At 40.7% G+C, this 72,089-nt stretch overlaps 5 protein-coding genes across 5 annotated transcripts; 4 read left to right on the plus strand and 1 right to left on the minus strand.

Annotated features, from left to right (window-relative positions):
• Positions 1–29,414: 29,414 nt before the first annotated feature.
• LOC141457635 (uncharacterized) lies at positions 29,415–30,317 on the plus strand. The gene has a single exon (XM_074134840.1). The coding sequence runs from the start codon at positions 29,415–29,417 to the stop codon at positions 30,315–30,317; it is 903 nt and encodes a 300-aa protein (XP_073990941.1).
• Positions 30,318–30,332: 15 nt separating this feature from the next.
• LOC141457637 (uncharacterized) lies at positions 30,333–31,286 on the plus strand. Its single transcript, XM_074134841.1, has one exon. The coding sequence runs from the start codon at positions 30,333–30,335 to the stop codon at positions 31,284–31,286; it is 954 nt and encodes a 317-aa protein (XP_073990942.1).
• Positions 31,287–39,084: 7,798 nt separating this feature from the next.
• Positions 39,085–40,722, minus strand: LOC141457638 (matrix metalloproteinase-26-like). Its single transcript, XM_074134842.1, has 2 exons — positions 39,942–40,722; positions 39,085–39,278 (listed from the first exon to the last, which is right to left on the minus strand). The coding sequence occupies exons 1-2, from the start codon at positions 40,720–40,722 to the stop codon at positions 39,085–39,087; spliced, it is 975 nt and encodes a 324-aa protein (XP_073990943.1).
• Positions 40,723–44,009: 3,287 nt separating this feature from the next.
• Positions 44,010–44,971, plus strand: LOC141457621 (uncharacterized). Its single transcript, XM_074134822.1, has one exon. It carries the CDS (start codon positions 44,216–44,218, stop codon positions 44,969–44,971), a length of 756 nt encoding a protein of 251 aa, XP_073990923.1. The 5' UTR covers positions 44,010–44,215.
• Positions 44,972–46,185: 1,214 nt separating this feature from the next.
• On the plus strand, positions 46,186–47,410 carry LOC141457618 (uncharacterized). Its single transcript, XM_074134821.1, has one exon. The coding sequence runs from the start codon at positions 46,195–46,197 to the stop codon at positions 47,395–47,397; it is 1,203 nt and encodes a 400-aa protein (XP_073990922.1). The 5' UTR covers positions 46,186–46,194; the 3' UTR covers positions 47,398–47,410.
• The last annotated feature ends 24,679 nt before the right edge of the window (positions 47,411–72,089 follow it).

Below are 72,089 nucleotides of genomic sequence, written 5' to 3' on the forward strand. Positions count from 1 at the left end.
TATATTTGAAGATTCAATAATTATGATTATTTTTTATTTTATTTTTATTTTTTATTTTTTAGGAAGTTTTATTACTCTTGTCTTATTTTATTATTTTTTTTACTTTTGTATTTCTATTTTATTTTTATTTTTATTTTATTTATAATTACTTATGTACTTATGGTTGACTCACTTGCTCAAAAGCGTATGTAAGCTTAATAGCAACAAATAAATAAATACTCATAAAGAAAGAAATATTTATTTACTATGAATTGAATATCAAGCTTTTAAAATATCTTATTATTTTACAAAAAGAAAAAGCTGTGTGCCAAATCTTTAACTTAGCGGCTGGACGCTCTTTCTCTAATCTTCATTGGCGAAAGTTAAATCTTGTACATGTCGTGACGACGATCAAAGTAATATTGAGCTAAAAAATAGTATTACCTAACTGGTTTACTTACTGCTGTATCCCTCCCACTCTATCACCTATTTCACAAACATTCGTCGATTGGAAATAGGTTTTAGTTAAATATTCGTTTCATTTGAAAACAAAAAACATTATAACGCTTTCTCAAGATGTTTTTAATTTTTAAAAAGTTGTTTTTGTCCATTACTCTTATAAAATATGAAGAATTTCAAATAAAATATAATATACAAACACAAATGATCTAGAATGCAGGTGGAATCAGTCGTCGTTGCCATGGCAATGGAACCGTTTAACAACTCCGGTTCCAGCTCCAGCATTTTCTATTGGCTAGATTCAGTGAACGAAAAATGGAACGAGTCCGGTTTCAAAAGGATTTAAATCACTCCGGATTTAACTCCACCAATTCCAGTGGATTTAACGAATGAAATTGCTGGTGTTGGGCCGGAGTCGTTAAACGGTTCCATTACCATGGAATTAATTCATCAATTACATCAATTACGGCGGGGCCGTAGACGAGAAGACTCGCAGGTCAACAAGAGGTAACACAGGGTTTTCCAAACAGTTTTGTCCTTGTCTGACTTCCAGCAAGTCCCAACTCAGAATGAATGAAAAATAAATAAAATCCTTTTTTCCAAATAAAATACACAGCTGTAACCATAAGCATAGCAACTAGTTCCAGTGCCCCGTTACATTATCCCCCCCTTTGAAGAAAAGTGGACTCCACTTTTCAAGCCCCGGGGAGGTTGTCGACTCTGCCGCCTCTGGTCCACTCCTGATTCCACTCCGCATGGGCACTCCTGATTCCACTCCGACCCTTGAATGTTCCTGGCCCAAGTCTTCGCAGTGGATGACATGTAGGTGTGTCCCGTTGGTGAGCAAGTTACCCCATCTTGGAACCTCTGGAGAAGCTATCGCTCCACGGCTACTCTTGTTCTACCATTTGAATGGTCCTGCGCGCTCTGTCACTGCTCTCCTGATTCAATTCTTCACGCCACTCACCCTTTCGGTTACGTTTTCGGAATTGAGCCTCTGCCTTCCTTTATGGCGCCTACGTCTGTCGACTACGCGAGGCACTCTTCAGCTCAATAATCTCTTCTGCTCAGAGAGACACTCCTCTTTTAAATGGCTGGCAGATTAGGAACCTAGGCTGGATTCCTGAGTTGCCAAAACCTCTCTTTGCTGGTATTCCGCTCGAGAAACATTCCCTTTCATCTTGATTTATGGGTCCTTTCATTTCCGCCCCGGCCATTTCTCCGTCCACTCCCCTACCGGCCTCACACGCCTATCCATATCAATACTAATTCTTTGGCTTTTGCTCCATACGCTCATTCAAATAGTTTTGGGGCCAATCAGGGTGATTGATAAGAGAATGTTATTCCTCATTCATCTATGCGCTCTCGACGACGTCTCGGCCGTAGATTGACTCTAACCTCCCAAGGAATGTTGTGGTTAGATTCCTGTTCGCTCTCTTGACCACGTAACAAATAAGGCGACCTTGGGGGTTCTGTTGGATCCCACTGTCCGGATGTTGGGTGCCACGATGAATCTGCTTCTCCCACCCTGGACTCGGGACTCACGGAAGCGTCCTCCCCTCTCTCTTCCACCGCCTCACTCGGTGTGGATGGTGCTAGGGAAACTCTGGGAGGGGTTTCACTCAAGTCTTCTCCCAGCCCTTGCCCATTATCCGCCTGAGGAGTACTGCCTGAAGAGTACTGCCTGAGGTGGCCGTCTCCTCCGAAACTCCTGAGGGGTGAACCGCGTCATTTGCTTGCTCCCTACCATAGTCTTCTCTGGCTTCATAGGCAGGCTTGAGCCGGTTGGCATGCACCACATACCGACCCCTGAACTCAAAGCCAATTCATAGTCGCAGGGAGAGATTTTTGCACTTATCTTATGTGGTCCCGACCAAGGTTTATAAAAATTTTTCGCCTGACCTTGTGGTATGGCCGGCTCCAATAAATACACTTTGTCGCCTACGTGAAATACCCGGTCCTTTTTCCCCGAGTCATAAGAACGGGTCCACGACTCTCGAGCTTTAGTCTCAATTTCTTTGGCCTGGGCATACGCCGCGGAGAGCCTCTCCTTTAATTGCGTCACATACTCCTCCACAGATGCCGCCCGTTGCTGCCTCGTATATGGGAAATCAAACGGCATTTCAAAGTCTCGCCCATATAACAGATAATGAGGAGTAAACCCTGTTGATGAATGAACAGTGGAGCGGTACGCCATCACAACAAATGGCACCCATCGATCCCAATTCCGGCCATCTTTTCTAACAAAGTGGGAGAGAGATTCGATGAGTGTCCGATGCTTACGCTCCACTATTCCATTGCTCTGGGGATGGTAGGCGGTGGTCTGTAGCTTCTTTATGTGCAGCACGTGGCAGACTGCTTTAAACAAATGGGATAGGAAATTTATATCTCTATCGGTCAGAACCTGCCGAGGAGCCCCATGTCTCAGAATAATATTATGGACAAATGCCCGAGCAGTCTCTTCAGCCGTTTGCGTTCTCATCGGGATACCTCTGCTTACCGAGTGAAATGATCGACCATAGTAAGAAGGTAGCGGTTTCCCATGCTACTTAGAGGGCACTCCACTACGTCCAGGGAGACCAACTCGAAGGGATAAGTAGCTCCAGCTACTCGGCCCAGTGGTACTGCTAATCCACTTGGTGTCTTACGTTCATTACAAGAGTGGCAACTTTTGACGTACAGCTCAACATCTCTAGCCATCTCGGGCCAAAAAAAATTCTCCTTGATACGAGTTAAAGTCCTCTCTATACCGGGATGGCCGGACCAGGGCGCGTCATGATGGACTTTGATTATATGAATCCGCTGTTTGGCTGGTACCATTATACGCCACTGGGTTCTCTGAGCTTTACCATCTGTCCAGTATAACAACCCGGATTCGGGAACATATGTTTTCTCTGGCCAGGACTTCCTAGTTTGGCTACACCAGCGATCTTTGGATTGCTCTTTCACGAACCGGTCGCTTTCCCCCGTACCCCACCAGATTTCGTTTACCGACTCTGGCTCGAAAGCAGAAGCGACCCTTCGGCTCAACCCGTCAGCGTTAAGGTGTTTAATCCCGGGCCTATGTTCTACGCCATACACGAACTCGAATAACCTTAGAGACCACCGTGTCAATTTCGCAGAAGGGTCTTTCAGGCTCAGCATCCACTTTAAAGCAGCATGGTCTGTGACGAGTTTGAATTTTCGACCTAAAAGATAACAGCGGAATTGTGTTGTGGCCCAGACCACTGCTAGCAGTTCTCTTTCCGTGGTGGAATACTTTTGCTCAGCTGGAGTTAGTTGACGGCTAGCATACGCCACTGGTCTTTCTTGCCCTTCACATAGTTGGGAGAGAACTGCTCCTAACGCTATCCCCGAAGCGTCAGTTGCTAATATAAAGCTGTCTCTAAAATCTGGGTATACCAGTACTGACGAGGAGCACAGTGCTCTCTTCAAAACCTCAAACGCAGACTGCTCCTTTTTGCCCCAGGTGAACATCACATCCTTCTTAAGTAATGAGGTAAGTGGTTGAGCAAGGTCCGCAAACCCCTTTATAAAAAAGCGGCGGTAATATCCCGCAAGACCCAAAAAACTCTTTACCTCTTTTGCCAAAGTAGGAGTAGGATAAGAGTTGATGGCCACCAATTTGCTAGGATCTGGTTTTACGCCTTCAGAAGATACAACATGTCCCAAGTACTGCACCTCCCGCTGTGCGAAAGCACACTTCTCTAGATTAGCTTTCAACCCCGCACGCTCTAAGAGATGCAATACATTACCCAATCGGCGACAGTGTTCTTCGAGAGTGGGACTGTAGATAATTATATCGTCCATGTAGACCAGACACTCCTCCCCTTTGATTTCCGCCAATAATTGGTCCATTAAACGTTGACACGTCGCTGGCGCGTTAACCAGACCAAAAGCCATCCGTTTATACTCAAAATGGCCCCCTATAGTTGTAAAAACTGTTTTTTCGCAGTCCTCTGGGTGGGTAGGGTGATAACCACTGGCCAAATCGATTGTTGAAAAGTACCTGCTTCTACCCAAGTTCTCCACCGTTTCCGTTATTAGTGGTAGTGGGTAGGAGTCTATTTAAGTGATTTTGTTAAGTCCCCTAAAATCAGTACAGAAACGGTATTTACAAGTGCCATCCCCACTTTTCTTTGGTACCAACACGATCGGGGCAGACCATGGGCTTGTTGACGGTGCAATTACCCCCTTGTCTAGCATTTCACGGAGATGTTCTTCCACAATTGGCCTCCGATTATAGGGAACCCGGTAGGGACGCTTGATAACGGGACCTTCCTGTGTTGTTTTAATTCTGTGATACACAGGTAACTTGCACCCTTCTGACCCAGGCTCCAGAAAGACTCGTATGTACGAGCGTAGCACTTGCATTAATTTATCGCGATCTCCCTCGGCCAAATGGCTTAACTTCTCTTCCCACTCGGCTTCCACTTTTCCCTCCGGGACCACTTTCTGTTCCACGGCACCAACCATCTTCGCTTGTGATGATGCGCTATCTAAGTTTATCCTCTCCGCGTTGGCTACCCACTGTCCTTTCCCCACATTCACATCTGACCCAGTCAGGTTTATTACTCTTACCCAAACCCGGCGGCCTTCAGCCTGGTTTAGACTTCTCGCTATCCTCAAGCCCCCCTCGATTGACCCCAAGGGCTCTAAAAGAATGTCCCCTTCCAGGTCGTGGGCTATTTTACCCTCTACTAAGCATTCGCTGTGACCCGGTATCTTCTGACATCTTCACTCCGAGCTCGCTTAACCTGCCCTCTCGAGGCCAGTTAGGGTCCCTCCCCTTTCTCCCCTACTTATCCCTACCGTAGGACGATGCTTCATCCTTGCAGCCATTCTCCACCATAGCTACGGAAGGTTTCCTTGGTTTAATTGTGATCTGACCTCGGCCAGCGTCTACAACCAACCCTAGTTTCTTCATTAAGTCCCAACCCATTAGACCGTCCCCGCGAGTGGCTACCTCGGCGATCACAAAGGTGTGGTTCACCCGGCTCCCCTCCACAAGGAACTCCAGCTCTTGTTCACCCATAATGGGTACCAAACTCCCCGTAACTCCTGTTGCTTTTATACGGGACTGCTTGACTACCAATTCCGGAATCGCTTGTTTTACAATAGAAATTTCTGAACCGCTGTCAACAAGTAATTCCAACCGGCGCTTTCCTGTGAACACAGGTATTGTTACTCCCTTAGACTTCCCCGTTGCCACACTTGGCACCAGGACAGGGGCCCTTGTTTCTAACGGGCGTTCGACGTTGGGCCATCGGTCGAGCCCTCCGCTTTTGGGTGCCAGTTTTCCTCCGTAGAACAAGTTCTGCCTTTTGTTAAGGTAGCTCGTCGAGCGCAATCCCGTGCGTAGTGTCCAAATTGGCCACAGACAAAACAGACGGTCTCCTTTTTTGAGGGCCCAGCCGCAATGCGTGGATTACTCCACCCAAAGCTTCTTCTTTCTCTGCGACCACATGATTTCGCAAAATGACCCGGTCTCCCACAAAGGAAGCATATGCCTCCAGATTGTTGAGGCTCAACTGCTGTCTTCCCTTCTAGACCAGAAGTTCCTCGCACTGCCCCTATTTCCCGTGGAGAAATTGACGGCACTTTCACTTGCTCAATACGCGAAGCCCGAGCCACCGCTTCTTGAAACGTTTTCGGGGGGTCGTATTGTAGCTGCCGACTTGGCTCCCCTTTTAGCCCTTTTATATAGGCAGCCATAAGAATTCTTTCGAGCTGAGCTCTAGCCCAACCCGCTTCCTCCACTGATGCCTTGACAGGCAATGTTTTTCCACCAACATGCCGACACCTATCTGCAATCTGACGCGCATCTTCTCCCGACAGCTGTTCAAGGGAGTTAAGTTCCAATAGCCTTTGCTCAGGCGTGGCCTCTCTCGCAAAGCGAGTTCTAATCACCTCAACCAGGTCAGTAAACGTCGCAGCAATAACTCCGGTCGACAAGCCACACAATCCGCTGCAGCCCCTTTTAGTTTAAGGCGACATACCATAAGTTTATCCGCCTCTAACCACCCGCCTCTTTCGGCCACTAATGCAAAATTCTGCAAAAATTGATCAATAGGCCTATCTGATATGTCCCCACCCCAAGGCATGATTAGCGATTGTAGGGAAAGATCTCGTTTAACCCCCCTTCATCGGAGGATAAGCTTGCTGCTTCCTTTTGGGAGCTCATCCTGCGAACTTCCTCTTTCAGCAGGTCTACCTCCTCCTTTAGAGCCTTTACGTCTCCCATACTTCAGAGGTACTATTAATAAGAGTACGCGACCCTATTATTGCTACCGCAAATAGCCAGGTGTGGAATTTTATGGGCATCATACTAGCAGTGATGTTGCTGTTATCAAACTTATCTTCATACCAAATCAGGGACGTGTAGTTTCTTTATGTGAAGATAACTCTTTACATTTATGGGAGATCAATGGAAACGCAATGGCTACCATTAATCAGAATAGATTCACAGGCTAAATTATTTAATAACATCAATTACGGCAAGGCCGTAGACGAGAAGACTCGCAGGTCGACAAGAGGTAACACAGGGTTTTCCAAACAGTTTTGTCGTTGTCTTACTTCCAGCAAGTCCCAACTCAGAATGAATCAAAAATAAATAAAATCCTTTTTTCCAAATAAAATACACAGCTGTAACCATAAGCATAGCAACTAGTTCCAGTGCCCCGTTACACACCTAAATAAGGATACCTAAATTCAGAGAGTATCGGACATACCCCCAAAAAGTGGAATATATCCTCCCTCTCACGAAGATTACACAAAGAGCAGCGACTAGGCTCTCTTTCAAACCAAGAGTTATAGTTTAGTTGTAACAACTGGCAACGTAATTTAAAAAACTAACTCAAGTCTTTGAGTGAAATATCCGTTAGGCTGGACTCTAAATTTAGTTCGTCTAAAGAATATTCAAGTTCTTTATACAAAGACAACCGCAAAGACTGACGGGTTCTCTGTTCAGACTCCTCATAATGCCTCAATCTCAAACATTGCACAATGGCCGACAACTGAACTTGCCACTTATCAAAACTATCCAATCCAGGGTCGAACTCGCAAGAGTATTTTTCTGCCAAAGACAACCAGTGCTTAAACCAAAATACTTTCTTCTTAACTGTTTCCAGCGCTACAATTCGGGCAAATCGATGATGTGGAAATTTAATAACTTTAATAATATATCTGAAATGCAGATTCAAAGTAAATACATGAAGAAGGGTGGAGGAAGTTTCCAAGAAGAGCATATAGTTAGGAGTGAATGAAGGCAAACCAAATAATTTTTTAATAAAAAAACGATGAAACTTCTCTAACACATCATAATGCTGAAATCCCCAGACTTGGGCCTCGTAACATACAATAGAACGAGAAACTGCTTTGAAAAAATTATATTTAGAAGAAGGAGGGACTAATTTATTACAAACAAAGTCAGCTCATAGCCTATTAATACCAAACTTAGCGACCGAAATTCTTTCAGATAGATGGTTAGACATAGATAAACGGAAGGTCAGTGTTACACCTAAATACTTGTATTGGTTCACTACTTCAATAGGGGTACCTTTAAAGAACTATCACTCCCTTGCAGAGAGTCTTCCACCCTTTCTAAAAACCAACACCTTAGATTTATTCAAGTTAACTGTAAGATTCCATTGATCACAATAAGATTCTAGAATACGAATGTTTCTTTGAAGGGTTATGGGGTCCTCCGCTAAAAGGAGCACGTCGTCAGCATACATAAGAGTATTAATTACAGTGCCACCAATTCTTACACCACCTTCGAGTTCCAAGGGCAAATCATCCAAAAAAAAAAAGGGAAAATAAAATAGGGCTAAGAAGGCAGCCCTGGCGAACCCCACTTTTCACACTGAAAAACTCGGTAATTCCCATTTTATGTCTAACGGCAGATGAAGCTTCCGAATAAAGACTTCTTAAAGTATTAATAAATTTGGACGATAAACCTAAGTTAAAGAGCTTCAAATACAGAGACCCTCGGTCCACCGAATCAAAAGCCGCCTTAAAATCGATGAAAAAGCAATAAAGCTTACCCCCTCTACGTGAGAGTTTGACTTGGATGGTATTCATAAGAACAAACAGATTGTCAAATGTTGAGTAGCCACTCCGGAAACCGGACTGGCATTCACTCAACAGACATCCATCCACAACAAAGGCTTCAAGGCAGACACGTCATCTGCACCAGTCGACCACAGTGGTAGTCTCACTTACTCTAGTTTTGAATGTTCTCTTATGTTTTAACTTGGAATTATTTTTTTTTAAAAAATCTAACCCCCCTCACCAAGAATTTTTTTTAAAATTTAAATTACCCACACTATCACAAAAATATTCAACTTAAATAAAAATGGATAACCTCTCTTTAGGTAATAGAAAAATTATTTACTTACCCCCTCCACCTGGACTGCTTCCGCTGCTGATGACGCGACCTACACTCACTGAAAATTAAACCCGAACTGACACTTGGACTGCGATACTAGCTATTACTAGCATTAACCCCCCACCACAATTACGTCACACTCTAACTAGCCAATAGAATTGCATCTTTTTTTCCAAATGATTACCTCTCTGGACAGGTCTCTGTAGCAAGCCCCCCTTTCCCTTCCACAGCTTTTATCACACCTGTTAATTTATATATATGCCAACAGCTGTTTTTTTTAAATAAGAAAAATAATTTACACTGCTAACATACTCATCTGCGCATGCAGTAAATTGTATGATACCTTAATACAGCAGGCAGTTGCAATATCGATTATTCCTATCGATTATATGTATTGATTAATATCGATATATATCTTAATATAATAATATATATAACCACTGCTGTTTAAATAGCAATATATTTTACACTGCTAACTTAATCAACTGCGCATGCGTAAACTACAGTCAATTGTGTTAGATCGCAATACAGAAGGCAGTTGCAATATCGATTATTCCTATCGATTATCACATCGACTATATGTATTGATTAATATCGTTTTATTTCTTAATTCAAGTAATATATATATAACCACTGCCATTTAAATAAGAATATGTTTTACACTGCTAACTTAATCATCTGCGCATGCGCAAACTCCAGTAAATTGTGTGAGACCTTAATACAGAAGGCAATTGCACCCAAATACATATGTGCTGCATTTATTAATTTTTTTTTTTGAAAAATTAAAAAAAATTTGAACTTATTATGACGCAACTTGTAGCAACCTTAACTAATTACCATATGTATCTTCCGTTTACATACAAACCTATATGAGTATGTCCTTTTTCCCCTGCTTTCTTGCCCTAATAGAATGATTCATACTATTTCCGATTATATTTAATAATTTATTTACCTTAACCCCATAAAACTTTCCTGTAATTTTAAGTGTAAAAAGGAAAAATAAGAATGAACAAACATTAATTAAAACATTTTATTTTTATTTAAAGGAAGTATACAAGTAAAATAACAAAATTTATTTCACAGTATAAATTTTATTTAAACTCTATGTCATATCTTCCATTATTAAAGCCTTTGTACATTATTAACAGTTTTTTCTTCGATTGTTGGTAATCTCCACTATTTCATCAGTTATCACTGCCGCAAATCTGCGTGGAAGAAAGATCCTCGTTGGGTAGTCCATTGTCGGGCCAATATAATGTAAATGGGCAACGATGGCATCTCCAAATTTAGTGTTGATTCTTTCGAATTGCTTCACTTCGTATGAGTATCCGGTTCTTAGATCTGATAATTTGCCAATGCCCGCAGACCTTGTATTCACATCATTCAAAAAGCTTGCCAACTTAGACATCTAAAGGTAGAATATTATATGAAAGTATCACATCATTATCAAAATATTGTTTCTTTAAAAAAGTATGATTACTTATTATTGATTACTTATTATGAAGTATGAAGTTAACCTCTCGAGCTGTGGGCAACGAATGACGAATTACCTTACATGCTTCACTACTTTACCGTTACGGATGTCCCCCCACTCTATGACGTCACTTATAGTTAGCCAATAGAATTGCGTGCTTGTTTTCTCTCTCTCTCTTGCAAGTGTCTCTCTCTATAAGGTGATTCATACCTCCCACCTTTGATGCAGGACTCAACCTGACCGTTAACTTCATATGTACATGTTTCTTAGAAAAAACAATATTTTTGAAACTGAACTTTGCCCTTATTAGCTTTTATTGCTTTATAAATAATAAAACTTTGAATGTTTGTAGACTTAAAAACTTACTTTTTAAAAAATGTTAACACGCTTGCACTACATGTTTGATCAGGCAAGTAAAAATAATGATGACTCATACCATTGTCATATCCTCAACGAGCACAAGCTGCAGCTTAGTTTTTTCTTTCTTTTTTTCTAAATAAATTTTGTATATGCGCCCCTCTTAGTTCTGCTTCCGCCTTAAGCTTCCTCACCACGTCAAGGTGGAGGTCATCGAGGAAGATTGTTTTTTGTTTTTTGTTTTATTTTTTATTTATTTTTTTTAAAATAATTTTATAATAATAAAAGGAATAATTGAAAAATGAAGCAAAAATTTAACTTAATACATTTATTGAAATAAAACTTAAAAAGATACATATCTACAGAAAAATATAAAAACTTAAAAATCAACTTCAAATACAAATAAAATATTTAATTTCTAATTAGTACATTAAAGTGAAATAAATAAGAAATGTTTTGCTATAGAATCAGTTTATTTTAATGGTTGTTTGAATTTTAGCTGCCTTGCATCAATCGCATTCATACATTGTACAGAATCTGCACAAATCCATTCATGGTTTACGGGGATTTTACACCCCGCCAGTATTTTACTGCGTACATTTCTCTTTAAAAGTATTGTGTATAATACACTGATTTCCTGCTGTTTCTAATGAATCAAGTTTTGGACAGTCGTAATATTCTAAATTAATTACACAGATTTTGCAAAAGAAATCTTTTCTTTTCATAACCCTTAACAAACACAAATTTATAATTACAATCAATAAACTTGAAAATACCTCTAATCATTTCATATTCAATATCCCCGCAATTCCACTTAATTTTATGATAATAATTTTCTAGTCAATAATTGGTTCTACTTTTTTCACATTGTTTATGTTGGACAGGTGGCTTGAATATCCAATGTCTGACTGATTGAAAATTATAGTCTAATAGAGAAAGCTCTTTAACAATATAACCTCCTACACTGTCTACAAAGCACTGGAAGTCAGCTATCAGCACGCCTGTTTGAGCCATACTGAACACTGAACTAGCTCTTCAAGCCTTCTTATACCACACGACTACAATACCTGTTAAAGGATTATATTCTACCACTCTGTCGTGTATAATGACAATATGCAGTGGTGTTTGGCGGGAACATTTCTTTTGATTCAAATTCCAATCTAACATCTACCGGGCCACATTTGATAGATTCACACTGTTTAGAACAATCTATTACAATTAAGGGTGTTTTCTCTTTGAAATTTTGTATAGAACTTAGAGGATACATTTGTTCTCCATAATATGACATTTGAAAGGGAGCATACATATGATATAGAATGGCAAAACGGTTAGAGGAAAAATCTACATTCAAATCATCGTATGGGAATGCTTTACAATTAAGATAAAGTTTTACATTCGAAATAGAACAGTGGTCAAAGAGACTAGCGTTGCTTTCCACATTATTAGCACGTCCGGTCTGAAAAGCTAGAATGATATATCGGGGCTTTTCCATTTGAGTAGAAGAATTTACTGACCAGATTTGCCTCTGAGTGGCCGGCAACAAAGGGTAATCATAGAGTTCCCAACTTCTAAAACTTAGAGCAAATACCTTAGCAGATTTAAGATGACGCATAAGAGCCAATCTCTGATGTTCGTTGACTGTTACATAGGGCAGCATCCAGCAAAGCTTCACCATTTCAATTTTACACCTCTCCACCGCTTGTTCTTCATTCAATCTGTTGAATTTATAGGCATTTCCATCTTGTCTGCTTCTAACAAGTATCAATTCTTGTTTAACTCTACTTAGTTCGTATTTTATTTCAACAAATAGAAATGCAAAAACATTATTGGTCAAATTGGATGAAACAGGAACTGCAGAGCCGACTTCCTTTAAAAACTTGCCTTCCAAGTAGAGCAAACTTTGACTAGGTAGCGTATATAGATATTGATGTTGTACACTAATGCGTATTTCATCGCCTGGCAGTAGTTTTGAAGAAGCATATGGGTGATGGGAATGCAATTCTATGCACTCGATTGAATTGTCAAACTGACATTTCTCTTCCAAATCTATTATTATTATTATTTATTATTTATTTATTTGTTACATGTGCATAGCCCTATACAAAGGAGTTGCTACAAAAAACAAAAAACAGTACATATACAAAAAACAAAAAGAAAAACTTGTACATCTTACATAGCAAACAAAAGAAAACAATACCAGTGTTATAATTTAAGTAGATAGATAGATAGATAGATAAATGTTCTGTATTTAGTGTTTAAATATACACATTACAGGGGTTCTGTGCTATAATTTTCCAATACAATGAAATAAAAATCAATATAATCTGCGTGCAATACGTAAACTTAAACTAATTTATATATATGTACAAGTATATTAAACTGAAATATTAACTAAAATCTAATAACAGAAAATAATACGTACTTATTCGTTAAGGCAAAATGATCTTATCTTTAAAGCTTCTATTGTAAACAAATATATTCTATTTAGATGGTCCTTATTTTCAATACATAGAAATTTATTAAGAGCATCTCCGTTGACAAACTCTGATAGATGGTGGCGCCTAATTGGTTGATAAATGGGACATTCTATTAGAAGGTGTTCTAGAGTTTCGTACTTGTTCAAATTACATATTGTGCAGACCGATTGCGTATCAATAGAGTGGTAGCCTCCAGTTTTGAACCAGACTTTTATACTTTTATCGCTTGCTACACGTAGCTGGCTGACAACCCTAATTTTATCGATCGCACAATTGAATTTAACATACTCCTCTATCATACCTAGCCCACTAATATGCCTGTAAACCGAACTATAGCTTGAGTTAATCGCTCTTTGAATATCCATAGACCTCACATGACTTGTCCACTTCTCTATAAGATCCGGAATATTTTTCTTAATTATGTCGACTTCTGTTTCAAAAATAACATTTGGCTCTCCGATAGCAGTTAGCCATCGCCGCAACTGACTGAACCAATTCCTGTCGGCTCCTCCTGTACCTACTGTTTCTAACTGTTTAAGCTTGTTAAAACACAATTTTGGCAACCTACTCTCTTCCATTGCCAGAACCCTAGTCCAATAGGACAACATTTTCTTAAAAACGGTGACGCTTAACGGTACCCTTCCAGTTTCTAACCGAACTATGTAATCGGGGGTACATTTGGGCCAACAAAGGAGCTGTTTGAAAAACCTCACTTGCCCTCTTTCTACCGTGTGTAAATTCTGTGAAGCCCAAAATTCGGAACTGTAAAGCAGTGTGGAGGAAACAATCGCGTCAAATAATTTCAGCCTGGCTTCCCAACTATTACACTTGGATTTGCATAATATACTTATAACTTTGCCTATTTGGGGAACGGATTTGTCTAAGAAGTACTGGGCTGCTGATTTGAATTTTGAGTTTGAAGAGAATGGTACTCCGAGGTATACATATTGCTTATCAATTTTTAGTGCCTCACCTTGCCAAAAAACGGTTTTTATATTTCTTAAACGGTTACTTGTACCAAACGGTATCACTTTAGTTTTTAATGGATTTAGAGTAATGGAATTGTCTCTACAATAAGTTTCAAGTATTTTTAATTTTAAGACAGTATCACTCCACGATTGACTAAGAAGCACCACATCGTCGGCAAATAACAGTATATTTAATTCTTTTTTGTTATTTATACTTAGGCCCTTTGAATTACGCTGTTCAAAATACTCAATTATATCGCTGATAAACAATATAAATAATAATGGACTCAAACAATCACCTTGCAATACGCCTTCCGTAATTGCTATTTCTTCCAGATGGTGTTTATTTTTTAGGAACATGCCGGCATTATCATACATTTTTTTCAAAATTCTAATAATCTTACCACTCAGCCCAACGTGATGTAATTTATTCCACAATTTTTCATGAACGATGGAGTCAAACGCCCTCTTAAAATCTATAAATGTGCCAATGAAATAACTTTTTTTAAATCTCGTATGAATCCCTATCATTGAAACAAGTGTAAATATATGGTCGAGGCATCCACGATTCTGTCTAAAACCTGCCTGTTCCTCAGGAAGTATTTTATTTTCCTCTGCCCACTGCATTATTCTTTTTGCTAACAACCCCGTAAATATTTTACAGATAGAATTTATTAGCGCGATACCGCGGTAATTGACAGGATCAGAGTTATCACCTTTTTTGTACAACAAACACAATTGTATTTTAGACCAACTTTTAGGGATTTCTTCATTTTCTAAAATTACATTAATCATATTAAGTATATAGTGTTCCCACTCTGGCGTTAAATTTTTAAGTATTTCATTTGGTATTTTATCTAGTCCGGGAGATTTATAATTTTTAATTTTTTTTAATAATTTAAGTAATAATTAATAGAAATCAAAATCATCTTGCGATAAATGAGTTATTAAATATTCATATAAATCAATAATTCATATTATTAGTTAAACACTGTATTATTCATTTAGAATAAATGCCCTCAGTTTTAACACATTTTCCATATAATAGTATAATTTTTTATATTTTCAGCCCTGATATTATGAAATAATATTGGAAAATTAAATTGATCAACTTCTTGTAAAAAACCTAAATATTTTAAATGAAATTGTAAATATATTGGGCAATTTAACAAAATATGGGACAAATCTTCAAATTGGGCGGTGTTACACAAAGTACACTTTTCATTTGGATTTAATGTATATGTAATTTTACCAATACTAATCTTCAGTACATATTTAGAGGACAAACGCAACTGAGAGAGCAATCGTATAAATTTAAAAGAAATAGGAAAATTCAAATCATTCTGTGGCTCCTGATCATTAAAAACCAACGCAGAATAGATTAAACTGGAATTGGAGCTGTGCAATTTGCAAAGGTCAGATTCTTTAAGCGACTTTTTATAGCTAACTAAAAACTGTTTCAACTGCTTCTTCAAACTGGAAATATTGTCATTGAATAAAATATCTGATAGATTTAAAGAAGGAAACAAGAAATTTAATTGTGAAACCCAATTATACTTGGTATTTACTGCATTACGACTTAATTCCAACAGCTTTAGAAAACACAGCAACGGGTATCTGTCGGGCGACATAGCTTTTAATTTATAAATCCAGTTACCAGCAAACTTGAGAAGAAGATAACTAATGTGTACCACACCAAATTCCAAACGCACGGCAAAGTTGGGCGTACAACGCGGTAATCCAAGCAAACGCTTGTAAAAATTTAGACTACATGCATCCAACGTGTTGCTGTACCTGAGCCCCCATATATGGGCACCATACAATAATACGCTCATCGCAATGGCTTCATTCAGTTTAACCCTGGAATCCCAACAGATTAATTTCGATGCAGCGCAAGTATTTAACACAGTTCCAATAGCCGCATTTGTTTTAGATACCACATTTTCAGACGCTTTTAGAAAAACCCCAGAATTAGAAAATAAAACCCCCAAGTAATTGTAATTAGAAACTTGTTCTATCAAAACATTGTTAAAGTATAAATTTCTGACTTTTTTCTTAAAACTTTTTGAAAACCTAATAATTTTGGTTTTATTGGTATTAACATTTAAACAATTTTCTTTGCAGTACGATTACAAGCATTTCAGTTTCGATCGAATATCGGTGAACGAATCCCCAAAGATTATCAAGTCATCGGCATATAACAACATCAGAATGTCAGAGCGATGCCCCACAGGAACGCCGAACAGTCCCCTACTTCTAAAATAAGTCTCAATATCGGAAATGAACAAATTGAATAAGAGCGGACTCAACGACTCCCCCTGCAAAACACCCTCAGTGACCTCTATTGGTTCCGATAATTGATTACCAACCCTAACTTGCAAGACTGCATTATCATAAAGTACTTTTAGAAATCTTATAATTTTACCGCTAATCCCAATCTGGAATAATTTTGACCAAAGTAAGGTATGATTCACAGAATCAAAGGCCCTTCTAAAGTCTACAAAAACACCGTATAATTCACCACCAGGCCGGGAAAGCTTAATTTGTATTAATGAGGATAAAATAAAAATATTATCAGTACAGCCTCGTCCAGCTCGGAATCCATTCTGGCATTCAGGTATTGCACCAACCGTTTCTGACCAAGTTACAATTCTATTTGATAAAATCAAAGTAAATATTTTCAACAAAGTATTAGCTAAAGCTATTAATCTGTAATTTGCTAATGAAGATCTGTCACCTTTCTTGTGTAAATTAAAACCTATAATATTGGACCAAGAAGACGGGATACACTCATTTAACAAAATTCTATTGAACATTGTTTCAATATATAATAACCAATTTTGCGGAAGATACTTGTAAAATTCATTAGAAATATCATCAGCTCCAGGTGCCTTATTAAATTTACAATTATTCAAAGCGCAATACAATTCGCTTGTATTTATAGGAAGATCAAAGAAAGGGTTCAGTACATCAATGAATAGCTGATTATCTAATATTCTGTTTGGATATAAATCACTATAATAAGATTGCCACTGTTCACATTTAATAACTGGCTCAAGGTTATTGGCCTTTTTGCGATATTTATTTATGGTTTGCCAAAATGTTTGACTGTTCTTACAGTCACTTAAACTTTGTACTAAAACAGCATTGTACAGTTTTTTCTTACTTTTGATCAATTGTAAATATTTTTTCTTTTCTTTTAAATAATTAGTGTTACTTGAATTTCTATTACCCGAAGACTTTAAATTTTTTAATAATAATTTGAGCTTATGCTTTTGTTCGACACGATCATGATCAAACCAATGTTTATTTGAGACCATTTTATTCGATCCTCCTATAAAAAAAGATTTACAAAGTTCCAACTTTTCACTAGTATCGTAAACAGCAGAAATCAAATTATCGTTAACATAATCAATAGATGATCGTTCAAAATCAACTGAAATTCTTGAAGAGTGACCCATAATACTGTTGTATAAGGGCAATTTATTGTGATCAAAAACCAATTTACTCACTTTTTGAAATTTATTTTTATTGGATGGCACAGAACCAGGTAACCTTAGAGAAATATTCAATGGGAAGTGATCAGAGGCAGTGACAATATTATCTACACATAAATCTGCAATTAAGTCTAAATGACATATGTCAGCCCAAAAAAGATCAATAGTACTAGAGCCGAGTGTTTGTACGTAGGTACAATCGCCCCTCGAATCACTCACTGATCTGCCATTAATAAGTACCATTGAATATAACTCCATAAAGGACACTAGCCGTTTACCTCTAGAATTACATACCAAATCCTGATTATGTCTTGCAGGATAGAGTAAAGTGTCATGAAACAAATCAGAATCTAACTGATTAAGGTCGGCCACACGAGCATTAAAATCCCCTCCAATAAACACAGGTAGAGAACTATAATTTTCCTGTATACTAGTGAGAGCCGAATGAAACAAATCTAACATTACATCTAAATCTAATGAGGTATTAAAATAAACTACACCCAAAATAAAAGAATAATATTCAAAAGAAACACTCACAAAAATCCAATATTCACATTTATCTATTATTATTACTTTATATTGTTTTCTTATAAACAATAATAAGCCCCCACTAGATCGGCCAAAACACTTAACTTTGACAGCATTTGAGTGAATTAATATATAATCATTAAGAATTGGATCAGAAATATTGTTAGTATTTAATAAATGCGTTTCCACCAGCCCAATAATATCAAATTTTATGAAATTTAAATCAATCAAATTACTAAAACCTCTCATATTCCATATAACTAAACTAAAATACCTTTCAGACAGTCCAGAACCATTCACCAAAATATTTTGTTGCCTACTTCTATCATTTACTTTCTTCAACCTGTTTAGGGGAAATTTGTCTTGATCGTAGGCGACGAAAAGGCAAACCCTTCCCAGGAGAACCGTCAGCTTTTCTTTTGTTTATCTTTTGTTTCTCTTCCAAATCTAACACTTCCATGATGATGATAGAACGTAGTAACTTGCAGCCTGAAGAAATCGAATACTGCTGTTGGTCAGCGATGTTCGCTCGGCAACTGTTCTCACTGGAATGATGCTTTTTTTCTCCACAACTGTTCTTTTATCGCCTCTTCTTAAGTCTAAACCCATCTCAGTCTAGTGATCAAATGGCCAACTTCAGTTGTGAGCCTCTCTTTTATAAGATATCCAGCAGGAAGAGTAGACAAAGCTGACCGCAGTTGTTAGTGCTAACTTTCTGATACTGCTTCCTGTTCCATGAAATTCGAATTCCCATTACATATCGGACAAATTAAGCAGGGGGATTAGCACCACTGCTATCGAAGAATGGAACACATTCTCCTCTCTTCTTGTAACAAACCCAGTGAGTACCACTGCCAACACTGCTATCCAAATTAAAAATGGCTCGTTCATTTTTCCAAGGTTTCTTTGGAAATTCATCAATCATGAATACTCCTCTGAAATGAGGAATTTTATTTGATTTCGCCAACTTAATTAGATCAAAATTACTTAGCCGCAGGCGAGGTAGCGTATCCAGCATTCGTATAGCTTTTCCACTCAATTTTGAAGATTTGCCACCCATCCGTCCAAGTGGGGCCTGACTTTCTCAGGTGAAGAGACAGGATGCACTTTGGCCAACTTTCTGGAAGATGTCGAAGTACGGATGGTCTCAAGAAACGTATCGCAGGAAGAAGTTTTTCGAGGATTCGACGATTTGTTAGCTGGTACGGCAAAAATATGGTTTAGAGCTAAGAGACAAGAATTCTCTTCGTGGCAAGAATTGGTGCGAGGATTGAAAAAAACTTTCCAGGATCCTGACTATGACGACCGGCTCATGGATGAAATACGCAGACGAACTCAGGGGTCTGACGAGATGCCATCATTGTTCACAGCCAAGATGATAAGCCTATTTAACCGGCTGAGCATGCCACTGACAGAAAAGCAAAAGCTAAGAATACTAGAGAAGAATATTAAGAGCGACTATCTACCTCACCTCGCACAGGCTACCTATTCATCAGTGGAGGAATTAGAATCAGTTCTTTGCAACCTTGAGATATGTACCCAAAGAGCGGCAAGATATAGAGAGCCGCCAGCTAGAGGTCTACTTGAACCCGCACTGGAACATCGAACCAGAAAACTGCTACCACCGGTGTCAGCCATTCGCGAAACCGGAACTCAGCTGGAACCGGAAAGAAGAGCAACGACGTATAGGGTTCCGGTCTGTTGGAACTGCGGGCAGACAGGACACTTGGCAAGAGCGTGCCGCAGTCCGAAGACACAATTTTGTGGGAGGTGTGGGCTTCAAAAAGTCAGCACACAGGCATGTACTCGCTGTGGGCCAAACCGGAAGAAAGCGGGAAACGGACCAGAGGGGTCGGCGCAAACCACCGCACTGGCTCCTCAGAACACCGCCCAAGATTAACCAGAGAAGATCCAGAATGGTTGGAGTGGGTGGAGGTGGTCAAGGATATGTTCTGTTACGGGATGTCACATAGATTAAGCCAGCCAAGCCTTGAAGATCGAAGACCTTTTCTTCAAGTGAGATTGTTGGGTATCTCAGTTAGTGGATTAGTTGACTCGGGCTCAACGAGGACAGTAATCAACGACAGGTTGTGGAAAAGGTTATCCCCCTTAGGAATCAACCTTCAGCCATCGGATAACCAACAGATAACTCTAGCAAATGGAAGGACTTGCGCTGTAGAAGGCTTTGCAGTGGTGCCTTTCGAACTGAATGGGGCGGTTAAGATTTTGAATGTTTTAGTTGTACCATCTCTGAGTGTGGAATTGATACTTGGAATTGACTTCTGGAGGGAAATGTCACTTGTGGTGGACATAGCTAAGGCTACCTATAAGTCAGGGGATCCGGCCCTAGCCTGTGTATCTGCAGATACTGGAGTCATCAGCCACGAGAGACTAACGAACAAGCAGGGAGAAGAACTGCGAGCAGTCACCAAGAAGTTCCGAGAAGCGTCACCACCTCATCTGGGCTGTACGGATCGAGTGGAACACATCATCGACACGGGAGATCAACCCCCACTGAAACAGCGATACTACCCAGTGTCTCCCTTTATACAAGAGGCCATAAATAAGGAACTTGACGCGATGCTGAAGGATGGGATAGTGCAACCATCAAGTAGCGGTTGGTCATCACCAGTTGTCATGGTAAAGAAGAAGGATGGGAAGTACCGCTTTTGTGTGGAATATCGGGCAGTGAACAAAGTCACCAAACGAGACGCATACCCTTTACCGTATGTGTCGGCCATATTGGATCGTTTACGAAACGGTAGGTATCTCTCCTCTTTGGACATCAAGAGCGCATATTGGCAGATCCCTGTGGAGAAGAACAGCAGAGAGCGCACGGCCTTCACCGTACCGCATAGAGGGTTGTTCCAATTTCGCCGCACGCCGTTTGGTCTACATAATGCCCCTGCCACATGGCAAAAACTTATAGATAACGTACTGGGACCCACGCTAGAACCGTACTTCTTCGCCTACTTGGATGACATCATTATCGTCACACCTACTTTTCATAAGCACCGAGAAGTATTAGTAGATGTTCTCGAGCGTTTAAGAGCGGCTGGCCTGACATCATGGGAAAAGTGTCAGTTGTGTAGGAGCGAACTTTGCTACCTAGGATATATTGTAAACGAGGATGGCCTCGGGGTTGACCCAGAGAAGGTGTCCGCTATTTTGAACTTCCCTAGACCTACAACCGCAAAACAGGTAAGGCGGATTATAGGGTTAGCAAGTTGGTACAGAAGATTTGTGCCCAACTTTTCAACTTTAGTCTCTCCGTTGACGGATTTACTAAAGAAAAACAAGAAGTTTGTGTGGGAAGACCGACAGGAAAGAGCTCTACAGGAACTTCAAAATCGACTGGTTTCAGCACCGATACTCACCTGCCCCGACTTCGAACGCCCATTTGTCCTTCAGACAGACGCTTCTACTACAGGTCTTGGTGCCATCCTGAGTCAAAATTTCGAAGATGGGGAGAAGGCCATTGCTTATGCCAGCCGAACACTCACAAATGCAGAGAAGTTTTCAGCAACGGAGCTGGAGTGTTTAAGCGTGTTGTGGGCAATTAAGAAATTTAGGCCGTATCTGGAGGGCATGAAGTTCACGGTCATCACAGATCACAGTTCCCTGTAGTGGTTAATGACGCTGAAAGATCCCAGTGGCAGGCTAGGAAGGTGGTCCCTGCAATTACAAGAACACGAATTTGAAATCGTTCATCGTGCCGGGAAGCTAAATAAGGCGGCTGATGCACTCACTAGAGTGAACGAGGGGTTACTCAGTGCGATTACAGACTCTCCTAGGTGTGATGCTTGGTACGAAAAGATGAAATCCGAAGTAGAAGCATGCCCCGAAAAGTACCCCTTATGGAATCTAGACAGTGGAGTTCTTCGGAAATATGTCAAGGATGCTAAGTATTTGTTAGAATCAGAAGACCCCTGGAAGTTGGTTATCCCAAAATATCAGCGGATGGAGTTCTTAAAGGAATGTCATGATAATCCGACGGCAGGGCACCTAGGGATATTTAAGACTAAGGAGAGGATAGCGCTGAGATACTATTGGCCAGGCATGACGAGCGATGTGGCACGGTACGTTAGGCGTTGTTCAACCTGCATGGCGAATAAGCCAGAGCAGCTGAAACCTGCTGGTTATTATGGGGAACAACGCAAAGTGTCGCAGCCATGGGGAGTCGTTACTATGGATATAATGGGTCCACTGCCTAGGAGTTCTCAGCAACATAGGTACATTCTAGTGGTCTGTGACTATTTTACTAATATGTGCTACTGCACCCACTAAGTCAGGCCACCTCTAAGTCTATTACTAAATTTGTGGAGGACCAAGTATTTTTAGTGTTTGGAGCGCCTAAGGTCGCTCTAACCGATAATGGTTCCCAGTTCCTGAGTAAGGAATTTACAACCTTATTATAGAACTACGGGGTAAAGGCAGTTCGGACACCATACTACCATCCGCAAAGCAACCCCACCGAGAGAGTAAACCGTGTCGTTAAGACAGCCATCAGGGCATACGTCAATGATAATCAGAAGCACTGGGATAAGCTGCTGCAGAAAATAGCATTCGCTCTAAGGACTGCGAAACATGAAAGTACGGGGTATACACCCGTGTATTTGAATTTTGGGCGAGAGCTAGGCATGCAGCGACAACGCCCAGCAGAACATTACCAACTCAGATGAACTGGACGTCGCGGTAAGAGAGGCATTCGCCCAAAAATTTAGCAAGGTAAAATATTTGTGGAGTGAAGTAGTGAAGAATCTGACCAACGCCTATGAGAAGGCCAAGCGAACCTACAATCTGAGGAGAAGAGAAGTGAGTTATGCCCCAGGACAGGTTGTATGGAAGAGGGAGTTTCTCTTGTCTGATGCCTCTAAAGACTTTTCTAGTAAGTTAGCGCCGAAATATAAGAAGTGTACAGTGTTACAGAAGATATCCAACACCGCTTACGAATTAGGAGATGAAAACGGCCGGAATTTGGGAATCTGGCACCCAAAAGATATGAAGCCGCAACCAGAGACCGGATAACTTGTAAAACACCGCACCCAGCAACCTGCTCAGTCCTTCAGCTCCTGAACATACCTTTCATATTGCCTTTTCTTTATCCTTTATTATATTTACATTGTCTTTATTGTACTCCTTTATTGTTATATTCCTCAACTATTATATTCCTTTATCATTATATTCCTGTATTATTATATTCCTTTATTAATATATTCCTTTATTATTATATCCCATTATTGGTTTAGTATTAACTTAATTTGCCTGTCTCTTCTTTCTTCAGGAATGAGAGGGAATGTTACGATGTAACAGCTTTTCCAAACGAAACCAATTTTGAGGGTATGATTGTAATTATTTCTAGATTTTGTTCAGGTCAGTTAGTTAGAATTAGGTAAAATCGGGGATTAAGAAAATAAATCTAGGAAATTTAATTAAGAGAAATGAAGAAAGTGGATAAAATTATACTTGAAGAGCACATGGCTGCGTGAAGAGGGCAGCAGGGAAAAAAAAAGACAAACGACGCGAGCAACATATGGGAGATAGAAACTGATGGGATTTTTTCGAAAAAAAAATTAATTACGAGTGGAAAATTGGTTGTTGTACCGAGTTGGTTGGAGCTAAAACAAATTGGAGTGAAAAGAAATCACCTTGGCGGGATTTGCCTCTGGGAGAGAAGGATTCATTGAGCGCAGAACCTCTACTTCCCAAAGGGCAGCAGGAAGGAATAGTACCTGACTGGTGGCGAGCTTCCCATAAGAAGACCAGGAAAGAAGGGTAGATTGGAGCAAAACCAGGCCTGGGATTGACTGTAAGTGTAGGCAATGTAATAAGAGTGACTAGGTTTCTGGTTCTATTGAGGACAATTATTTCATTACCTAGTATTCAAGTTTTGTATTTTTCAGTATTAAGCAGGGTTTATGATACTGTATTTTGCTATAAAAAGACTTTTTTTGTTTTGATCAATAATACTATTTTCATAACCCTGAATCTTTATTTAAACCCCTAGCAACACCTCACATGGACAATAAATTTAATTATTTAATGAAGTAGTGATCTGGTTAGAGTAACGGCCAGTGTTTGGTTCCCCAATAGTGGCGGCCCCCCAGACTTGTTTTTTCCCAGAGTGTGCCCCGCGTCAGTTGGCGCAATTGGGTGATCACGAAGAGAGAGGGGGATGTGCTGGTAGGATGTGAAGCCAAGCGTCACTGAGAAGGAATGTCGGCCATGTTAGCATCAGCTTTTTCTTGTTGTGCGTACTGTTATTAAAAACTGTGGTTTGTGTTCACAAGGTTATGAGAAAACTGTGTCTTAGTTTATTATTTAATGAGCTCAAACTTTTGGACTTTATGGATAGAGACTCACATAAGTACAATAATTATTACAATTAATTCCTCCCTGATATATGTATATTGTCTTGGACAAATAACTATTCTAATTACTTTCCCTGTTGTATGTCGCCTAGTACAAACAATTGTTCTAATTATTTTCCCTGTTATATATTGTCTTGTACAAATAATTATTCTAATTAATTTCCCCGTTGTATATTGCCTTGTACAATAATTATTACAATTAAGTCTTCCCTGATATATATTGCCTTGTACAATTAATTATTCATTGAGTGTAGTGCGTATTCCGCACCAAAGTGTTATAAAGGACACACATACTGTGGTGGTCAGATCCATTATTATTTCACGAATTGTGTATTGTTTTGTCTGTATCTCCTCGGAGACATCTTAATTGTGAATAAAGAGTTATGGTTAATTTGCAAAAAACTGGTGGCGTCCCCCACTATTCCAGCCTTAATTTTAATTGCGTCTATATCCACCCCCCCTTTTTGACAACTTTTCATGGTGCCGAAACCCGGGAACGAACCAGGGACCTTTAGATATTAATTGATATAGTTTTAATTATATTACAAGTACAATCATTTTGATGGTGTACAGAAGGTTTGTTTTTGATTGTAAAGTAATTTTGTCCTTAGTTGTAATAATTTAATTGTATGATTGTTTTACTGTTGCTATATGCTCTGTTGGCATTAATTGTAATATTAAATAGTTGGCCTACTATAGCCTTAGCGTTTTCTTTCTCGTTATACTAGCTTGTATATAATTGTTTATATATTTCCTTATATTAACTATTGTTTATTTACAAAAGTTAAGCGCTTGGCGTGCAGTATTATTTAAGTTCTGTTTTCATATATTGCTATACCTTATTAATTGTATTTCTCATTTTTGTCTTTTCCACATGTTGTACTGGCACTAGTTACTAAGTTACTCAATCGGTTTCAGTTATCTTGTCTATTTTTCATAAGTATTGTGCTATTATTTTTGTCAATTGCATTTAACTTTATTACTTGCCAGCACAACCTGGTTGTTAGCCTCCCTGTCCAATATGGAAGAATTAACTGAGATGACTATCCGCCCCGTTCACCAGTTCCGATCTCCCCTTCTTTGGAGGAAACCCCACGATTGCCCATCCAGTCCGAGGCCAGTGGGGATCTTAATGTTATTAGATGCCGCCACCTCACTGCCAGGCTGGACCAGTGGACCCGAAACGTTCATTTATTGGACCCAGAGTCCCCCGAGTCAGTCAGTCGATGCCAGCAGCTCTCCACCGTTTTTAAGTCTCTGTCCCAGACAGTGGACAAAGAGGCTTGGGAATGGCTGCGGCCCCTGTCGTCGGACTACAGTGCCCCTCTTGCCTTGTCGCTGTCTCAGAGCCACGAGCAGGCCGAGCTTGCCCACATGTCTATTGTCTTGCCAATTTTGGCTACTCCCTCTCCTTCTACTCAAAATGCTCCCGCGTCTGTCTCTTCCCACACTGGCGGGGTTGACGATTCTGTAATCGAGCTTGCCAGGCGCCAGCTGCAGCAATTAGTCATCCCTAATATTACCCCTTTCGAGGGGGGGACGTCTTACTATACAAAGGCTTTAAGGCTAGTTTTCAGGCGGAGGTGCACAAGCTTTCCTTACCGGCCTTGAAAAAGCTTGAGGCCCTACGGTCCGCTCTAAGAGGCCCCCCTCTTTCCATTATACAAAATGCCCAGTCTTCCGAGGAAGGATATTGTTACGCCTGGAGCACCCTGGACTCAAGATATGAGGGACAATTGCGTGTCGCCAGTGCCACAATGGAATTATTTTTACAATTTCCGGGCGCTGACCCAGGCATCGAAGAGTGCATCGCATGGTTATCGAGCCGCCAAATCATGCTGGATCAGTGCCATATCCCGCATCCCCTGGACTTTTTATTGTGCCATGTGACCTTGTCTGTTCTCTCCCCTGTCCTCCAAGAGGAGTTCCGAAAAAGGTACCTGGGATCTTTTGATCTCCTCCCCTCGAGTAGTCAGGACCTGGAATTTCTTAAAGACCATGTGGACAGGTTTTCCTCCAAATTGATCTCCCGTCCGTCACCTCCTGTCTCGCTGTTCCAACCCACTCCTAGTCATTACTCACCTTCCACCGTCCCGCGGCCTCGCCCTGCGTCCCCTACGCGTGAAACCAAGGCACAATCAGAGCCCTCCCCCATACAGGGAAAGAGCTATACCCCGAAGTCTGTGAGGTTCGTTCCGCGCCAGAGAAGATCTCCTGTCCCAGTTCGACAACCGGCCCTTTCGTTTTCACGTGCTCCGACTTCCTCCTCTTCAGCGGCCCTCCAATGCTACCTTTGCGGGGATTCACACCGCCTCTCCAAGTGTACTAAATACCTGAATATGCCAATGGAATTTTGTGGTGGAGAAGAAATTATGTGTTAACTGTCTTTCTATTTATCACTCCGTGTCCCGATGTCCCTGCCAGGTTGGTTGCGCAACGTGTCATGGAGAGCATCATTCCTCCTTACACCCCCTCCACCATCAGCCAGTCTCAGTCAGAGAAGAGCCAGTGGCCCCGAAATTCCTCCATTGATGTCCCTGCGTACCTCTCGACCCTCAAGGCCCAGATCTCCTCCCAAAAGGGCACACTCCCAGGACTTACCTGAATCCCCGCCTCCTTTCCCAAGATGTTCCCTCATTCCTCCTAGTTCCTTTGAGCCCCATCTGCCTCTGGGCAAGGTCAGGGACTCTGAGTCTCGACCCTCGTCGTCTTCCTCGTCCGACGAATTACCCCCCGTGCATCCTGGGACTTATTTTGGCCGAAATTCGGCACCTCCCCCCCGCCAGAATTATAGGTTTTAGGCAGGCGCGATACCCCTCCATTGTCCACCTTCGCTTTCTGCCGTCGCAGACACTGTCGACTGTGTCATTCGGCAAAGGTACCAAGTAAGTCCATAGTCAAGTCCTTCCCTTCGGATATGTCAGTTTCCACCACTGCCCTGGTGTATCTCCTTGGAGGAGATGGCCAGTGGTATCGCGCTCGTGCCCAGCTGGATTCAGGCAGTGAAATAAACTTGATGTCTAAAGCATTCGCCAAGGAGAGTAAATTGAATCATAACCCCATGTCAGGCGGGATTCGAGGAATAGGAGGCAATATTGCCACACAAGTCGTAGGTCAAGTTTCTACCAATTTAAAACAATGCCCCCCGTTCTCCCAATTAAAAATTCCCTTCCGAGTAGTCACCAAGACTGTCCCAGATGCACCATCCTCCTTTTTTCCCGTCAAGGATTGGTTGCACCTCATTGATAAACCTTTAGCTGACCCAACCTTTAATGAACCAAGGCCAGTAGATGAGGTTTTTTCAGCCTCGGTATTTGATGCCATCGACCTCAGTCAAATGATCCGTACCCAAAATGGTTCCCCCAACGCCCGATTGACAACGTTGGGTTGGATCATGTCCGGTCCTTTGAAAAATCTTCCTGTTAAAAGAGTTCGTTTTGATCCTTCTGCCCAAAACCACGCGTCTAACTCTAAGCTTTACCGGACTTACTACAAAATCTTATTCAAACATAAGTACGGTCATTCAACATCCCATAAGGTGCTTGCTGGCCCAGCTATTTTGGAAGACAAACCTGTGACAGTAACTCTTCCTCCCAAGTCTGAGTCTGAGTCATTTGGTCATCCCAATAACCCTGAATTTTTATTAGAGTCAGAGCAATCAGTTTCCCCGAGCTTATCTCCGTTCTCTACTCAAAAATTGTCAACTCCCGAAGAGGAAGTCACTCCTCAGCCTTCTGCTCGGCCAACCTTGGCCATTCCGCTCCCTCCAAAACCACAACGCTTGAATAGAACGCGGCGTCCGCTGCAAATTCTTATCACCCCTGATTCTGAGCCTTTGCCCCCTGCCACAATTTCTGCGGAAGTCCCTTCTTCTGAAAATTCTACCCTGCCTGTTAATTCCTCCTTATGCAATCCTATGTCGGCGATCTCTATTCAACCTACAGTACTCCGCGTCTGCTCAGAAAAATTCTCCCAACCAATCCAGCATCCCCCTGATCAGGTCCTGTCCCGCCTCATGGAAAAAATGTTCTCCCTAGAGGAAGTGTCTGAGGTCTCACCCCTTACTCCGGATGAATTAAAGGCGGAAGAATGCTTCGCCAAGTCACAGTTCCGACTCTCTGATGGTCGTTTTTCAGTAGCACTGCCGCTCAAAACCAGTCCCTGTTGTCTCGGCGAGTCTAGAAAGGTTGCTCTAAAGCGCCTTCTTCAGACTGAGTCTCGCCATGCGAAGTCTCCACATCTCCGCCCTCCGTACGTCGAGTTTATGCGAGACTACCTAGAGTCCAAACACATGGAGCTGGCTCCTCCATTCAAGTTGGGTCAAATTTCTTACTACATACCCCATCACGCTGTCCATCGCCCAGATGACCCTCCGGAGAAGATTAGAGTTGTATTCAACGCCTCCCAGAAGTCCTCATCAGGCGTTTCTCTCAATGAGCTTTTGTTTCCCGGTCCAAAGTTGCTACTCAACATTTGGAAGGTCGTTACCCGATTCAGAACTGACAGGTGGGTGTTCACTACTGACATTCGTCAGATGTTTCGGCAGATACAACATCCACCGGAAGACAGAAACCTATTGCGTATCCTTTGGCGATTTGACACCAGCCAACCTGTCCAAGAGTACCGATTGTGCACTGTTACTTATGGAACCACGTCAGCTCCTTACTTAGCATGTCGCGTCCTTCAAGAATTAGCTCTGACCTCTCAGGCTTCCTTTCTCCTGGCCTCTGAGATACTCCGCGACCGTACCTATGTGGATGACATTTCTGGATGAGGCCCTACTCTAGAAGTGGCATTACAATCCAGAGATCATTTAATCCAATTATTGAGTCAGGCTCAAATTGAACTCAGAAAGTGGGCCTCAAATCTACCGCAATTATTAAATAAAATACCCTCTGAATATCTGCTTCCAGCCATGTCCTCAGTCTGTTTAGAAAACGATGAGGAGTCACAATTGAAAATCCTCGGACTTTGTTGGAACCCTTCTCAAGATTACTTCCATTTTTTAATCCGTTCCGTTCCTAATGTTCAAACTAAAAGACTATTAGCCAGTCAGATTGCAAAAGTTTTTGACCCCTTGGGATGGCTGATCCCCATAACAGTTTTTGCTCGTGCAATATTTAGAATAGTCTGTCAAGCCTCCTTTGATTGGGATGATCCCCTGCCCTCATCAATTGTCCAGGAATGGGCTCAGTTCGCTGTCTCCCTGCCTGACCTGTCTAAAATTCACATACCTAGATTTTTGTCTTTACCCAATCCTAAGTGTTATTTAGTGGGTTTTGCTGACGCGTCTGAGCAAGCCTATGCGGCCGTGGTTTACCTTGTGTCCCAGTCTGAGGACACTGTCATTAGCCTGGTCTTGTCTAAAGCCAGAATGGCCCCCATGAAACCGGTCACGCTCCCTCGTCTGGAGCTTTGTGCGGCCCACCTACTTGCCCTTACGATTAATAAGGTCAGATTACTTTTCCCTCACATAACCACTCAGAACATCCTAGCCTTTTCGGATTCTACCATTGCCCAGGCCTGGATTGCAGCAACGCCACCTCCGCATTGGAAGGTGTTCGTGGGAAATAGAGTAGCTGCTATCTTAGAAAAAGTACCCGCCTCGCAATGGTCCCTGCGAGTTCTAATAGTCCGAGCCCAACAGCACTCGCTTTCCGAGGAAATTGAGGATGCTCAGTCCCCCAGGCCTAGACTACGCCTCGTGAAAACCTTAGGCCTATTTCTGCACACTGATGGAGTGCTGCGAGTTGGAGGGAGACTCAGACTGACCGCTGTCCCCGAATCTCAGAAGCACCCTGCCTTGTTGCCTTCGTAACACCCCTTCACGGCCATGGTCATACAAGATGCCCACATATCCAACCTCCACTTAGGCCCCACTGCCACTCACGCATTTCTGCGAAGTCGATATTGGATTGTCAATGGTAAGAATGTCGTTCGCCGACAATTGGGAGCCTGTAACAAGTGTTTCAGTGTCAAGCCAACACCCTTCAACCTGCTCATGGGGCAACTGCCAGAAGGAAGAGCCAGCGCTTCATCACCCTTCACCACCACTGGCATAGACTATGCAGGCCCCTTCAACGTGAAAATCGCTTCCCTGCGTTCAGCCAAAGTCCTTCAGTCTTACCTCGCCATTTTTGTCTGTTTTTCCACCAAGGCCATACACCTGGAGCTAGTCACAGACCTCACAACACAAGCATTTTTAGCTGCCCCAAACCGCTTCGTTGCCAGGAGAGGTGTGCCAAGTCACATTTGGTCGGATAATGGCACTAACTTTGTCGGAGCCAAAAGAAGAATCAAGGAGGTATCCACACTACTAAATGACGCCAAGTCTCAGGAGGCCATTCTGAGAGAATCCAACAAAAGAGGCATCGAGTGGCATTTCATCCCTCCTAGAGCACCAAATTTTGGAGGCCTCTGGGAAGCAGCAGTTAAATCCACTAAAAGATTACTGAAGGTCACGTTAGGCACTCAAGAGCCCACCATGGAGAGTTTCCTCACAATCATTTGTCAAATTGAAGCCATATTAAATTCCAGACCTCTCACCGCTGTCTCGTCCTCGCCAGACGACCTGCAAGTGCTGACGCCAGGTCACTTTCTTATTATGCGGCCAATGACTGCTCTTCCTACCGACAGTTCATTAACTCCTCGCACAGCGCTTCGTTCAAAGTGGACCATGGCACAATTTACAGTCAACCAGTTTTGGAAAAGATGGCACAGGGAGTACCTCCTCGAGCAGCAGGCCATGCTCAAATGGCATTCGCCTTCCTTCCCGGCGGCAGAATGACAAATAGTCATGATCATGGACGACAACCTCCCTCCACTGCAATGGTCCATAGGCCGAATAGTCAACCTTCACCATGGGCGAGACAACGTGGCTAGGGTGGCTGAGGTGAAGACTAAGTCAAGACTGATCAGCCGGCCTGTCCGGAAGCTTTGCCCCCTCCCAAATCAGTAAGTGGATCTCAGACGAGTCCACTGCGGGGGAGGATGTTTGGTTCCCCAATAGTGGCGGCCCCCCAGACTTGTTTTTCCCGGAGTGTGCCCCGCGTCAGTTGCGCAATTGGGTGAGCACGAAGAGAGAGGGGGATGTGCTGGTAGGATGTGAAGCCAAGCGTCACTGAGAAGGAATGTCGGCCATGTTAGCATCAGCTTTTTCTTGTTGTGCGTAGTGTTATTAAAAACTGTGGTTTGTGTTCACAAGGTTATGAGAAAACTGTGTCTTAGTTTATTATTTAATGAGCTCAAACTTTTGGTCTTTATGGATAGAGACTCACATAAGTACAATAATTATTACAATTAATTCCTCCCTGATATATGTATATTGTCTTGGACAAATAACTATTCTAATTACTTTCCCTGTTGTATGTCGCCTAGTACAAACAATTTTTCTAATTATTTTCCCTGTTATATATTGTCTTGTACAAATAATTATTCTAATTAATTTCCCCGTTGTATATTGCCTTGTACAATAATTATTACATTGAGTGTAGTGCGTATTCCGCACCAAAGTGTTATAAAGGACACACATACTGTGGTGGTCAGATCCATTATTATTTCACGAATTGTGTATTGTTTTGTCTGTATCTCCTCGGAGACATCTTAATTATGAATAAAGATTTATGCTTAATTTGCAAAAAGTGTTCTGAAGACTGGTGGCGTCCCCCACTATTCCAGCCTTAATTTTATTTGCGTCTATATCCACCCCCCTTTTTGACAACTTTTCAGCCAGTACGGGCGCACTACACAGATTTGCTAACGGAGAAGCTGTTACTAGGTAACTAGTTTCTATTATAAATTTATTTTTAATTTATTTTTTTTCCCTTATTATCAAAGTATTGTTTTAACTTTAATTCTAGTCACTGGTATTGTTATTTGTTTGTATTATTATTCAGCATATTGCCTCTTCCTTGTTTTCTCATTTCTCCTTACCCCCCCCCCCCGTGGGGGCTGAGCTTGCCTTCTCCAGCGGTGTTTGTGTTTGTAGAGGGTGGCGTAACAGTGTCTCTCCCTTAAAACTCCCTTCCTCATCACTGATGGTTCCCAGAGAACACCCTGGATTCTTGGAAATGATACGATAGGGTCTAGCTCCCTCCATAAGTTGATAAGGTCAACTCTACCTCTTCACAAAGCTTCCTCTATGAATCTCTTTAAGGCTTACGAATGGCTAAGTTGTAAGAAGTAAGGGCCTCATGGTACATCACCCATGTATCCTTTTAACTGCATTAAACAGTTTTCGGCTTTTTTGCGGAGCTCCATCAGCTGATTATTCCACCAGCTTACCTTCCTTTTCGTGTGCGTAATCGTCCCGGGAAGCCTCTATGATGACGCTCTGAAAGCACTCCGCAGCGTCATCAATGTCCGTCTGGGTCCTAAGGTTATTCCTCACTGAATTAATGTTTTGACTAAGATCCCGTCTATAAGAATCCCAGTCCGTCCTCCTAGGTTTTCTATAAGTAACTACCTCCTTACCGTCAAATTCAACGCCGAAACTAATATACATATGATCCGAGAGCGTGGGAAACCTTGATACATGCCAATTCCTAACCAGGGTCGATACAAAATTAGTCCCCAAAGTTAAGGCAAAAATTTCCCTACGAATAGAATTATAGAAGGTGGGTTCTTCTCCTTCATTAACGACAAACAAATTATTAGCAAGAATGAAATCAAGAAGTTGCTTACCTCTTTGATTGGCCCTAGAACTGCCCCACACCACATCGTGGGAGTTAGCATCACACCCAATCAGTAGTTGCAGACCTCTCTTCCTACACTGGATGGTCAGTTGTTGAAACTCCTCCGAGGGAGGGAGGTTGAATCGTATGGAAGATAGGTCGAGGCAATAACCATTTCCTTAACCCCTTCTTCCGTACGTAGTTTCACCTTCACTGCAGTCTGGTCTCTGAAACAAAATTCTATCAGCAGTAAAGATGTAATATCTTCCCTAACGTATATACATGTCCTGGGATTATCCAGGCTCCGATCATAGAAAATCTTACCTTAAGCCTCACCACCTCAAGTCCTGCCTCACGCCCCCGTGCTAGCAGGGTTCCTGAATGAGAACTATGGCGATTTCTTCTTCGCAGATGAAGTGTGTTAGAGCTGAGGATGCCCCCTACAATGGTGGAGGTTCACCTGCAACAGCCTCCAAGTGTTTGGGGGTTCATTATTCGCAGCTCCTCCAATAGGCTTCGAAGCTACCCTGAGTTTGACTACATCCAGGCCCAAAAATAATTTAAAATTGGACCTTTTCAATCTCACCAGGGATTGTTCCGAGAGGTGGAACACAAGGGTTGGCCCTTGGGCTCGACTTTCCTATTGAGTAATCTCCAATCCGCCGTCTCAAGTCCTCGTTTTGATCGTTGAGACTTTCCATAACAGCGGATGGAGAGGCGTCTTTGAGGGGGAACCGAAACCTACATCGCCACCTTAGCTACCCTTGTCACCCTTGGCCAAACCCACCCTCAGCCTAGTTCCCTCTCCCACCTTGAGCTCTGGGATTGACCGCTCCAACCACAATTGACGATGAGGGCACCTCTGGAGAGAAAGGAGCCCCTAAACTGAGGTCTTATCCCGCCAGGATTTTTGCAGATTTGCTCAGCCAGCTTCCGCTTTAACAAATCTTCCTGTCTCTACCAAGAAGGTCGTTCGGGTAAGAGTCAAGAACGACGGCCATCTTGGGAGCAGAGAGTGCATCCGTAAAGGAGCCTGTTAGCTCCTTATCTGAGTACCTCACTCTCTTACTCCCTCGCGCCGCCGTCTTCTCAGACTCGGTACTGGGAGTGCTAATCTCCGATCTGGGCCTCTTCGGGGATGGGGAGCTTTGGGGTGAGGGAGTTTTAACAACACCCACCTCCCTCCTCTCACCTGCCCCGACCGAGGTGACCAGAGGAGCCACACTCTGCACTTCCGTCTTTTGGACAACTTTGGAGGAGAGCAACGCTTTCCTCCTTTCCCTCCAGACGTTTTTAGAAAACATTCCCTGCTATCCTCAAAGGCCTTAAGCTTGGCAAGCTTCATCCTCTGGGACCCGCTCTGTTTCCTTTTAGAAAATTGAAGGACTTTAATTTTGCGCGAGACCTTAGCGAGAGCCTTTGTTTCTAGTGGATCACCGTTACCGCTCCCACCAGGAACACTCTCCTAAGTACAGAACCAGATGGTGTTCCTTCCTCAGAAACCTGAGGAACTCCGCCATCTGGAAGTTTTGTATTTTTATTTTTATTTAAAAAGGCTTCCATTATGTTCCCACGAGAAATGGGGGATTAACGGTCTTCTGTGACAGACCCCCACTGCGGCAAGAAGGCTACAAAACAATGGGGTTTCGCCCGGTGCCCCAAGGTGATCGTTACCGCACACATGTTTTACCACCCTGTACGCATTCAGCCTTGACACGAGTCCCCATCTCAGCTTGGATAGAGATGCAGTGGGAAAGGAAGGGGAAAGACGGAGTAAAAGGAAGAGTAGAATTTAGGATTAAGGATTTGGGTGGGGGGTACACCACCACTAAGCCTTAAGTGTACTGTGTAGACGTGTTATTAAGTAGTGGATATGCAACGTGTTCATGTTGTTAGGCTGGGACACCCGCAGGGACGCCAGGATCCCTGAAGTAGTGGCTAATCCATTTATCCCTAAGTGGAGGAAAAATGAGACCGTAACAGGAAGGGGAAAGACAAGAAAGGAAGGAAGGAAAGGGACCAAAGGAAGCCGATGGGGGAGCCGTCAGAGCTTCAAAAGCTACGTTTCCAGTCAACACTAACAAAAAAGTGAGGGTTGACTTGTCGTTGAACTTCCGGAATTGCATACACTTTCCTCCGGAGTCTTAACGACCTTGTGGACCACATCTCTAGAATAGTGAGTTACAATAGGTTTTAACGCAGTAAGTTACACCAGTTTTTTTTATTTCCATAAAATTTTTAAGTGTAGTAGTTAGTGCTATTTCTCTGTAACTTTCTGATATCTACGAGGGTCGTTTGAAAAGTCCGTGCAAAAATAAAAACTACTTAATTTTTTGGGGTAAACCTTTTTTATTTTTCAACATAGTCTCCTTTTAGGCTTATACACTTCGTCCAACGCTGCTCTAGTTTGTTGATCCCTTCCGAATAATAGGATTTGTCCAAGTCTGAAAAATAGCCATTCGTTTCTGCAATCACCTCCTCGTTTGAATAAAATCTTTTTCCCGCCAGCCATTTCTTCATATTGGGGAACAAATAGTAGTCCGAGGGAGCCAAGTCTAGAGAATAGGGGGGATGTGAAACGAGTTGGAACCCTATTTCCATTAATTTTGCGACCACAACTGCTGAGGTGTGAGCTGGTGCGTTGTCGTGATGGAAAAGGACTTTTTGTGGGCCAATCGTGGGCGTTTTTCTTGCAGCTCGGTTTTCAAACGGTCCAATAACGATGAATAATATGCACCTGTAATAGTTTTACCCTTTTCCAGATAGTCGATGAGGATTATTCCTTGCGAATCCCAAAAGACAGTCGCCATAATCTTTCCGGCCGAAGGAACGGCCTTCGCCTTTTTTGGCGCAGATTCCCCCTTGGTAACCCATTGTTTAGATTGTTCTTTGGTCTCAGGAGTGTAGTGATGTATCCATGTTTCATCCACAGTGACGAAACGACGCTTAAAGTCCTGCGGATTCTTCTGGAACAGCTGCAAATCACTCGACTTTCTCGATTCAAACGAATGCCAAACACAAAGAAATAGACCGATCTAGCTGAAACTTGGTGTGTGTTCTTCCAAGAGATGCTACTAACTAAACATAACCTCGATACGCGCCAGTGGTGCTATCTCTCTGACTTTGCACGGAATTTTCAAACGACCCTCGTATATCAAATACTGTTTCAGTAACTGTAATACACTTTTATATTTAATCCGGCACCTTAACTTACCAATCCTACACTTCACCAGGTCCTTTCTTCTAGTATATATTTCTCTTTTACACATTACATTTTTTATTTCATTATTAAACTAGTTTTATTTTACTATTGTAATTGTTATTGTATTTTAATTCATGATTAAATTTAGTTCTTCCTCAAATTTATCTATAATTGTGGTATACATATATTTTTGTCATTATTACCGCGATTGCACCTGCCAGACAAATTTTAATAAGCCCAAAATGCACTTCTTTTGAAGCTAAGATGCTCTTATATAATAACAACCTACTTTATGGTAGTGAAATTTGGGAAATTTAGATATTTTGATTGTATAGAACAAGCGCAGGAGTAGATATAAAGTGGGGATCCTGGCGCAGTGGCAAATGAGCCAGGCCCCCCAGCCGCCTCTGGTTTACGTTATCCTTACCCCTCTCCCTCAACATTGTGTAGGTAGTTACCCTCTACCCCCACCCCCACCCACAACCCCCAACTCCTCCATCGCAGCCCCCCAGCCGCCTCTGGTTTACAATATCCTTACCCCTCTCCCTCAACATTGTGCAGGTAGTCCCCCTCTACCCCCACCCCCACTCCCAACCCCCAACTCCTTCATCGCAGAGTAGATATAAAGTGAGGATCCTGGCGCAGTGGCAAATGAGCCAGGCCCCCCAGCCGCCTCTGGTTTACAATATCCTTACCCCTCTCCCTCAACATTGTGTAGGTAGTCCCCCTCTACCCCCACCCCCACCCACGACCCCCAACTCCTTCATCTCAGAGTAGATATAAAGTGGGGATCCTGGCGCAGTGGCAAATGAGCCAGGCCCCCCAGCCGCCTCTGGTTTACGTTATCCTTACCCCTCTCCCTCAACATTGTGTAGGTAGTTACCCTCTACCCCCACCCCCACCCACAACCCCCAACTCCTCCATCGCAGCCCACCAGCCGCCTCTGGTTTACAATATCCTTACCCCTCTCCCTCAACATTGTGCAGGTAGTCCCCCTCTACCCCCACCCCCACTCCCAACCCCCAACTCCTTCATCGCAGAGTAGATATAAAGTGGGGATCCTGGCGCAGTGGCAAATGAGCCAGGCCCCCCAGCCGCCTCTGGTTTACGTTATCCTTACCCCTCTCCCTCAACATTGTGTAGGTAGTTACCCTCTACCCCCACCCCCACCCACAACCCCCAACTCCTCCATCGCAGACCCCAGCCGCCTCTGGTTTACAATATCCTTACCCCTCTCCCTCAACATTGTGTAGGTAGTCCCCCTCTACCCCCCGCCCCCAGACAGGGCAAATGAGTGAGAAATAAAAAATTATTTTTATCTGGTGTATTCGATCCGACGACTCTGTGCACCAAAAGCTGACGCTTTACCATCCTTGACCATAGTGGTAGTCTTGTGTATGTTTATGAAAGATGTGAATCTTATGTTTCGCGGTCGGCGCGGTTCTCTCTGTGGGGGATTCCAGTGCCCGGGGATCCGGTTTTGTCAATGTTACGTAGGCGACAGTTGCTGTTGGCAGGGTTATTCCAGCAGTTTAATTTATAGTTTTGTTTACTTCATATAGGTAAGAAATCACCTTGCTATGCTATTTGGCGAAGTGATTTCAGCGACCCCCACTCCTTTACCAACTGGACAACTGTATTGCACAACATTATGCAAAGAGTAATGGCTACAGTTTTTTTTTTACTACCTACCTTATAAGTGGTGCGGCGGTAGTTAGATAAGAAATCGGTGGTGGTGGGGGATTATATATTCAAGTATTTAATATATCTACCTTTAGTTACCAACATGTCTAATAAAGAGTATGGACTTCAATTGTGCACCAGTTTTGCCATCAACAATAGTAATAGTAAGAGAATCATTTCCGGTCTATCTGAAGATGATATTCCTATTGCTGCGTTGAAAGGACGTAAGGCTGAGGTGATTTATATTAGCCAGGAGGATTGGCGTGTTTTCTACGACAAGCGTGGAATATGTGAAGATTTTTTCAAGAAAAAAAAGGTGGAAGAGGAGGAAATTAGATTGCAATATTCGACAATGACTTTGGAGAAGAAGGGTGTGCATAAGGTGATTACATTTACGGCCAAACCTACATGGATGGATACATTTTTGAATTTAGAGCCTCCTAAAATATCTCTATTAAGAAATGAATATTTCCAACTGTTGGCAATGTATAATTGTTTACAAGATCAGTTTAATTATTTAAGTAGAATCTATAAGCCTTGTACGCTAGAATATAATCCAGAGGAGGAGAATAAAGAGAATTAGAAATTCATGTGTTTTTTTTTTTCTTACCTAACCCCCCGTCAAGGACAAGGAAATAAAAAAAAAAAGATATTGAAAAAAAATTATATTCTTAATCTTTTACATCTATTTTTTATAATTTTCTTCAACAATAAATACTTTACACATTTGGATTTATGAAATGAAAGTATTTGCGATCGTGCCCAAAATACTTTACATCCTTGACATTGTTTAATCTCTGGGTTCATCTTTGAACATTCCCTAATATGGTCTGCCAACGAACCAGTCCTGACAATGTGTGTATAAATAATTGGGCATCTAGATACTAAAAGAGAAGTACAATTAATATAATAAAACCGAAAAAAAAAAATACTCGTAAAAAAAAATTCTTACAGTTTAGGTGGCTCATGGTGTGGATGTTGTGGCAAAACTGAACTGGAATTATTTAATCCCTACATATATATATATATTAAATGTTTAGGCTGTCATAAATTTCGTCCACAGAAGTGGTGGTGGTGGTAGTAGTGGCAGTGGTAACTTGTGTACTCTGCTTATACCATAATTTCTTGACAAGTCCATGTATATCATTTATGATATTATCTCGTTCATTACATTCAATATCGAATAATGATAATGGATTGTTTAGAGTGCCAACGGAGGATTCTAGAAATTCATTGTATATATAGAAAAGATCGTTTGCTTTAAAATATAAACAACCATCTATACCCTTAAAAGCGGTGGAAACGTTACGTGGTATTCCGGGGAAAACATTTGATATATCTCCCACATAATCACCCTTCAAATCATCACATTCGTTTATTTCATTTACAAAAAAACTATCATATACAACATACGTTTTTCCCTTATTCGCATTAATTACTGCATTTACATTACCATCTCTTAGCAAAGAATGATAACTAGGTCGTGATTTTAAACGTAATACCATATGATCTAAAAGGTAAACCTGACGGTTTGCGATTAAAACTATATCATTGTTAGGACGTTGGTAAATGGCAGAAACTTTGACAAAATTTTTAGGTAGAAAATCTAACCATCTCATTATGGATAATGGTCGTGTAAAGTCTCTAATATTTCTTAAATTCTTCTGCAGAGGTATACTCCATACTAATCGTCTGTAGAAGAAATAAATTCGTTTATTTATTACCAGAAAATTGTCAATTACATTTTTAAATTGACAAATATCGGCTAGTAGCGGCGGTTGAAAAGGAGGTATTGGTTTAGGCGTCGTCGTCGTCGTCGTCGTCGTCGTCGTCGTCGTCGTCGTCGTTGTAGGTTTTGTAACAACAGTCTTCTTCATCTTCTCACCATACAACAATTGTATAGCATCAATTTCTGGTGTTTGAAGATCAATGTCGTCAACGTGTTTGATAAAATCTGGGAAATAATAGTATGGATACATTATGGAATTCTTATGCGATGTATGGTGTAAGCCTAAAGCGTGTCCAATCTCATGAATCAAAACTGAGTATAAGGATAGCTCGTCATCAGCAGGTATCATCAGGGCACCATTCCAATGTTCATTTTCATCTACATGTATTTCCACTTGTTCTCGATCTTCACTGGGAAACTCAGCATGTGCTAAGACACCGCCAAGTCCATCAAAATCTTTAAAACAGAAATTCCATCTATTTGTAGTGCAAAGATGTTTCCTACTGGCAAAGGAAATTGTAATGTTTGGTTTATGTTGATCATGGTGAAAACCTAGTCCAGAATGTTTTGACCAGAGAGAAAAGGCTTTCTCTGCTACTAAAAAATATTTAACTGGATAAATTGTCCAAGTTAAATTTTGTCCACCCCATTTATATTTACTACTATCCACCATGAAGGGGGTGAAATTATCTTCAACACCGCATCTAGATCTATTCATAAAACGTATTGTTTCTTCATTCTCCTGCCCATCTGCCGGTAGAGAGTGTATAGTCTGGAATAGTTTTAAAGCGCTGCTAGCTGCTGTTAAAGAACTATCATCTTGATTCAAATAACCATATATTTGTAGATAATTAATCGTAGAGTTGTTGTAGGATAATGCGTAAGGTAAACAAAACGTAAGAATTAAGTACCTTATCATGTTGACCGTATGCTGCATAGTTTACAAATGAATGAGGAAACACACAAGGATCAATATAAATAGAAGACAATTAAGAGAGAGAGAAAAAAAAATATATTTATTTAACCATACAAAGTGTTTAATGCTTGCGAAATTTCATGATCTAACATAGCTGCGTAACTACAAATGCATGTATCAGGCCCCTCTTCACAATCTTCATTTGCCCAGACACAATTCGTGTAGTGACCTCCATCAGTTGTACTCCTTTGTTTACATTCCTTGGCTATTTCCTCCAGGTCTTTGATGGCTGACTCAACCTTCACAAGTAAAGCAGCCCTATCGAAATCTCCAAGATTTACTTTGATGCTGTCTAAATCCTGTCTGAATCGGCCGTATAAGGGGTGTGAGAGTATACTCTCCAAGTGTTCCATGATGATGTTAACTGTACGAAAGGTAACGAGAAAATGAAGGGGAAAATCTAGTATTAGTTGACTAAATCCTTTGCATTTATCCAAGATGGTTTGGGGAACCCCCACCATTTCACGTACACCTTATCATGTTTTCCGCGCAATATCCTCTCCACAAGATATACATCTTTGAATTTAGTTTTCTGTAATTCCTGCGAATAGAATGCTCCTTGTATAGGTTGTTTGGACATATCTTCTAAAAGATAAGTATAAGGTATTGTCCTGCGTACAGCTACAACTTTAAATATTTCAGCTGACCAATTTGGTGTAAATCCTCTGGAGAATACGGTTCTATTTTTGGAAATGCGAACATAATCTCCTTCCTTAAAACGTGGTTCACCTCTTTGCCTCCTCCTCCTCCTCTTCATCATCAATATCTCATGCGCGTTACTCTGATTCACTTCTGAAGGTTTCATTCCTATGGTACGGTGAACTGTATTGTTATACTTGTCTATTAGACGAGATAAATGACCAATATATTTGTAACTACCTTGGAGGCTGAATAAACGATACATTAATCCTTTAAATGTTCTATTAAATCGTTCAACAATGGCACATTTAATTTGGCTAAATGTACTGTAGTGATTAATTTGATATGATTTCATAAGCTGCTTGAAATGAGCTTTGTAGAATTCCTTGCCATTATCTGTTTGAATATTCTCTGGAATGCGTCCACTACTGCTAAGGATATCTTCCAAAGCTTTTACAATATCCTTTCCTCCTTTAGACTTTACCGGCTCTACCCAGGCAAACTTGGAAAAACAATCAATCACTGTCAATATATACTTGAAACCCTTATTTTCACGCGCGTAAGGCAGGAATTCGATGAGATCCATTTGCCATAGATCATCCAATCCTTTTAAAATAGTTTGTCGTCTAGGATAATGCACTCGTGATGGTTTGTGAAGTTCATCAACTATTTCCTCTTTGATGTTTGCCATCACGTTTCTAGAACTTTTTTCAACAGAAAGGCTGTAACAGGTGTATGCGGCGGCAATAGACTTATTCTATTATTCGTAACTTCAAATGTACGATTTACAAAGGTGGTTGTCGACTGTAGACAACTGGAGACTGATCGTAAACATTCAATAGGTATGATTTTGTGACCAGATCTTCTCTTTCATTCACTAATTTTGTAACATATACTCTCATATATTCCTCTAAATCAGTCAGTTTTACATAATAGTTTTGAAGGTGTCTCTTATTAACTGCGTCATAAAGTCCACCGGATCGTCTATTCCAGTGAGTCGTTTATGTTTAAAGTCAACGTACTCCTCCTCCTCCTCCTTCTTCCTATCAACGTGCAATGGACTCTGCGACCACGGTCTGCCAAATTTATCTATTGTAAACATGTGACCTGTGCAGGCAAAACTAATGACATTTCCGTAGTTTTAATAGATTATATTAGCTTCTATCAACTCCTCAATAATAGATTCTATTTTATTTTCATGTCCGCTATGACCTGCCAGTTTAGAGGCAAACAGAATCTATAATCTTGCGATTAACTCGTTTGGATCGTCCTAATATTCGTAGATACATTGACCTTCCCACATTCCCATACCTGTCTTTTTCTTCACCGATCTAAATTGATATGGCTTGGATGGCGGCGGCGGCGGCGTCGAAGCCTGTGGTAACAACCTATGTTCAGCACCTCCTTCTCCTGGATGGAAAAGAGGTCTAACTATATTTTTATACTTCCATCCTTTACTACCACTCATCTGTTTTTCCTCACTAAACTGTTGTTTATGAGCATTACTCAATTCTAGAATATTTTTATAAACTTGTAAATCGTTTTCCGTATATGATGTGGGTTTTTTAAGGAATAATAACTGATATAAACCTGGTGTCCCCTCAAACAATTTATTTTTTATCACAAGATCATTTCCATTTAAGGTAACTTTTACATTTCCAATGACCATTCCACCGGTTGGTAATATACGAATGCCGTACCTATCATCTAAATCCGTCGCCGCCGCCGCCGTATGAGCAGAAGTGATGGATTTATATAGGTATGGTTTAAGTAGAGGACCAATGCTTTCCTCTGCTTTCAACTCTTGCAGCAATAGAGAATCATGTTTTAGAGGCGTTTCCTCCTCCTCCTCTTTCTTAACAGGTTCCGCTTTAACCATTGCCTCCTTCTTCCTCTTCTTTTTAACTAATTCCTGAAGCGGTGCAGTAATAGGTCGAAAACTGGTTTCCAACTTCTCCTGAGTTAACTGCAAACCACGTTTCATACTTTTAAATTTATTACGCAATATTTGAGAAGTTTGAATAAGTTGTTTAGTAAGTTTAGGGTCCATGACTGGTACTGATGAAGAGGTTGTTGCAATCACTCTATATATAGATAAATGTATCTAATCCTTTCCGAAATCTCCCCTTGTTTACATCTCTTGTCTTATCAATGGCTACAAACCCGTGAGGCTCATCCCAACAGGCGTGACATATTTGTTTGAATTTTTCAAAGGAAATATCCGGCGAACTTATATGATCGCTATAGACATGTCTCAAATTTAAATCATCCTGTTTGAATAGCATAATAAAATTGGCATTATCACGTATAAGATGTTTTGGTATTCGAGCATAACTCTGTGTCAAGTAGAAACAATCAATGGATCTGTGCCGACTCATACTGAAATACTGTCTAATAACATCCTGCTGATCCATAGCAATGTCATCGAAAATAATAATGGAGTTTGTTTTAGCCTCTTCAGGCGTGGGCACCTGGTTAGTATCGTTTACTGTGGAAAACCCCACTTCCGGCACCCGTTTACAAACCTCTTCCAAGTATAAATACTTTTCCTGTTGTAACGATCTGCTACATACGTAAATATTTTCAAATTTCAATCCATTTGGATTAAGCAGGTGATTAGGTTGGTTTTACCCGAACCAGATGTTCCACAGATCAATGCTCTTATACTATTCGGCAAGAGGACACCATGACGACTGGCCAAGTTCTCAACATCAGGTAGTAGATTATAAATTGGTAATCGTTCACTTTGTTTCTCTAGACGCATGACTAGCTCTACATATATATAAACGCTCACGTAGCAAACACTCTAATCATAATGAGAAAGAAAACCGTCGGGAGAGGACTTATAAACTCAGTGATTGACAAACTACCATTTGAAGCACACATTCCCGGCTATAATTATTGTGGTCCCGGAACTAAACTTAAAAAGAGATTATCACGAGGTGATAGAGGAATCAATCCTTTAGACGAAGCTTGCAAAGAACACGATATTGCGTATTCTGAAAATAAGGATCTAGAGGTAAGACATACGGCTGATCGTATACTTGCGGAAAAGGCTTGGCAAAGAACAAGTGCTAGTGACGCATCTTTGGGCGAGAAAGCAGCAGCCTGGGCTGTTACAAACGTTATGAAAGCTAAAGTGAAATTGGGTGGTGGTGGTGGTGGTGGGAAACGTCGTAAAGGTGTTTCCGTTAAAGATGTGATAAATGCAGCTCGTATAACTTCACCGCTATTGTCCATTAGTGATGGTTCAAAGAAAGCGCTTAGAAAGGCTAAACGTTACATTAAAAATAAAACTAAAATAAGGAAAATTCCAAGAGTGTTACCAGTGCCTAGAACCGGTGGTATTCTACCATTTTTAGTGCCTTTATTTGCAGGACTTTCAGCGCTAGGAAGTTTAGCTGGAGGCGCTACGGCAATAGCTAAAGCAGTCAAGAATACACAAGAGGCGAGAGATCGTTTGGAGGAAATGAGAAGACATAATAGAAAAATGGAAGAGCAGCATGTTGGCAGTGGATTCTTTCTCAAACCCTATAAAACTGGTTATGGTTTAGTTAAGAAAGCAGAATGACTACTTCCTCCTCCTCCTGACAGAGCACTCACAAATATAGATTTGTTAAAATTTGCCAAAGACATTCCTCATTTTAGAGGTGTATATATGCGCGACACCCTACCAAAGGATATTAAGGCGGATGAATGCGCCATTGTGAATTTAGATTCAATTAGAAACAGCGGTACTCATTGGGTTGCGTATAGTAAAAAAGGTAATGAAATCACCTATTTTGACCCATTTGGAAATCTTAGACCTCCATTAGAGCTTTTACGCTATTTCAAAAACTGTAAAATTACCTACAATCGTCAGAGGTATCAGGAGTGGAATACGCCTTATTGTGGACATTTATGTTTAAACTTTCTCTATAATAATGCCTAATCTGGTGTAGAGAGGTTAGTCATGTCGTTCACCTTCACGCTGACTGGTACATCCAGTGTGCTTAGTAATGACATATTTCCTCCCATTGATCTATCATCAGAAGGTTACAGCATCGGTCTCCTCAGCCTACAATCCTACAACTCTATACCGAATATAATTCAAGATGTAAACAATAAATTTCATTATGGGGATGATGGTGGTAGAGTGATTGAAATTCCTACTGGTGCGTACGAGATTGACGCTATTGCAGACTACCTAAAGAGAAACATTAAATCTCCAGATTTTATCAAAATCAGAGGTAATGTGAACACGTTAAAGGTTGAACTAATGTGCTCGCAACCGATCCATTTCAACAAGGAACATTCCATTGGTCCGCTACTCGGATTCACCAAACATAGAGTGTTGGAGAAGATGGTGGTTCATCAGTCTGATGAACTAGTGAGAATACATAATGTAAATACGGTGGCAGTTAATTGTAATTTGGCCATAGGTTCCTATAGAAATGGAGAACCTGGACATACAATATATGAATTTTCTCCTACAGTTCCTCCAGGTTATAAGCTAGTACAAGAGCCCAGTCCGGTCATTTATTTCCCAGTCACTGGAGAGAGAATTGACAATATTACGCTAACTCTCACGGATCAAGATAACAATATAGTGGATTTTCGTAAAGAAGTGATTACCATACGTTTACATTTAAAACAGAATGGGCTTTGATTACCAAAGGAGAAAAAGTATAAAAAGCGGTAGCGTTAGGAGTAAACCATACAGTACTGCTACCCGCAGGACGAGGTTAACACCTGCAAATATCAAATTTCTACAGAGAATAGGATTGGTGGTAAAGCGGCAGCGGCAGCGACGCAATGGAAGAGATATTAAACGTGAATGATGAAGTGGTTTTCGACGATCGCATCACCGACTACCAATGGCATAATCATATGCCCATTAATAGTTCAATGAACAATTCTGACGAGATCATCATCTCCATTCAACAACAGGACATATTCACCGTTCCTTCAAAGAGTTTTCTCTACATTCAAGGGCAGGTGAAAAAAGAAGCTGATCAAGATGTTAAATTAGTGAGAAATGCCTTCTTGTTTCTCTTTGATGAAATCAAATATCAGTTGAATGGAGTTTTGATTGACCATGTCCGTAACCCTGGAATTACCACCACTCTTAAAGGTTATGTATCGTTTACCAGAGACAAGGTGGAAACATTGGAGATTGCAGGATGGAAACCTCCAAGTATAGATGTAAATCTAACTGACGAAGAGGGAAATTTCGATTGTTGCATTCCACTGGATACCGTCATGGGCTTCTTTGAAGATTACAATAGAATAATTCTACAGGGTAGACATGAACTTATTCTGCATAGAAGTAAAAGTGATAATGACTCAATGCTTACGGCTCATGCGACTACAAAGGCTAATATAGAGATCAAGTCTATCCAATGGAGGGTACCGTATGTGAAAGTGTCTGATCAACAGAAATTAAAGTTTCTAAACGTTGTCAATAGGGGAAAGACCATTCCCATGGCATTTAGATCTTGGGACCTTATTGAATATCCAACCCTACCTGCATCTACTAAACATACATGGGCTTTGAAAACTAGCACAAATTTGGAAAAACCACGCTATGTTATTGTAGGATTTCAAACAAACAGGAAACATAATTTCACTGCAGATCCAACAATCTTTGATCAGTGCAACATTACAAATGTGAAACTATTTTTAAATTCACAAGCATATCCCTATCACGACCTAAATGTAAACTATAACAAAAACTACTACAGTTCCATATATTACATGTACCAGGATTTCCAAAATAGTTACTATGGAAGAGAAAACAATCCTCTATTGTGCAAACATATGTTTAAGGATCTTGCACCCATTATTGTGATTGATTGTTCACGTCAATCTGAAGCTATTCGCTCATCCTCTGTTGATATAAGAATTGAGATGGAATGTAGTGAAGCCTTCAAGGCCAACACCACAGCATACGCATTAATTTTGCACGACACATTGGTGGAATACTCCCCTCTACAAGGACTAGTCAGACGTATCTAAAACCAGTTTTTTTTTTTTTGTGGGGTATTGCTGGATGTTGGAACCCCAACTTCACTTTGCTGCATAATTGAACAGCTACATAATTTTTGTAAATAGAAAAAAATAATTTTTATATGTACATATGATTGCTTATCAAAGAAAAATAAAAAAGGAAAAGAGGCAAATAGCCCATTTTAAAAAGTCTTTCTCAAGACTCTGGAATGGCAGTGTGGTTCTTTGGACGGTACAGAGATAGCGACGCAGTCGCGACGCCAGGGCGCAGCACGGTCGACTTCGCTATAAAAAGGGCAGAATCGGCCGTGTCTGCATCAGTCCAAGATAATTTTTCAACGGGAAAACATCCACAATAGCTACCTTAGCTGGAAGATTGCTGACTGGGCCTTACTCTCAACCTGGATCTCTGTACCGGCCAAAGGACCTCACTGTCCGGACCAGAACAAAAAATCGATCACTTAACCCCTGTATTGTGAAGAAAGAAGAAAGAAGGAAGTGCAGCACACGAGACGCCTTGGTTTACCAGATACGAAGGCGAGCCGAACGCCAGCGCTGCCGCAGTGCGAGACAAGAGCGAGGACCAAGCCCAGCACACGAGCCGCTGCAGTTCGCCAGCTACGGAGGCAAGCCAAATCACCAGCGCTGCCACAGTGTGAGATACGAGCGAGGACCAGGCCAATTGGTACCGGGGTTTATCGGGGTGCTGGCCACACTGCCGGGGCTCCCAAAGCCGGTTGACTGGTATTAGCGAACGGCCCTTTTCAGGGCCTCTCACATCACTTTTGCTGTGGCCTCGCGCTGGGAGCAAGCCATTCTCGGAGCGGCGCAGTCACTTCAACCAACAGTGTGAACGGCCCTTTTCAGGGCCACCCAACTGTACGGCTACCCCGCTGGGGAGCGCCATAGGCGAGTCAAGCGCCGACACATTTTTTTGTGAACGGTCCTTTTCAGGGCCATCCAGTCACTTGTACCTGCGAGCGGTGAGAAGAAGAGCTTGTATACTGGACTTCATCCCTCGGCCGCATTAGTATACAACAATTGGTGACCCCGACGTGATGACTGAAGCGAGGGACGCACCGCTCGAGCCTGCACCGGACACAGAGGCTGTAAGCCTCGTGAAGTTACCCCAGTTCTGGGAGGAAAATCCAGCATTATGGTTTCTACAAATCGAAGCTCTATTTGGGGCCTACAAGATCAAGAGCGAGGCTGGACGATTTCAAGCCCTGGTTGGTCAGCTACCATATCAGGTGCTTACACAAATAGCCGGCTCAGTGCAGTCACCTGGTCCAGTGCCTTACACGTCAACGAAGGAAAAACTGATCGCTATCTACAGTCAAAGCCAGGAGAGAAGGATATTAAGGCTTCTGGAACAAACACAGCTTGGCGACATGACTCCTTCACAGCTGTTGCGACAAATGCAAAACCAAGCGGGTACAGTGATGTCGGACGGCGTCTTACGTACCGTTTGGCTGCGAGCACTACCGCAGAGAGTGAGAGGGATTCTAGCCGCTATTGAACAGGACGACCTAGACAAGTTGGCCACTGTGGCAGACAAGGTAATGGAGGTAGACTCCAATACCTCTGTTCACGCTGTGAGGGATACTGACGGCGACAGACTGGCTCGACTGGAGAAGCAACTGCAAGATTTGCACGAGCAATTTTCTTCATTGGCCACTACCATTCAGCGCAGCAACCGTGGAAGAAGTAGGTCCCGGAACCGTGACCAAGGAGCTCCCAAGGATGGGTATTGCTACTACCACCACAAGTTCGGGGAGAAGGCCACAAAGTGCAAGAAACCTTGCAAATGGGAGACCACCAGCCAGCCGTCAACAAATGGGACGCGGTAGACGGGAAGGCGGAAGCCGCTACCGCTAATAAATTCCGCCGTCTCTTCGTCACTGACATAAAAACAGGGACAAGATACCTGGTGGACACTGGCGCGGCGATATCCATCATCCCCAACTGTAACAAGGCCAGGGAACGAGACTCAGGATTCAGCCTGTATGCGGCTAACGGCACTCCAATCCCAACTTATGGAGAGCAAAGGAAGAGCTTGGATCTTGGCTTACGCCGACTGTTCGTGTGGGATTTCATCGTGGCCAACGTCACGCAGCACATACTTGGGGCAGACTTTCTCGCCGGAAGCAATCTGGTGGTTGATTTGGCCCAGCGCTGTCTAATAGACCGGACCACAGGACTCGCAACTATAGGGTCCATTGAAGTCGTGGAGCTACTAGAGCTATCTACCGTACCACCGCACGTACCATTTAGGGAGTTGCTGCTACAGTTCCCTACCTTAACGAAGGTTGGCTCACGTAAGGTACGACAAAACAACGGGATATTTCATCACATTGAAACTACAGGGCCTCCCGTATGCAGCAGGGCGCGAAGATTGCCGCCAGGCAAGTATCAAGCCGTCAAGGAGGAGTTCCAGCAAATGATGAACGACGGCATCTGCCGGCCATCCAAGAGCCCATGGGCCAGCCCACTGCATGTGGTTGAGAAGAAGGATGGAACATTGCGACCTTGCGGTGACTACCGCCTGCTGAATAGCAAGACCGTGCCAGACCGATACAATGTGCCTAACTTGCACGACTTCACGATTCAGTTATACGGCACTAAGATTTACTCGGCTCTGGATATAAACAAGGCGTACCATCATATACCAGTGGCGGAAGAAGACATTCCGAAGACAGCTATAATCACACCGTTTGGCCTATTCGAGTTCGTCAAGATGACGTTCGGTCTAAGAAACGCAGCCCAGACCTTTCAACGATGCATGGACCACCTTTTTAGGGACCTACCATTCGTGTTCGTCTACGTAGACGATATACTCATTGCGTCCAAGGATGAGCGAGAACACGAAGCCCACCTAAAAGTAGTGTTCCAGCGGCTGAGTGAGCGAGGGCTGACGCTAAGGACTGATAAATGTGTACTGGGACAACCGACAGTCAGCTTCTTGGGGTACACCGTGTCACCAGAAGGGATCTGCCCACTTCAGGAGAAGGTGAAAGCTATCCGGGAACTACCAAAACCAGCCACCATCTATGATCTAAGGAGATTTCTTGGGATGGTAAACTTCTACAGGAAGTGCCTTCCCAACGCAGCCACCACCCAGAGAGAGCTCAACAAATATCTCCACCACGCTAAACGCAGGGATAAGACGCCTATAGTGTGGTCGAGGGAAGCAGAAGCGGCCTACGAGAAGACCAAGGAGGACCTTGCGAATGCAACATGCATAGCACATCCTTCACCGGACTCTCAGCTATCAGTAGCTTGTGACGCCAGCAACATCGGCATGGGAGCAGTGCTACAGCAACAGGAAGAGGGCACACTACAGCCGCTAGGTTTCTTCTCTAAAGCGTTCAACAAGGCGCAACAAAACTACAGCACCTACGACCGAGAGCTTCTGGCAGTGTATGAGGCAATACGCTACTTCAGACCCATGATTGAGGGCAGGCATATCCTAATATACACCGACCACAAGCCACTAACCTACGCAATGCTACAGAGCAATAAGACCTTGTGTCCCAGGAGATTACGGCACTTGAACTACATCTCTCAATTCTCCACGGATATACGCTACCAGCGGGGAGAGGACAACACCGTGGCTGATGCTTTATCGAGGATTGCGGAGGTAACTGTACTGAACAACTTTCAGAACCTAGCTGAAGCTCAGAAACGGGACGAAGAAATCGATACCCAAGAGAAAAGGGAGACTCTTCGCCTCCAGCTAGTTCCGGTACCTGGTGCAGAGTACAGTCTTTTCTGCGAGACCACAAAGGGAACACCCAGGCCATACGTACCAGGGGAATTAAGGAAGCCAATCTACGAGAATCTGCACAGCCTTAGCCATCCAGGGATCAGAGCATCAAGGAAGCTGGTGACCGCTAGATTCTTCTGGCCAAACATGGAAAAGGACGTAGCATATTGGGCAAAACACTGCATACCCTGTCAACGGGCCAAGGTCAACCGACACACCTCGACATCGCTTGGGTCCTTCATGCCGTCCAAGAAATTTGAACACGTGCACCTGGACTTAGTTGGACCACTCCCACCATCAGACGGGAAAGAATATCTCCTGACAATGGTCGACCGAGCGACCGGGTGGCCGGAAGCGATACCTCTGACTAGCATCACCGCTACCGCTGTGGCAGAGGCCTTCTATCGCCACTGGATAGCTCGATATGGAGTACCAGTCCGCCTAACAACTGATAGAGGAAGGCAATTCGAGTCGACGCTGTTCAACCAGCTAGCGCAACTTCTAGGGATCACGCATCTCAGAACAACGGCTTACCATCCACAAAGCAACGGAATGGTAGAACGATGGCACCGTTCCCTGAAGAGCGCACTTCGGACGAGGCTCGAAGAGGCCCGCAAATGGACCAAGACCCTGCCTACGGTCCTGCTAGGACTAAGGTCGGCTCTAAGGAGAACCACCGGGTTAAGCGCAGCAGAGGCAGTGTTGGGACAGCCACTACGTTTGCCCGGAGAAATATTCATGCCTCCTCGAACTCAAGAACCCACAGACGCCAGTTTACAACTGTTACGGCAGGAATGGGCACGAACCATCAGTCCAACGCAAACGAAATGTTTTGTCAGCCCGGACCTGGAAAAGTGCACGCACGTATTCTTACGAGAAGAGGTTCACAAGCGGTCACTGACGCCACCTTATTCAGGACCGTACCTAGTGCGGAAACGGGATGACAAAACGGCTACAGTGCAACTACCCGGCAGGGAAGACCGAGTTTCGTTGGACCGCCTCAAGCCAGCCTACCTACTGGAGGAGAGCCAACAGGATGCACCAAAACCTCCGGAGCCTTCCACCGCCAACGATGAAGGAAGCGAGCATCGGTCAACTAGACCATCGAGGACCATCAGGCGGCCAGTGCGATTTGCAACGTAGCTCTTCAATTAGGGCGGAGGCATGTTGGAACCCCAACTTCACTTTGCTGCATAATTGAACAGCTACATAATTTTTGTAAATAGAAAAAAAATAATTTTTATATGTACATATGATTGCTTATCAAAGAAAAATAAAAAAGGAAAAGAGGCAAATAGCCCATTTTAAAAAGTCTTTCTCAAGACTCTGGAATGGCAGTGTGGTTCTTTGGACGGTACAGAGATAGCGACGCAGTCGCGACGCCAGGGCGCAGCACGGTCGACTTCGCTATAAAAAGGGCAGAATCGGCCGTGTCTGCATCAGTCCAAGATAATTTTTCAACGGGAAAACATCCACAATAGCTACCTTAGCTGGAAGATTGCTGACTGGGCCTTACTCTCAACCTGGATCTCTGTACCGGCCAAAGGACCTCACTGTCCGGACCAGAACAAAAAATCGATCACTTAACCCCTGTATTGTGAAGAAAGAAGAAAGAAGGAAGTGCAGCACACGAGACGCCTTGGTTTACCAGCTACGAAGGCGAGCCGAACGCCAGCGCTGCCGCAGTGCGAGACAAGAGCGAGGACCAAGCCCAGCACACGAGCCGCTGCAGTTCGCCAGCTACGGAGGCAAGCCAAATCACCAGCGCTGCCACAGTGTGAGATACGAGCGAGGACCAGGCCAATTGGTACCGGGGTTTATCGGGGTGCTGGCCACACTGCCAGGGCTCCCAAAGCCGGTTGACTGGTATTAGCGAACGGCCCTTTTCAGGGCCTCTCACATCACTTTTGCTGTGGCCTCGCGCTGGGAGCAAGCCATTCTCGGAGCGGCGCAGTCACTTCAACCAACAGTGTGAACGGCCCTTTTCAGGGCCACCCAACTGTACGGCTACCCCGCTGGGGAGCGCCATAGGCGAGTCAAGCGCCGACACATTTTTTTGTGAACGGTCCTTTTCAGGGCCATCCAGTCACTTGTACCTGCGAGCGGTGAGAAGAAGAGCTTGTATACTGGACTTCATCCCTCGGCCGCATTAGTATACAACACTGGATATATAATGCGGTTGTTTTCCAGAGAGAGTCAGTCAGTCAGTTCATCAGTTACAGCAATGAACGGTGTTGTGATAGATTTCCAAGCTTTTCTTTTCAAGAAAAAGTTTATAGTTAAGGAGGTCACCCTTATCGATCTCCTTAATTACACAGTTATTGCGCATTGGCTACTCAAACCGCCAGAGGAGAAGTTGGAAGAGGGCAGAAGCTACCCCAACAAATGGCTGGAGAGCAATCTCCATGCCATAGAATGGATCAAAGGGGACGTGAGATATGAAGAATTCACTACATTACTCCAACAAGTTAGCCAAGATTTTAGAGCAATATTCGCAAAAGGCTACGACAAGTGTAAACACTTGGGGAATATCCTGGGACGAGATGTTCTAGACTTGGGCGAATTTGGATGTCCGTCCTTACAGAAAGTGCCAGGAGCTACATTGTTTGAAATATGCGAGGATACTCATTCCTATAGAACGCAGTATTGCTCGCTAAAACAAGCAAAACAGTTGGCTTTTTGGATATATGCGAATCTGGACAAGGTGAACTTGGAGCAAATGGATGCAAGAATTAAAACCTTCAGCAATTATGATGGTGAACTGGATGGAAATCTACTCGCCATCCACGGATATTATCACTATAGGAAAACAGTTACATGCTTCTTTTGTGGCTGTGAAGTCAACATCAAGAGGGGGAGAAGGAGGATGTGCCTCTGCTGCAGCCATTCGCAAGACTGCGAGTGGAAGAAGACCTGTTTATAATATTTTTTTTTTATGTAAATATTTTTTTTTAATATGTAAATATGTTTTTTTAAAAAAAAATAAAAAATGATTATTTGAAAACTTGTCTTTTTTTTTTTTGGAGGAGAAAGAAAAACACACATTTTTTTTAAATATTTTATTTTACAAATAATTATGGTGATTACATAGATGCCTTATAGAATATTTTTTATTTTTTACAAATAATTATGGTGATTATTACATAGATGCCTTATAACCTATGGCTAAAGTTTGAACATTGTCTGCAAGGATCTCTCGTTTATCATCAAATGGTGATAAAGATACCTTGTTTATTTCACTAGTATGCACTACATGTTTCTTTGACTGTATTACACTCATCAAAGTTTTATGTTCATTTTTAGAGAACAAACAGTCTACATAATCTTGGAAACATATGGTCTTTTGCACAGAACTACTTTTAATTCCTTTCACTTTTTTAATATTTTTTTCCCCCCTCTACATCGATGGAATACATTTTGGCTCTAAGCCCTACAAAACCTCTAATTATCTTACCCGCCACTTCATCTTTAAATGTTCCCATAACTTTTCTATTTTTGATGGAATAACATTTGATGGTTGGGGGGATAATCAGATGTGTCCATATAATCTAATAAACTTGACATATCTTTATAAAAATCCTGGGTTTTTAAAAAGTATGTAAAAGAGTCGGTATCGACATAGCAGAGTTTTAATTTCTCTACACCGTATTTAGGTAACATTATGTTATAGTGATAATTATACATTACAGTTTTTGATAGGTCTAAAATGCTCATTCCCACATAAATTGGTTTGTTGAATACAATAGACTTTTTAGCCATGTGAATTGCGGCCAAGTTCTCACCAATTATTGTACGATCAATGAAATCCGGTCTAGCTACTAAACGTTCAATTTTCCTCGCACTAGACACCAATTGAATGTTCACCCGTTTACGTATGTTCTCCATTGTTTTACCAAAAATTGCATTATTCATCAATTTGAAAAAGTCTTTTTCAAAATCATTTCTAGCCACCTTTCTAAGCTCGGCATTAAATTCCACATACGGACTTAACCATTTAGATTGATTAAACTTTAGTACACGATTAATTTTCACCAATTTCAAACCATGCTCTAACGCTTGTCGTAGAGTAACGTAATGAACAACATAATTACTACGCGTACCTAAATGTGGAACTAGCTTCTTGTGTTTATTAATTGTAATAGTTTCTGGTAGAAAGGGCAGATCGTTGTGTAACTTGTGTAGTTGGCTTGGATATTCCAGATCAACGTCCAGGATATATCCAACATCATCATCATCTTTTGTAGACTCTAAGGAGAAAGTCTCTGGGGGCGTCCATTGAAATCCTCCGTAAGGTAGAGACATTGTCATAGCTTTTCCATACAAATTCGTACAGTCTTGGTAAGATATAAATGTACTCTCCTTGTTCGCATCATAATCAGTCATGTAATGGTTGTTGGCGCGAGCGTACCTATGTGATACCTGACAGATACCTCCTCTGATCCCTCTCTCAAGTAGCAGTATCATATCGTAGTCGGTCAACAGTTGTAGACGAACGTTTGTAAATTTTAGCATTGCATCAAATGTTAATCCAGGAGCTGTATAGTAATGACATGGATCCAGTTTGTGATTTTTCAACGTAATTGTGCGAAAATTTTCAAACACAGAACATAATTGAAGAGTGTCTAGGAGAAGGTAATGATCTGCATATTGCCCTAATGTTTTAAACTGGAATGTATTCCACACATTAACTGCATGTTTATAATCTTCTTGGCTAATGCCACTTTGATTAAGCCTGCTATAGAAACTTTCTTTAGCGGAAGTGAGGTCTCTTCAAGTTTGTTCCAATCGGTTATGTATTCATAGGGAAATATACCTTTTCTAGTCAGTAAATCTGCATGTTTTGAGGGGAAAAATCTATTCACTTCTTCCAACTCTGAGAGATTTCTCACTAGAGAATCTAGACTGGATGCCATAAAGCGGAAAGTGTCCAAAAATCGCAGTTTTATTCTACCACCGTTGATACTTTTAGAGAAGGAAATATACTTTTCACTAGTACTTGGTATCAAGTCAATAGTCTCCTCGTCAAAGCCCAACTCTTTAACAATAAAGTGACTATCATAACCGCTTAAATTATGCAGCAGGACGGGTATAAAAGTGGGATTTTGAATCCTTAAATTGCAATAATCATGCGCAGCACCTCTATATTTACAAGTTATATGACAATGATCCCTCACCTTTGTTTGCCCTTCCTCTATTTGCTGATTGCATAGGTGACAGGTGTGTGCGCTTTGAAAAGACAATTCCTCTTCTTCACTTATATCCATGACAGTATTTGGAAGTGAATACAATCTTAATATCTCTTCAGCTATTCTCTTTAAACATTCAACAAAATGTGCTGCTGCATTTCCACCTCTATAGATGTATGGTTTTTTGGGTAATGATGAGGGTACGTCACACACTTGCGCAGATTCCTTCACATAAATACAAAAACTCATAGGAATATGTTTACTATAAATGTTTGTATACGTATCTTGAGGATTAGGATCACACCCAATCACAGGTTGTAATATTGCCTCAAAATCTGCATAAATGACGTACGGCACCCGCAGCACTCGCTCCACATGTTCAAATTGAAGGTAGGGCTTTTTCACAGGCATCTCGATTCTTGCAACCTGGTGTTCAGTGCAGAATCTGGAATGTTCATTTAGTTTTTCCTCAGCCGACTCTCCATTTAGAGTCTGATAATGTGTGAAACACCGTTTACACACTTTTATCCCACATTTCCGTCTAGTTTTCTGCAAACGTATCAATTTGTCAAAATTCTTCACATACACATAATGAGTTCTACCTTCATCGTCGCTAAGCAAAAGTAAATCCCTATGATCAGCCAGTTCCTCTTTCACAACCTTTAAAGGGAATAAACTATTATTCTCTTCAAGACCGAATACATTTATGGAGATATTATTCATTTTTTCAAATATCGGTATGCTAGAGAGCGGAGTTGGAAATGTTATACATTCAAAATTATAGCCATGCACTAGATTTTTGTATTTACTCATGCGTGCAGCATCCTTGCCCACAAGTTTTGCCAGTATGGCATATCTAAAACACTCAAAGTCATTATTTTTAACATTGATGCAAGCCTTTTTCCTCTCAATCACTTCCGGTAATGCTATGTAGGAACTGCCCTTGAAGGAGAGCGGTGAATACTTGTTAATTCGTAGCCGCAGGCCATTAACCTTTTTCAATGACCATCCGCTTTTCTTCATTTGAGCTTCCTCCTTTTCCACAATGATTGAGGCAAATTCCTCATCTATAAACTCTGCTACATCTGTTGCTTGAAACACTGGCTTGTTTTTCGTCTTAAACGATCTGTCCGTTTCCTCATCGAGAGTATTTACGAAAACACATTCCACCATTATGTTAACTTTAATTGCTGTATAACTTTCAAGTAGTTTTTTAATTTTGTCTATAATTTTACCTCTAATGTTTGAGAGAAATTCATGCAGATCTTGACACGTAACGCAGCTAAAGAACCAAGATTTCAATCTATGTTTAAACGCCGTTTCATACTCAATCTCTTCCCGTTGATCAGAATATAATTCATCTTTTTTCGGTTCCCATAGGTGGAACTTCTTCTTCTTCTTCTTCTTAGGTTCCTCAGGACAAGTTGTTTCATGTCTTATACCATTTGCATGGCTGAGAAATTTTTTCCTACAATATTTACAAGTATAGGATTTTGAACAAGTTAGTCTATGCCGTGTTAAATTTTTCCCGTTACTAAAAGACTTTTTACATAGTTCACATTGAGCTGCTGCTGCTGCAAGTTCCATGTTTTACCACGGACTGACGGTCAAAAATTTTTTTACTTCATTTTATTCTTTAAAAACAAGAGTCCACCTTTCTTTAAAGGCACGGTCAAGAATCATTTTGTCTAATTGCTTTTCACAAAAACCACATGACAGGGCAGGCTGAATTGTCGCCAACAAGGACTTACATAAGGAGCATTTTATATATTCCCTTTTTTTCGAACGTTTACGTAAAATGTGAGTACTTTTGAGGTCTAAGAGGTCACAAACATCATACGATTCTGCACAATCTTCACATATGTTTCCGTCTTTTTTAGTTATGTACACACTATACCTAACACATACATAATTATCTACTTCTAATAATTTCTCTGAATTCATAATTGTTTTACAAGAGTAAAGAAAGAATGAAAAAAAAAACCCTTCACCTAAAAAACGCGTCTAGAATAAAATATATATTTTTACAAGAATAAAATAACCCTTCACCTAAAACGCGTATATTATAAAACATGTCTTGACGGGGGTTACACCTAAACGCGTCTATATTTGACATCTATTCTGTGTCTTGACGCACCCACAATAGACATGTCTTATTACGTTTTAATTATTCTTCTTCTTCTTCCTCTTCCTCTTCTTCCAAACCCGACTGGGTTTCTTTATCAGCCACAGTTACAAATTTGTATAATTGGGACCCTCCTTTTTCGCCCAGATAAATGAGGTTAAGATTACCTTTATAACTGTTAATTAGCTGTTCATCGATTGCCTGAAGAATCCTCTTGGGCAGGAAGAGATGTGCGATCCCTTGGTCGTATGCTATAGTCACTCTCAATGACTTCCCGTACCTGGTGTCCAGCACTCCTATCTCTTTGATCCTATACTTTCTTCCAGTTATTAAATCTGCCGGTTTTATGTAGACTGCACCTTTAGTGCTCGCAGAATTGAGTGCTTGACAAAGATCCCTAGCCACAAAAAAAATACTATTGAACTTTATACATGTCTGAACAATTAAACCAAAAAACAAAAACAAGAAAATTATTTCTACTTACATTATGGTCCGGTATGGTGGTCAGGTGTTGTGCAATGTCTTCCATCTAAACCCGGCCTATTTATACACACCGGAGAACCCCCTCTCTAAGAATAAAAGTAAAAAACCAACCGGAGCAACATTTCTAGAGTTGGATGTGCAAACCACTTAAAAAAAAAAACTGTGTAACAACGATTTCCAATTTAAATTTTTTCCAATTTAAATTCTAATCGCCGGCCGTAAGATTCAAATTTATTGCTAAGAGTTTCTACCATACTATAATAAATATGTTTCTTTAAGATAAAATAAATATATCCTGTTTATTATTCTCGCCGGTAAAGGAATTAAGAGTTTGGAGTAAACAAAACTATAAATTATAACTGGTGGGAAAAACCCTTCCAACAGCCACTGTCGCCTACGTAACCTTAACATTTAAAAACCGGATCTCAACACCACCGGTGCACGAACATGTTCCAGCAGCGCGCACACCTGCAATAACACTGTCGCCTACGTAACCTTGACATTTACAAAACCGGATCTCATATAGGTAAGATTTTAGATTACTATCCACGAAGCAGTTTCAACGACCCCCTCTCCTCCAATTGTCGTATTTACCTGAAGTTCTTCCAATATTTATCATCTTAAACAAAATATATCCTGTTTATTATACTCGCGCCGGTAATGGAATTAAGACTTTGAAGTAAACAAAACTATAAATTAAACTGCTGGAATAACCCTGCCAACAGCAACTGTCGCCTACGTAACCTTGACAAAACCGGATCCCCGGGCACTGGAATCCCCCACAGAGAGAACCGCCGCCGCCGCCGCGAAACATAAGATTCACATCTTTCATAAACATACACAAGACTACCACTATGGTCAAGGATGGTAAAGCGTCAGCTTTTGGTGCACAGAGTCGTCGGATCGAATACACCAGATAAAAATAATTTTTTATTTCTCACTCATTTGCCCTGTCTGGGGGCGGGGGGTAGAGGGGGACTACCTACACAATGTTGAGGGAGAGGGGTAAGGATATTGTAAACCAGAGGCGTCTGGGGGGCTGCGATGGAGGAGTTGGGGGTTGTGGGTGGGGGTGGGGGTAGAGGGTAACTACCTACACAATGTTGAGGGAGAGGGGTAAGGATAACGTAAACCAGAGGCGGCTGGGGGGCCTGGCTCATTTGCCACTGCGCCAGGATCCCCACTTTATATCTACTCGCAGGTAAAGTTCCTTAAACAGCTGTTTGGTGTTCCTTTAACAACCCCAGGGTATATGCTGCGTACAGAATGTAATGTATCGAAACTAAGTGCTAGTGTATTTAAGAGAGCTAGCGACTGGTGGTGTACTTTGCTATCAATGCCTAATTATAGAATAGAAAAGCAATGCTATAGTAGGTTAGTGGAGTTAGACTCATCTGTTATTAATGATGTAAATTATAATTGGGTCAGCCTAATTAAGCAGATTCTTTGTGATTTGGGCTTTGAGTGGTTGTGGACGGAACAGTGTCCACAAACAGTTAAACAATTCAGGCAGAAATTAATTACAAAGTTTAATGAAATAATCAGGCAAGTTGATCGGGATAGGATTCAAACTTCCTCCTATAATGGAACATTTAAATAAATTAAATTAAACATTAATAGGCCCAGTGACTATTTGCTTTTTAACGGTGTACCAATTGTAAAAATTTCACTAATTTGTCAATTAAGAATGGTTAATGAATAAAGAATTAGTTAAATTATATACATAATATACTGTTGGAACGCAGACGTATTTGTACAATGTGATACACTGGAGGAAGAGAGTTTAGGAATTGTCCACTTTATGGAGCCCTAAGGAAGCTGTATATTGACAAATATACACAGAATGGCGATAAAAGGGTTAAACTTACACACCTACTTACAATTAAAAATGCCCAACATGTAAATGATATTTTCAGTTACTGTTCAGCTGCACTTAAGTTAAGTGCTTTCATTTTCAACGAATAATATTAAGAGGAAAGGGGAATTTTTTTTAAAGAAAAAAGAAATGAGATTTTGGTTTGTTCATTTCAATATATGGTTTTGCTTTTGATACCCAGTAAATAGAAGAGATTGTTTTTATTTATTTTTTTTTTTTTTTATTCTTTATTTTTATTTTTTGAATACTTAATTTTGTTTTGTTTATACGGATTGATCAAGTGAAATTGTAAGTGCAACTCCCACTGTATACCGATTGGTTGTAACAGTTGTAAATAAATAAATAGTAAACAAAAGAAAAAAACAAAAAATTGTACATATGTTTGTTATTAACTATAACTTTTTTTTTATTCATTCTAGAATAAGTGTATTTGTTGTTGTAATATAGTAGACTTTTATTTACATATTTCATTTCTTAACTTTCTTTCATTAGAAATGCCTAAAAAAACCATATGTTTCCTCTGAAGTTTTATGCAGGGCTATAGCGAAACATGTAGCTGGGATATTGCATTATGGTAGAATCCCTGTGGCAACTAATATCATCTATAAGGAAATTGTCAAAGACTTAGATTATAAAGTCAGCGCAAAAGTTGTGTACAATTTCTTAAGAAGAAACGCCATTGAAATAATTCCACAGCTTTGTATTAAAATAGAAGTAAAGCAGGGAAATATTTCACAAGAAGGCATTTCTAGTGAAGAGGAGGAAGTTGATAAAAGCGATTCAAGTACTAGCGTTTCTTGTCAGTTTGATTTACATATAAATGCAGAGCAGTGGCAGTTGATAAGACCACACTCTATTTTTACTGCGAGAAATGAAACATGTAGCCTCTGTTCTTCCAAAGGGCAGTTGGACTTATACACTGAATAACTTAATATACGAAACAAGAAAGTTTCCTTGTACTTGGATATTTCGTCCAGGCACAGGAAACAATTTTGTTGAGTCCAAGTGTAAACAGTGCGGAGACTCTAACAATAGCTAAGGTACTTGATGAAGAACAGAATAACATTAATGTTGGGCCCCCTGTTTGGAATTTGTCTAGCACTGCCAGAGCTGCAAACTCCTTAGTTGGCGGACCTGTGAGTTGGGGAGAAGTGGGGACTGTGACGTACGCGGCGGTGTGCAAGTCTAGTTGTTTCCTTGACTGCGATAAGGAATTAGTTGTGTTTTTTACAGCCTAGTCTATTGCGTCGGTTTGTCATCTTTTTGTATGTGAAGTGGAACTTAGCGTCCTTTGGCCTAGCCAATTTTGTAGTCAGGCTAGACTTGTCTATATGTAACAATTTGTCATTTTGTAATTGTGTCTTGGTTACAGTCTTGTCATTTTACCATTTGTAAGAATTTATTCCTTTATTGAGTTGTCACTTCGCCAGGAATTGCGTGTTGTACAATCACATAAATTGTATGGTGTATACACTGGACTTAATTATCTAATAAATAAAAATAAATAATAATAAAAAAGGGATACTATAAAGGCTGCCAGGCAGGTTGGTGTCATTTTTGTAATCTCTTTGGTGATAAGAACCAAATACAATATAGCCAATAATTATATATATATATATATACATTTTTTGTACATTTAATAATAAAATAGTGTCATTTTACAAGAAAATTGAGAAGGTATTTTGTGTGGCTGTGGCGTCCACCACAATTGATTTCCCTTTAATTGTCTGTCTACTAATCCTTTTGCTCTCCCAAAGATCGTCATTGTCTTGGAATGACCAATTAGTCCCTTCCGTTACTTTACATGGTGCCGAAACCCGGAAAGGCACTCAGAATACCTTTAGATAAATTCATCAGACAAATTTATAAAAAAGGCGCCAAGTGGTGATCTCATGTCTCACTTCGCCTTATGTTTAGCTATCTTGTCTTAGTCTGATAACGTTTATTCTTTGAATTATATTTCTGTCATTAAGTTGTTTTTATGTCGGGTCTATTTTTTTTAATTATAATTCATGAAAAGTCAATTTTATATTTTAAACTAAACCATATTCAGTTGCCAGTCTGTATATATGTATGTCTTGTCTATCCTGTGTCACTTTTGAATTTTGTGCTAAGAGTTAATTTTGTATTTTAAACTAAACCATATTCAGTTGGCAGTCTGTATACATGTATGTTGTCTGACAGTCTAAGCAATGTCTGTCTTTGTCATTGTTTTTAGTTTTGCCTTAAAGAATGTTTCCTCTTTTGGTCTATACTTTTGTGATTTTCTAATTTTATCGCTCTATTGATCTCCAGTCTATAAGTCATACCCCTGCTTCCCCCTTTTCCAAGTTGTCCCATTTGTCCTCCTGAAGTCCCAGCCTCCCATTAACTTAGTACCTTGTCCCCCTTTTCCTCCTGAAGTCTCAAACTCCCATTCAAGTCTCCCCATTCCCTTAGTCATTTAGTCAAGTTATCCATAGCCATTCCCTTTGTCAGTCAGTTAGTGCCCCATGTGTCCCCCGAAGTCTCAGTCTCCCATTAACTTAGTACCTTGTCCCCCTTCTCCTCCTGAAGTCCCAGCCTCCTATTAACCTAATACTCCACCTCCTTCCTCCAGCCCAAGACAAAGCCCCATTCCCTAAGTTAGTGAGTCAGTCTAAATTTGAAAGGTTTCAGTATCAAGTCAACACTGTTCCACCCTCGTACGAGTCAACTACGGGAAGGAAGAGCGTTCCACCACCGTCGGTCTCAGCATCTGACTCAGCTGGCCTGTCATCAATGTTAAGATTGCATCTCTACCTGATGCCAATTGTCAGATTCCTTCCTTTAGTTTCCTTTTTAATTTCCTTTCCTTTAGTTTTATTTCATAGTCATAGATTTTTCATGGTGCCGAAACCCGGGAACCATTCAGAATACCTCTTGGGGGAAAAAAATCTATTGTGTTTTCTTTGTTTAAATCATATTCAATTGCTATTAATCTTCATAAGTCTGTTTTATCACCTGTTGATTTAGCCTTAAAAGTAAGCATACCTTTTAAATTATATGTACTTATTGTCTTTAGTCTACCCATATTTTATGTTTTGTCTATGCCTTGTGGCTCTGTAATTCCGTTTTTAAAAAACGTCATTTTAAAATATAAAATTGTGTAATTAGTCTATATATCTACGTACGTGTACTTTGTATGTTTAGTCAACCGGAAGTTGTGGAAAATTAAGTTTGCGTTCTAGATTACATTCAGTATAATAAGACAAGCTACAAGTCTTTTTTGCCTATCTAGATATGACTATCATATATATTTCGGAGTCTTGGATTTTTTTTTTAAAAATGTAAGATAAATAGGGAAAACTTAATAATTGGTAATGTATATATAAGGCCTAAGTCACAAAAGATTATTTTTGATAAATTTAATTCTGTTCTTTATGAACTTTCTGTACAATTCAGTAGCACTAGAATCATAATAGCTGGTGATTTTAATGCGAGAATCTCGGATTTAAATTCAACAGATGAAGAAATCTTTGAAAATTCTTCCTTGTTCAGTATTATAACATCTTTAGATACCATTACAAATAAGCTTGGCTTATGGCTGGCAGAGATAATGGAAAGTTTCGGTTTTTGGGGATGTAACGGTAGATCGAATAATGACTGTCCAGCTTCATATACATACATTAGTGAACAGGGTTGTAGTGCAATTGATCAAATTTGGATCAGCTCCCAATTCCCTGATCCTAGTACAACTTTTGAAGTGGTTAGCAATTCTGAAACTTCTAAACATTTGCCTTGTTTTTTAAAGATAAATGAACGCTCGGCTGCGCTAAATGATTCTTCAAAATTAAAATTAAAAAATATGAAAACTTTTGGATACAATAAAGATCCTGCTTTTCCCACAAATTATGCTCATATTTTAAATCATTCCAAAATATTTATTTTCATAGCGACTCTGTAGATCGCATTAACGAAAAATTTTGTAAATTCTTTGAATGCAGCTCTTTTTCAGAGCGGTTTTGAAAACAGAATAATAATTAACTTTAATAGAAACTAAAATGATAAACCTTGGTATACTAAAGAAAATTGGGAAAGAAAGTTGGGATAAGTATTTGCACATAACTTACTTTGAGAAAGTTACTTTTCCTCCCATTCTCTCATCTAAAAGTCCCCTCTTTTTAGATTTCGACATTACATTAGAGGAAATTATTGAAAGTATTAATAATTATAAACTAAATAAAGCACCAGGCACAGATGAAATTATTAACGAGTGTTACAAGATGCTTCCCCCAAACTGGTACTAATTTCAAATTAGTATATTACTAAAAGTAAGAAAAATGGCGGAATAGAGGTTGTCCGTGGTTTTGTGACCGTTGTAATAGTGGCTACCTGAGGTTCAGGAAATTTTAATTTCATTTTTATAAAATATTAGGATTTCCAAAGATTGTATGTACCTAATTCTTTTTGTTTATTTTGTTAAAATTTAAATTCAGTGCTTTATTAAAATAAATGGAACCATATGGTAATGAGTTTTTTTGAAAATAATCACCTAGATAACAAAAAATAAAAAAAAAATACGAAAAAAGACAGTTCAGTTTTGGCCACAGCAGGGGGAGTTAAGTTTGGCCACAGAGAGACAGCAGCGAGTTTTGGCTAGACAAGATGCGAGCTGAGTGTACTGGAGAGAATTGGGTTACTGCATTACTCCTCAATTCCGTTGAGAGAAGAAAGGAGGGAATTCCCGAAAGGGGCTTGCGGTGGAGAGGCTGGTCAGTCGAAGAAAAAAGTAATCACTCTTCCATTTTTTTTTGTGTGTGAACTTTTGGGGACATTATTTATTCAGTAACTTTTATTATGATTATTTTTTTTCATTCATCCTTACAATTGTTGAATACAAGCCATACTTGGTATTAAACTCTTTTGGTTATTTTTTTTTTGTATTTCAGAGTTGTAAAGGAGCCTACATTACAAGCGATTTCATTACCACGGACACAGACCGTGGTTGACAAGGATTTCTTAAGTTTTTTTTATTGTATTGGTTTCCCTATAATTCTTGTTTATTTTCAGTTCCGGTTGCTTATTTTTGTTTTATTTTATTTTATTTTATTTCTATCTTGTTTGGGTTTCGTCGTATATTTGGGAATTTTATATTTTACAGAAAAAGAGAAAAAAATTGTCCAAGTTGGGTGTTTTTCAAACTTAAAGCTTTTCGTGCAATTTTTGACGATCAACACTATACAACTGTCCTATCGGATAGTTTTAAACTAGCCATTGTAAGACGGGCTAGAACCGTGGACCATTTGCTATTTTTCATAAACCCTACTTCAAACCTGTCCCTGCAAGAGTAGTAATTTGACAAATTACCTCTGATTTTCTGTTGGGTACCCGATTGGCAAATATCCTGGTGGTAATAGAGTCCGATTTACTTCTTCCAACGCATCTATGAATCGCAATCCAAAGTAAAATGCAACTTCCTTGGCCAGAAGATGCGTTCCACTGCCAGGCGGACCTTTTACATAAAATTACTATGTTAACTTATACATGCAATCACATTAGGATAATATATTATTTAAGTTTTAAATAATCACAAATATATATATTTTATATATATTTATATATATATATATATGTATTTACATTTACATTTATTTATTTATGTACATACATATGAATTCTACGAGCTACTTGAAAGAACGGTAGACGCATGTCCTAGAGCTGATACAAAGGTAATAATGGGTGATTTCAACTCCAAAATTGGTAACGAAAGTGTATTCTTCCCGACTATTGGTCAGCATAGCCTGCATACTGAAACTAATGATAATGGGCAAAGGCTAATAAGCCTTGCTGCGTCTAGAGAACTTGTTCTTGGAAGTACACTCTTTCTTCACAAAAAAATACACAAAGGTACTTGGAGGTCTCCAGATGGGACTACCATAAATCAAATTGATCATATTCTGATTAGCGCAAGACAACGGTCGAACCTGATAAATGTTAGAACATATAGAGGCGCTAATATCGACTCTGACAAGAATAGCTAATGTTAACACAAGAAGTGAAAGACAGATAGTTAAAAGATATGCCGTTGGCAAACTAAAGGAATTGGATGTACGCAAGGCGTATGAGGAGAAAATAAGTGAAAGGATTATAAGTTCTGAAGTCCCAGTCGGTAGTAATATTGATTACAGATGTAATAAATGTAAAGAAGCTCTGGAAGCGGCTGCAGAAGAGGAGGCAGATAGGCCAACAGAGGAGGCAAACCAGGGCCCCCAGGTTTGATGAGGAGTGTCAAATAGTGACGGCTGCAAAAAATGGATCCTACAAGAAAATGCTTCAAAAGAGGCACACGCAAGCTGCTACTGAGGAGTATCGTGAGAAAAGAAGAGTTGAAAAGAAAACGCACAGAAGGAAAAAGAGGGAATGGGAGAATAAGGAACTAAGGGAAATAGAGGAACATAGAAGTTCAAACGAGGTTAGGAAGTTTTACCAAAAGATTAATAAACCTTATACATTAATAAAGTAAACCTTTTACATCGGTGGTTGCAGCCTTAACCGTGTAAGGATGAAAATGATGTTCTTATAACGGGGAAGAAAGCGATCCTAGATAGGAGGAAGAGATACTTTGAAGATCTCCACTCCGAAACGGGAGAAAACTAGATTGGTGAGGATGTGTCATCATTTATTTGTAATACTAATGATGAATTGGAACCGCCTGATGAAGGAGAAATACAGGAAGCAATAGGAAAGCTTAAGAATAACAAGACCCCAGGGTTGATGAACTCCCAGCCGAACTGTACAAATATGGGGGTAATAAACTAGCTAAAACCCCGCGTGAATTATTTTTGAATATTTGGACAGAGGAAATAATGCCTAAAGAATGGAGCAGGTCAGTGATATGATATGTGATAAGGTGACACGCTAAACTGCGGTAACTACAGAGGAATCTCCCTACTCCCATGCGCGTATAAAATATTCTCAAATATCCTTTATAGGAGGCTACTGCCATTGGCAGAGCGGGAGATTGGTAAATATCAATGTGGCTTTAGGAGAGGAAAGTCAACGATTGATCAGATATTCTCCCTCAGAAAGATTAACAGAGATCAGTTGTACAGAGCAATGATAGAAATGAATATACCCCAAAGTTAGTACGCCTCATAAGGATGAGTAGTGTGGAATGTGTTGTGCGCGTACAGGGAGATTTAACAAAAGAGTTTACGCCAAATAAAGGACTGTGGCAGGGAGACGCCTTAGCATGCCTCCTATTTAACTTGGCTCTGGAGTAAAGCCGTGAGGGACTCTGGTATACAGACCAGTAGCACTTTAATAAATAAGACGGTCCAGATTCTTACATACGCTGATGACCTTGACATTATGGCAAGATCAATGAACGCCATGAAGGAAGCGTTTCTGTCCTTAGAAGCAGCAGCCAGCCGACTAGGACTGGTAATTAATGAAGCGAAGACCAAGTACATGCGCACGGGATGTGGCTCCACCGCCCAAGTGCAGCACGTGAGCTTCGCACATTATAAATTTGAGAAGGTTGATGAGTTTACTTATCTTGGGTCACTGGTAAACAGTGAAAACCAAGTTGGTTCAGAAATAAAAAAGAGGATCATGGCCGCTAGCATGGTTACTTTGGCCTAGTAAGGCATGTAAAAAGTAGACTCATCTCTCGGAACACAAAAGCCCTTCTGTTGCGACGGCGGGTAGAGGTCCTAAGAGGCCTTTCCTACTCCTCCGCCTAAATGTTCTGGTATAAAAGTAAACACCCACAATAAGCTATTTAGCTTATTGGGTTACCTGAGCTGACTGAAGGAACAGAAATTCAATAGTGCGTTCTGTGATGAATTGCATGTATTTACAATAAAAAGGACATAAATGAATTGCTATATGATAAACCCGAAATAAAATTGTAGCTAAATTAATACATAATAAAAAAGGATATCCTGTTAAATAACTAACAAACAAGAAATAAACAAACATCTGTGGAAAACCACGACACTTAATAGAGTACAACATATAACCAAAATGCACGTACAGCAAGAAAGTAATTAATGAATTACCATATGAAAGTAAATGAATCCATCATGAATAAAGTTATTAAATAATGACAATAATTATTTGAATTAAATATGTGCGGGCGATAAGAGGTTAAAATGTATGTGCCCGTTGAGGTGAATTAAACTTGTGTACTTGGCCTGGCCGGAGTCGCTCTGTTGTGACGATAGTAAGTGCACTTACGTGGTTGTGGTTATTCTTCTTTGGTTTTGGCTGATGCAGCTCTAAAAAATCCAATGATGGTCCCAATGAAGTAGAATAATTCATAGAAGTGAAAACTGGTCGCACAACGGGTGTTCAAACTAACCCTTTCCAGCCATATATAATAAGTGTCCTCTGAGGTTATAGCGCGGCTACTCCCAGACGCACGCACACCCCAACCACTCGTTTGCTCTTAACAGACTTCGCCCCCCTCCCTTGCAATTGTTTACATAAAACTATATTCTTTTAATTTTAATTTTGTTGTTTGGCCACAACACCTTCCCTACAAAACCCTCATCCGACCAGTGCTGAGTTATGGTTCCGAAGCGTGGGCGATGACCAAGGCAGATGAACGGGCCATTTCACTTTTTGAACGGAAGGTGCTCCGTAGAATCTATGGTCCTACACGCGACGGACCGAATTGGAGAATTAGGAAAAATCAGGAATTGTACACTCTCTTCACGGATCCTGATATAATATAAGTGATAAAGCTTGGTAGACTGCGATGGGCAGGACACACAGCTAGGATGAGTGAAGAGAGATTCCTAAGAAAGTGCTGGAAGGAAACTTGCAAGGATCCAGGAGGGTAAAGCTGCGCTGGGAGGATAGTGTGGCAAAGGATGCTGCATCTATGTTAGGATTCCGAAACTGGAGGGCGGCTGCGCAGCAAAGAGACGCTGGGAATAAGGCAATGGAAAAAAGTTCTGGACAAAAATGCTTTGAGAACCAATACTGTGGAGGTTGTTAACGTCCTATGCAGACTGTTGCAATAAAAAACAAATAAGAAAATTCATATGTATAATCAGATGAGGAAAGATTTAAAGGAAGCTGTATACACTAATATATTGTATTACTATAAATATTTGTAATTAATTAACTCTTATTTTTAATTAACATTTGACCATTTGGTACACTATAGTGCCAATCTGTTTAATCAAAAGATGAACTTAAACCGACGATGTATAATTTCCTAAATTGCACTTAAATGTAAACAAGTAAAAGTAATAATAACAATAATTTCGTAAATATATGTTGGTAAGGTGAATTTTCTTAAAAACGTTTTATGATTTTTTGAATTGTTTAATAGAATAGCGTCTCATTAAAAACCTATGCATTAATCATTTAATAACTCCTATTACAATCAGTATGAGCTAGAGGGGTGCTAATCTTCCCTGAGCAAAAATATTTTAATGATAAAAAAAAAGATATATATATATTATTATTATTATTATTTATTTGCTTGAGACCGTGGTCTATACAAAGAGGTTTGTACATTATTATTATTAAATACTTAAATCAGACAGAGAGACAAAGAAAAAACAACACACATAAAAAGAAGTACAAAATAATTAAAGCACTTAATAGCAAATAATTAAGAAAGAAATTATAATGAGCCTAGTAATTTGAACTGGAAAAAGATTCTTAACGGAAATATAATATATTCTAGGTTCTAAATATAACTAAACAAAAATTATTATTTTTCTTTTATATATATATATTAATAAATGAGTGTGAATATTAACAGATGTGCTCCTTGTTAATCTAAAACTAAATTTCTCACTTTAAATGCCCCATCCACGAAATAATAAATATCGTTTAATTGCTTTAAACTCGATACTTGTAGCAAATCCACAAGGGGTTCGCTACAATTTTGGATATAATCTCGCAGAAATCTTTCTCTCAGGTTTGCCAACAAGGGACAACCTATAAAGAAGTGATTTAAGTCATCACTTTCACCTGAATTACATATCGGGTAACTTTTTGAGCTATCCAGCACATAACTAATCCCTTTGTGAAATAATCTTATTAATTTAATACAGGAAATTCGCAACTGACATATAATTCTTGTTTTGATGATAGAGCATTTAAAGTTGCTATAGGGCTCAACAAAGTCCAGAGAAGATATTTTCCTGTAAAAAGGGTTATAGTTGGAATTCAATATCCGGACAACATCCTGTGAGAAAGAGTGGTTGGTTAACTTAGAAACCAAATCCGTTTTCAGTTTCTTGAATTCATAGTTATTTTGGTTTTCCCATATATTCTGTTCTCCTATCACTATAAAAAGCTGTTTTACCTGAGAGGCCTAATTAAGTTCTACGGAATTATGAGGAGAACAATCTAATTCCAGCAATTTTTCAAAGCAAATTTTGGGAAGACGATCTGGTGACATTTTCTGTATCTTGTCTAACCAATTAATTATTCTGGAAAATATTTTAATTTTTAACTCTCTTATACTCAACTCAGTTCGGAGTAGATAATTTGGGGTATTTCGAGGGAGTAGAAAGATGGATTTCAAAAATTTGGATTGACATTGCTCAACCACATCAAAATATCTGAGAGCCCAAACCTCCGATAAATATAATAAGGTAGCTTCGGCTATTGCTGAGAACAGTTTTAAGCGACCCTCATTGGATTCCACTCTGCCCTTTCTAAGTATTCCCTTAATCTTACTGAAAGCCATTAAGCCCTTATTTTTGAAGTGATTGGCAGCTATTAAAAACCTACCAGACGTAGAAAGGGGGACACCCAAGTAAGTATAGTTTTGAACTATTTCAATCTTTTGTTCTTCATAATATAAATCCCTCATTACCTTTCGTTTTCCTCTTTTTTGGAAGCACATCATCTTAGTCTTAGATATGTTCAACTGAAGACAATGACATTTACAGTATTCTGCCAAAAGTCTAATTTTCTTTTGCATATCTGACCAACAATCTCCTAGTATTACAAGATCGTCTGCGTATAATAACATTAACAGATCAATGTTATTATTAATTTTAATACCAGAAACTCCATGATCTCTGAAATATTCCTCTACATTAGAAATAAATAGATTGAAGAGGAGAGGACTCAAGGATTCACCCTGCAATACTCCCTTGTTAATCGCTATTTCCTCACTTACAGCTCCATTTACATCCAGTTTTATTTTGGCTTCATTGTAAAAATTGATCATTATGCGTAAAAATTTGGCGCTCACCCCCAAGGTCCTTAGCTTGTCCCACAATTTAACATGACTCAAAGAGTCAAAAGCTTTTTGAAAATCAATAA

This window comes from Rhodnius prolixus, unplaced genomic scaffold (genome assembly GCF_049639745.1).
Source record: "Rhodnius prolixus isolate KJV_2025 unplaced genomic scaffold, Rpr scaffold_40, whole genome shotgun sequence".
NCBI classification, from domain to species: domain Eukaryota; kingdom Metazoa; phylum Arthropoda; class Insecta; order Hemiptera; family Reduviidae; genus Rhodnius; species Rhodnius prolixus.

Coding starts and splice junctions, on each gene's coding strand:
- LOC141457618 (XM_074134821.1), top strand. CDS start 46,195: ATGGAAGAGATATTAAACGTGAATGATGAAGTGGTTTTCGACGATCGC.
- LOC141457637 (XM_074134841.1), top strand. CDS start 30,333: ATGGTCATACAAGATGCCCACATATCCAACCTCCACTTAGGCCCCACT.
- LOC141457638 (XM_074134842.1), bottom strand. CDS start 40,722: ATGCAGCATACGGTCAACATGATAAGGTACTTAATTCTTACGTTTTGT. Junction 39,279..39,941: donor TGCTATACAATTGTTGTATG/GTGAGAAGATGA, acceptor ATGAATTTCTAG/AATCCTCCGTTGGCACTCTA.
- LOC141457635 (XM_074134840.1), top strand. CDS start 29,415: ATGTCCTCAGTCTGTTTAGAAAACGATGAGGAGTCACAATTGAAAATC.
- LOC141457621 (XM_074134822.1), top strand. CDS start 44,216: ATGAGAAAGAAAACCGTCGGGAGAGGACTTATAAACTCAGTGATTGAC.